Source organism: Manacus candei, unplaced genomic scaffold (assembly GCF_025592945.1).
Source record: "Manacus candei isolate 608988 ecotype Guabito, Panama unplaced genomic scaffold, ASM2559294v1 h1tg000113l, whole genome shotgun sequence".
In the NCBI taxonomy this organism is placed as follows: domain Eukaryota; kingdom Metazoa; phylum Chordata; class Aves; order Passeriformes; family Pipridae; genus Manacus; species Manacus candei.
Genome location: NW_026138161.1, coordinates 577,660 through 648,726, shown reverse-complemented (window position 1 = coordinate 648,726; position 71,067 = coordinate 577,660). Strand labels below are relative to the sequence as shown.

At 42.9% G+C, this 71,067-nt stretch overlaps 2 protein-coding genes across 7 annotated transcripts; one reads left to right on the top strand and one right to left on the bottom strand.

The window, feature by feature from the left end:
* Positions 1-13,386: 13,386 nt before the first annotated feature.
* Positions 13,387-15,415, bottom strand: SIX6 (SIX homeobox 6). The gene is made up of 2 exons (XM_051769933.1): positions 14,677-15,415; positions 13,387-13,580 (listed from the first exon to the last, which is right to left on the bottom strand). Exons 1-2 carry the CDS (start codon positions 15,246-15,248, stop codon positions 13,412-13,414), a joined length of 741 nt encoding a protein of 246 aa, XP_051625893.1. The 5' UTR covers positions 15,249-15,415; the 3' UTR covers positions 13,387-13,411.
* A 5,085-nt stretch (positions 15,416-20,500) lies between these two features.
* Positions 20,501-56,780, top strand: CUNH14orf39 (chromosome unknown C14orf39 homolog). Of its 6 annotated transcripts, XM_051769875.1 has the most exons (19): positions 23,229-23,605; positions 24,396-24,464; positions 26,206-26,262; positions 26,610-26,666; positions 29,451-29,577; positions 33,873-33,962; positions 37,723-37,907; positions 38,367-38,409; positions 38,827-38,947; positions 40,105-40,199; positions 45,036-45,175; positions 45,611-45,690; positions 47,724-47,809; positions 47,898-47,962; positions 49,005-49,072; positions 50,698-50,837; positions 51,339-51,474; positions 52,896-52,953; positions 54,179-56,780. In XM_051769875.1, exons 1-19 carry the CDS (start codon positions 23,572-23,574, stop codon positions 54,379-54,381), a joined length of 1,854 nt encoding a protein of 617 aa, XP_051625835.1. In that variant the 5' UTR covers positions 23,229-23,571; the 3' UTR covers positions 54,382-56,780. The 6 variants fall into 6 exon arrangements, with proteins under 6 accessions (XP_051625841.1, XP_051625840.1, XP_051625837.1 ...); XM_051769881.1 differs by lacking the exons at positions 23,229-23,605; positions 24,396-24,464 and adding an exon at positions 20,501-22,509; XM_051769880.1 differs by lacking the exons at positions 23,229-23,605; positions 24,396-24,464 and adding an exon at positions 22,698-23,146.
* Positions 56,781-71,067: the final 14,287 nt, after the last annotated feature.

Sequence of the window (71,067 nt, the reverse complement as noted above, 5' to 3'; positions counted from 1 at the left end):
CCTCTGCAGTGAGCAAGGGATACCTTCAAATGGAACAGGTTGCTCAGAGCCCTGTCCAACCTAGCCTTGAATTTTTCCAGGGATGGGGCATCCACCACCTCTGAGGGCAACCTGTGTCAGGGCCTCACCAACCTCACCATAAAAAATTTCATCCTTATACCCAGACTGAATATACCCTCTTTGGTTTAAAACCATTAGCCTTTGTCCTAGTGCCTTTTAAAAAGTCTGTCCCCATCAATATTCGATGTCTGATATTCAGCAGCAGTTGAAGCCTCATCCTTTGATGGGTTTTACAGAGAGATCTCACTCAGGGGATCCACTGAGGCCATGGCTGGCTGGTGGGGCACCTTCACAGCTTCACGTTGGGGTTTCAGGTGTGAGGGTTTCTGCCAACACCCAGGAGATTTTCACACATGCTCAGGAGCAGGCAGGAAAAATAAACTCTCTCTGGCAACTCCGTATGGTTTTGTCTTTCCCAGCAGCCGTCTCCTGGGAAATGGGCTTTGTCCCCTTGCCACCTGCAGGCTGCTGGGAGGGCAAAGGTGACTTCAAGTCACCCCAAATCCTGATGCAGGGCCAAAACCCAGCTCAGGCCAACCCCTGCTGGTGCTGCAGCCTCTCTAAGCAGGGGAGAAGCTCCCCAGGGACAGCAACACCCCCAGCCCACTGCACTGTTTTCTTCCTGCAGTCACCTTTGGGCCCTGGCAGTAATCTCAAAGCATCTGCTCCAAATCATCCAGGATTACAGGAATTAAAAAAAAAAAACCCAATTAGAGACCCAGGGTCCTGCAAGCACAAATCCGTTTAACCCTAATCCAGGCTGCTGCCCCTTCCCAAAAGGCAAAGGAACAGTCCCTGGTGGCTGGTTTTTTGTGTGCTCTGGCACCACCTCCTCTCCTCAGCCTGAATTTACCCGTTTTTGCCCCAGAGGTAGCACCAGGGGACCTGCCCATGCCAGTGGAAAAATGGCACACTTGGCTTTGGGCTCTGAAATGAGCTGCACAGACGTGGGGGTTGGTGCCAGCCTCTCCTCCTGCACACACTCAGAGGGGCTTCCAGGTGACCATAGATGAAAAGTGGGGTGCAAATACACCTGAATGTGTCATAGTGCCCATCAGGGTCTGTTCACCAGGCACTGGCTCCTCCAAGCCTTGCTCACCATCATGTCTATTCCTCTGTGCCACCAAGACCATCTTGAGGGCTCTGCTGTGCTCTGCATTCAGCACGGACTGGGGCATCTGCAGTCCCACCACTTTGCTGGCAATTCAGTGTGGAAATGCTCTTCTGAGATAAGACATACAAATTGGAGTTTTTCTGTAGAGCGAGGCTGGAGAGACTGAAAATCCATTAGGAGAATGTCTCCTTTCCTTTGAAAGCCTTCCTATTTCTTTCAGGGCTCTTTTCCAGCTAGCTAAAACATTCACCTGCAGCTCATAACCCATAAAATTAAGATGCCTTATCCATGGAGTGTCCCAGTGTGCCCATAAACTCTGTGGATAACACATTTTAACCAAGACTCAATCCCTCCCATGTGTGGTGGCCTCTGTATTGCTTGTATATTTTGCATCCAGAAGACACCCATATTGAAAACAATCAATGCTTTCATGGTTAATAATCAAATGGTAAAAACCTTGAATTAATACTCAAGAATTCATGGGGTTTATATGGTTCTAAGAAGTGGGTGATGGTTACAGCAGGAGATAAACAGTGCTTTGTTTTCTTGTTTTCCTTCTTACACGTGATGCAAAAAAAAAGGTGATCACAGCAGCGCTTCTAGACAGGAGATGCTGTGACAATTAGCACCATGTTTAGTTGTGCTGGGACACAAGATGCTGTGGGTGATAAAAGTTTTCACCATTCAAAGGGAGGTTTGTGGGAGAGAAATCCTCTTCTGGCTCAGAAAGACCCTCGCTGGGGTGGAGCCTTGCAGGACCACGGGTGTTCTGCTCTTCCCTGGCATCTCCTTCTTAGGTCAGGTCATTCTGACCTCGGGCTCGTTATGATGAGGACAAGCACGGGGTGTGAAGAAGGTGTGTGTCATTAGCAGAAGGGTCCACCTGGCAGCCCCACGTTGGTGCCAGGTCTTTTAGTGAGCCTAGGTGGGGATTAGATAAACTCCAGAGAGATATGGGGAGAGGGACTGTCCGTGGGCGATGGGAAAGAGGGAGCTGGGAAAAGGGAGGAGCAGAAAAAAGGGGACCCTGAGGGTTGAAACTATGCTAAAGTGAAGAGCACATGGACAAGGGAGAGTATGATTTGAGCAAACAGACACTGCAGGGCAGGGGATCCATCATGAGAACACCCAGGTACTTCCTTCAAGTGCCTCAGCCTTGCCCCAAATCCTGTGGGCTGTGAGGTCTGGCATCTCTAATGTCCCAGTGCCACAGGGATCCCAGTGCCCTGGGCTGAGTGGAAGTTTGAGCGTGGCAGGGTGTGAGTTGGGGCTCTGGCAGGGCCACAGCTGCTATGTGAGTGTGGGTACTCTCAGGATGTCTGTGTGGTTGTCCTTGAGGGACATAAGAGCCATTATTAGCCCACTGTGCCAGCATAGCCCAGTTCACAGATTTCTGCCTCTGCTAACTTTTACTAAAAGCTTTGTTAATCTGGTGTATCCCTGACTTAAAGGTCCACCAGCTTCCTTGGAATCCAGAGCTTTCATCCTGGGCTGTTAGCAGATGCCAACTGGATATGATCAGGCCTGACCTGTATGAACAGCATTCAATGAAGGACTCTCCTTGTGAGCAAGCATTTGCAAGATAAAAAAATACAGGTAGCTCATTTTTCTAAGGCCACTTCCTGAACCTCCTCTGAGGCAGAAATAAGAGACATGAGTAAGATCACACAACACCCAAAGCTGTGTACTTCTTCCATCTCACACAGAGATGTTGGCAGTTGAAAATATTCCCAGACCTCTGCATGGTGGTAATTTTCATTTAATTTACATGGCACTTGGACTGAGAAATCTGAATCAATATCTTCACTGTTTGGCACAGCTGAAGTCCAAAGGAGGCTACAAGAGAACTGGAGAGGGACTTTGAAAAGGGCATGGATTGACAGGATGAGGGGGAATGGCTTCAAACTGACCGAGGGCAAGGTTAGACTGGATATAAGATGTTATGAAAAATTCTTCCCTGTGAGGGTGGTGAGGCCCTGGCACAGGTTGCCCAGAGAAACTGTGGCTGCCTCATCCCTGGAAGTGCTCAAGGCCATGTTGGACGGGGCTTGGAGCAACCTGGGAGAGTGGAAGGTGTTCCTACCCTTGGCAGGGGGTTGGAACGAGATGATCTTTAAAGTCCCTCCCAACCCAAACCATTCTATGATTCTATGTTTGTACCCATGTTGATACCCATCATGAGAGATTTTCCTTGTAGCTCCAATAGGAAAGCTGTAATCCATTTCACCAAGCTCCAAGACAGTGAGGTCCTCTCTGGATTTTCTGAATGCCTGTTAGCACAGCCTCCTCTGGAGTTATGATGCAGGATTGCAAGGGTGGAAAGAGATTTCTTTCAGGTTCTGTTGTATGGCTTAGTACAACTTGCCTCAACTACGTACTTCACAATCATTCTCATCTTATTTCCCATCACCAGCCTTCTAGAAAATAAGATACTCAACATCTAACTACTCTAATAGTTTATAAAAAACGTTGGTCTTGTAAACCAAAGACTGAAGGCTACCCCCTTCTTAGAGTTTCCAAAAAATACCCAAACACCCCCCAACTTTCCAATCAACACGTACATCAAGGGGAGGGGCCCCCCCCTCCCCCCATACCCTACGGTATGTATTACTTTGCATAGCATCCTCCACCACATTAGACATAACATGCATGTAGGAAAATCTGACATAATATTATTGCAAATCCATCCAAATATTTTTCATGTCCAGGTAATCAAAGCCCTGAGGATTGTAGTTTCGTGATGCTGTAGCAGGACCTGATCTAATGGCCACTGAAGTCAACGGGAATCTCTCTGCTGATCTTCAGGTGTGTTTGGTTCTGGCTCGAATTGACAGAGAAATGCAATGTAGAGCTCAGCAACTAAGACTGAAGGAAAGATTTTTTTATTTATTTACACAACAAATAATTAATACCATTCTATCAAAGAAATGAAAGAAATAATTCCTCAATTACACTTACTTTGCAGTGTAACGAAGGAGTCAGTCTGCTCCATCGCTCTTTGTGCCTTCTGACACTTTGTTAATGCTGCCAGGCATTTCATGTCTTCTCTGAGCCTTGCTCTCATTGCCTAAATAAATATTCTCCAAGTGCAAACAAGATCAGCAATGCCAGTGTGGCTGGGCCAAGGCACTGTGGCCTCATGTGTGTGTACTTGGAAGGTGAAACTCAGAAACCTTGTAATGGCTGAGTCAGTCTTGTAACAGAAACAAACCTGAACAGACAGAATGTACACCCACATCCACATGTATGTAGTGACATGCAGAGGTGACATGTGAACAGCAAGTTGTAATGCCTGGAAGGCTGCAAGAGCCTTGGCAAGGTGAGTTATTCCTAACAAAGCACAGGAAATTGTTAGCAGTAATAAAGACAAGTGAAAATTGTGCTACAGCACTGTTGAGAATGGCCTTTCTTCTCTGTCACCCTGTCCCACACAATGTGGGTGTGACCCCTCAACCCCTCAACGCTTCCTGGCACAAATATCTCATTGACTTCAGCGGGACTGGGGAGAGGCTGAGGACTGCAGTTCATGAAGGTAACTGTGTGCAGGATCAGGGCAGCGCACGGTGACAACTCAGTCCTGCTTCTGCAGTGCAGGAGAGCAGAAAAAAAAAGGCATTTTTGTTGAAATAGTTGAAGCAGCGGGGATTTACTGAACCAGTGTTACGCTGCCCATGCAGCTTGCTCAGTTTGCTGTTGCTAGCAATTCAGATATTGTCCAAGCTGTCCTGCTCATCAGTGCATGAACTCTGAAAACACTTAGCCACTACCAGCTCTGTGCATTACTTCAGCTGGAAGAACCGTGGTAGGTAAAGCAACGATGATGGATCTAAACGATAATAAAGTCTCCCTGTTGAAAATTTAAAGAGCTATACAACTATTTTTAGTGACCTCTCCAGCTGAGATAATGCAGAAGGCTAACTAGATGTGAACATCCATTTTAGGAGAATTGATTCTTACAGTTTGCAAACCAAGGTGAATTGTAGGAGGTTAATGTTCATGCTCCAATACAAGAGAGATCTGGTATATGAAAAGATGTATACTGTACATGTAAAGAAATAACCTCTTCAATGTCTAATGTGGATGCAATGATTTGTTGTTTTTTTTTTTTCCTTGAGTGTGTTTATTTCCCTAATGGACATTTAGTTTCAACAGAACAGTAAGAGCTCCCTCTGTCACATCCTCCTCTCTCTCCTCCCTCTGTGTGTGTAGATGTGTGTGATGTGTGTGGGCATGAGAGAGGGAGAAGAGTTTGTCTTTGATTCAGGAAAGCAAACTGCAAGCATTCAAGCATGACGCAAACCTAAGTTCTTGGCTCAGCATTTTGAAATTCAGGATTTTAAAATGGGGCAACTGCATTTTGTGGCTTCCTAAACAAAAGAGCTGAGCACCAGCAGCTCTTTCTCTCTGCAAGGAGATGCAGAGCACTGGGTGCCTTGCAAAATGCAACACATATTCTGGAACTACTACAGCAAATTCTTTTCTTCTCAGAGCTCATTTGTCTCAGAAGGGCTCCACATCCAGTAATGCTTCCTGCTCCTCCAAACCCTCAGATGGCAATTAGCAACATCAATAAGTAATAGAACAAATACTTGTCTCTAAAAAAATCAAGCTGCGGGCAGACCAGATCATTCATTTTACTCTGAGGCTGCATTACAAACCTTAATTTTTTTATATTTCAACTGTTTAAAGCCCCAGTCCTACAAACACTTAGTTTTGAGATGAGACACTCGAAAGCCAAGGGGTGATGAAGGATGGGTGAAAGGCACAGGGGCACAGGGTGAAGAACCATATCCACCAAGTCCAAAGCACACCAAGGATGCCACCACAAGGAAGATTTTTAGCAGAGTTCCTGTGGCTCATCTCTTTAGTGAATAGCTTTTGGAATAGAAAAATGAATCTGTTGACCTTTCAGCTCCTGGAGACAGTGATTTTCCATCAAAAGCAAAGCCCAAAAAAATGGCAGAGACCAGCTAAAATACTGTAATAGGAATTTTTATTAGTGTTGAATAGCGATAAATTGAAATATTACTGGGAAAAAATAGCTTTAAAAAGTTGGAAAAGGATGAGCAGATCCACCAGGAAGCCATGAACTTTGTGCTCTTAAGCACCAATGAGGCTCTAGGACTGCTCCAAGAGCAATTCCCTGCAGAAGACATCCCACCACCAGAGCCCCAAAGTCCTTCTGACCCACGAGTGACCTGCCACACAAGTCTGCCGGGAAACACTCCAGCAGTTTAAGCTTAGCAACCAAATTGGTTATCCCCACTCCTTCAGCTCTTGGGGCTTTCAAGGGATAAAAAGGATCACCGGCTGAGTGGGAACAATACTCACAGAAATCAACTTTGGCCTCAGGAGTCTCCTGTCCCTCTGCGGTCAGTGGGCAGAGACAAGCTCTCGCAGGCGGTGAACTTGATTAGAGAGCTGATCTTGGTTAAAACTGCCTGGATCTCCTTGCTGCTCAGGGTGAAGGGGGAGGAGGGTGGGACCGTCTCCCCGGGCAACAGATCCAGATGGACGGGGCTGGATTACTGCACTAGCGTAACCAGAGTGGGATTAGGTGCCCTGAGTCACCTACCTGAGAGCTGCTCTCTCCCACTGACCGTGCTGGCAGCCTGTGGAGATCAACCTCCCCCATGCCAGCTTTGGGGACATCTGTCCCCACGGAGGCTCCAAGGACCGGCTGTGGACCTGCACGGGAGCAGGCACACGACAAAAGGATTTGAAGCCCAGGTGATTTTGAAGAACAACCCACAAAGCCTTCAAATTGACATAAGAAACAACCTGGCCTGAAGAGCAGTTTCCAACACAAATGTCCTGATAGGAATGTTTACAAGAAGGTTTTTTTTCCCAGCTTACAGACACAGCAATTTGCTCCCTGAGGAAGGGTTGTGTGTACTTGTACTTCTTTGAAGTGCCTGAAAAACTCTGGATTTGTATGTCCCTGTGTATGCATGGCTTCACTGTACTTCACCAAGGGGGAATTAGCCTATCCTACGAAGTTCCAGAAGAGCTGTCATTCTGTCCTCAGCTATCTTGGTATTACAACTACTTGTTATGAAAGCATTCCAACAATCTTTTCTGAAGAAGCACATGCATTTCAGTAGGTAAAATTGGGAGAAACAGGATGGTTTTGCCCTGAAAGGCACCACTGGCGGTCATCAAAAGAAGATTCAACCCAGCAAAAGACTTTCAGATGAAAAAATTCATGTCCTGCTCTCCCACTGTAGAGCTCCCTGTTGAACTCAACTGGTCTTAGAAAGAGAAGGCAGTGCTAGGATAAAACTTCCTACTAGTCCGAGAGAAGACCCAAATAGTGTATCATTGTGGGTTACTATGGAGTTACTGAATAAAGGCTGAGAAGCTTGTGCTGCTGATCAATGCCCGTGTCTATGGATGCAGATCTCAGCAGTGGCTGTTTATCCCTTGGAAGCTCCACTCCAAAACATGCCTCCAGCTTGTGTGGAGTTTTCTAAGGGATCAAACTTGTGAGTCTATGTGGGTGCTCAGGATGAATGGATGCTTCTGTTCTGCTTCTCTCTCTAGATTGCAATAACCTCTCTTCTCACATCTTTGCTTTAAATTAGACCACTAAAAAAAAAGGGTATCAGGAGGAACAGCTTTAAATGGAAATAAAGAGATGTGTCTAAATCCTTTAGGCTGTTTGGGATGTCTCAAGTGATTTAGTCTGGCTGTATCTGTACATTAAAGCATATGAGGGCACTGAGGTTCATCACTTATCCTATTAAAACGTTAGAAGAGTCCCTGGCTCAGGGTTGCCTCAGACCAGGCAGAGCTGTCTCACATGATCCCTGGGGAACAGCTCAGTAGCTAGCATGGCATGCAGAGTCTTTCCCATGGACACAGCCATCTTATTTGGAGGGTGAGAGGGCTGAGAAGCGTGGAGCAGGGTCCCCCATCAGGGGGGCAGCAGTGGCAGGACATGTCATCTAATAGCCCAGACATGGCAGAGCAGCTTCCTTCTCCATGGCAGGTCTCTACTGTGACAAAAAAAGAGCTAAAACCCTGCCAGGTGTTTTCCAGTCAGCAGTGGGTGCTGGATGAAGGCATGCTGGGGGAGCAAGAGACCACCCCATGCATGTTGTCTCCGCAGGGACACCCTCCGAAAAGGCTGTTCAGGTTGTCTGAAGATGAGCTGCAAATCCAGACTTTGAGGATAGCAAGCTCCCAGCCTTGTCTGACACCATTTATTTGGCTTGGGATAGGCCTAGGAGGTCCCACCAGGCCCCTCCTTGGGCATTGCTGGAGAGGAGATGCTTTTCCCCTGGCAGTGAGTGGGGAGGATGGGGATCCCATCCTGCCCATGCTGTGTGTGAGGGTCACCCACAGGGGTGGGTTTAGCTCAGCATTATGGGGCAATCCCAAGGTACAGGACAAGTCCCTTGGGTTTTACGCCATACAGCAGGAGAGGAGCTGTGACAGGAGAGCACTGGGTGATTGGCACCATTTTTAGGACTTCTGGGACAAAAATAGTGGAAACAGTGATGAGGGGTGATGCTCCAGGGCTGTCTGTTAAGTGTAGGGAGGCAATTAACAGGATCATGGGCCATCAGTGCCTCTCCCCCACCTCTGAGAAGAGGCAGAGGTGAACAAACTTTGCTTTTATAAAGTTTGAAGCTGGGAATTTCCCTCCAAGCTGTATTTCTTGAGGGGGAATATGTGTGTCAGAGAGGCTCATGTCACAGGCAGCAGGGTTAAAATGAGCTTTCTAGGGAATTTCTGCATTTTGGGGGGAGATGGGGACCTAGAATGGGTGTAAAAAGTGGTGGAAGAAGGGAAGCCCTTTCTTGGCCTTTTACTGGGGGTCTTGCAGCCTGTCCTGAAACAGAAGGGAGCAGAAATCCAAAGGTTTTATCTGTCACCCCGACGCCAAGAATAAAAGCTGATGGAGTGCAAAGTGCTGTAACCCTCAGAGGAACTAAGATGAAATTTTTCATTCCTGTATTCCCAGCTAGGTCTCACCCTCTGGGCCCCCCTTGGGAGGGGCACACCAAGGTCAGCCCAGGGTTCAGGATCCTTTGTGGGTGCTGGGGCTGCAGGATGGCCTTGGGGAAGTGGCAAGGGAGAGGACAGTTCAAAGTTTGGCATCTTCTTCATTCCACATTGCCCTTTCCCTTTGGCCTCCCACACTTCCATCCTCCCCTCCAGCAAACACATTTGGATCTTCTCCTGGAAAAGAAATGACACAAGCAAGGAAAAGCCAATGCCTGGCATTGCTGACATGTGGGTGCAGACATCCCTGGGGAGTATTATGCTCTCTCTCATGGTATTACCCCTGCACTGGCCAGGGGTAACTGGATCTGTGATAGTCTGATCCTCCCAAGCCTTTAATTGGATGCGTGAAAGGTCCAAAATGCGGCTCACTCTCCTGCTTCCCACAGCCACGACACACACGCTCTTCTTGTCACACAAGGACGCTCACCCACGAACCCAGCCCCCTTTCTAACCTCTGACAGCACCCAGCTCCAGGCCAGCAGGCCAGAGCCAGAGCTCCTTCGTACAGGAGCCCTCCCAGGCGAGCAGGGTGCTGGTGGTGTTGCGGAATTTGGCAGCTTTCCAGACATCCCCCTTTTTCTGTTCGGCAAGGAAAACACCACAGTTAGATGAGGGACAAAAGGCAGTGGCAGAACAAAAAGGGAACAGTCCCTTCTGTGGGACTGGGCTGCGGGATGGGGATGGGATGAACGCTCTGCAAGGCTTGTGCAAACTGGAGCGCGAAGATGGGCTTGCGGGGAGCAAGGCGGCAGCTGGGGCAGTGCTCCCGGCCTGGAGAGGCTTTTCCAAGGCTCCTGCAACCCCCCCAGCCCTCTCTCCACCCCAGTCTCCACTGCAAACAGCAGCAGCCTTCCTCTGTGGGGCTGGGACAATGCGCCCCGGATAAGTGGGCCTTCTGTCCCCAGCTGCACCGGGGCCAGGCTCTCCCAAACCTATGAGCCTTTCCATCTCCTTTTTTTGTTGTTGTTGGGAGTTTTTTTGTTTGTCTTGTTTTGTTTTTTTTTTTTTTTTTTTTTTTTCTCTTGCAAAATCAATTTACGGACAGCTCACTCATTTTTCCCCCTTGCAAACTTATTAGGTATTCAGCCCCGGCGAGCACTCGTAAGCATCCTTTGTCCCAGGGAGGGCTGGAGACCCCTTCATTAGCAGTGATTACTCTGAGCAGTTTGACAGCCTCCCAGCCCGCTTACAAGACTTTCCCATTCAGCCCTGCCCGGGGCTGCCCCGCTTCTCAAAAGAAACGGAAATATTCAAACATTTCTCCCCCCCTTCCCAGCTGAAGAGAGGAAAAGCTGTTTCTCTTCTCCGCCTTATCCATTCAGTTCACTTTTGATACAATATTTTCCTTCTTTGTTAAACCGGAGAGAGAGGGGTCAAGGCAGACTTTTTAGTGACCCTTTTCGGAGCGTTTTGTTTAACGTAAATACAAGCTCCTCCACTCTTCCCCGTTTATAATTATCATTATTTTTAAAACAACCAAAGGCTCAGGAGGGCGACAGCTTGGGCTGATCTTTAGGGGAAAAAATGTTGAAAATGCCACGAGAAGGGCATGCACTTTCAATAAGGGAAGGGAAAGGGCAGAAGAAAAAAAAAAGGGGGGGGCGGTGGGAAGTGTTTTTCTTTTTTGAGTCTTATCGGTAGAACTAAAGGCGTCGGTGCAGCCCCAAGACTCCGGCCCCTGCGGAGCTCCGGCGGGGAATAAGCGCTGGGAGACCCTCGGTTCTCCCGATCACCCACAGTAAGCAAGGCCGGGAAGCGGGGCTGCTCTTCCCAAGCGGGCTCCGTGCTCCGCTTCCTGCCCCGGACACTATTTCGGAAGGGGGTTGGTTCATGGTCTCGCCACGAGCATCCGCGGGAAAGCCCCTCCTCAGCCCACTCGGAAGATCCCGCATCCTTCATGACACTTAAACCCTTTGTCGAGAGAGACAATATTATCCCCGCTGCCTACTGTCCAAATTCCAGCTTTTTTTTTTTAGTTGGAGAGAAATTCCACGTTAGCAGACGCTGAGCGCACGTGCTTATATAATTCTCCACTCTCTTTATATGTCTTTGAAAGCTTTAATTCCCCACAATAAGCGCTACTACTCTGCCCGCAGAAGCCGATGGAGAAATCGCAATCCGCTTCACCGACTCCCGGGGAAGAAAAGAAAGGAAGAACACGACGTGTTTCAGCAGATTCCGTTTTGAGAGCGAATACCGAGTTTGCTCTCAAAACTACCTCGTGGGTGAGAAGCGCTGCTCGCCAGCGAACCCCAAACCCAAGGTAAAACTCACACCTTGTCTGAGGTTAAAACAGCAAAGCCGGGCTCCTCTTGCACGGCTTTAATCCGGTGGGGTTTAAGAGGCAAAAACCCCTCAGGGTTTGGGGTGCAAGGTGTGCTGGTCCGGACGCTCCCGCAGGTAGGTACCCTAAAGGCAGGTGGAAACCCCCGCACTGCCCCCGCTCCCCGCCCTGCGATCCGCTCCTCCCGCGCTCCCAACATACGGCTCATTTGCCCCCTCCGACACCTTCGATTACACCCCACCAAGGAAATAGCTGCTTGTAAATAAGCTTGGAAAACAGCTAATAAATTCCTGCTACCTGCCCTATCCCTGGAACCGTCTATAAGGAAAACCAAGGCACATGCATTTGGGGGTGGAAAGCAGATTCAGGCATCGGCGGTATAAACGCCTTGAATCCGGCCTTTAAATTCAATTTCAGGCAGAGGGGGAAAAGCCACTGCCGAGACAGAGATACACCTCCCGATAAAAGGCAGCAGGACTGAATTAAACTATGAAGGAGTTGAAATAAATGCCCCTGTGCCTCCCCGGCCGCTGCCCTTGCGGGGAGCCGGGGCATCTCCCGCTCCCAGCGCTGCCCGGTGCCAGGCTTCGGCTGCTAAATAAAACGAGCCGAGCAATCAGCTTACCGGGGAGGCATCTCTCTGAGGACAGGGAAGTAAACGCGATGAGACCGAGAAGACAAAAAAAGCACAGCTCAGGCGATTTAAAGATCAATGTCAAATTGTATAATATAAAATCCTTCTGCTGGGGGGAAAAAGCTTAGCACGCTCCTTGAACCTGGCGTTTGGTTTCCTCCAGCAAAACCGCCGCAAGACAAAGCGGCGGAGGCGGATGGTGGGGACAACCCCTGGCACATCTCAGAGGCCGCGATTTGGGGCTATTTCGCCCCTAATCGGGTCCTTCCTTGGCATGGTTATTTCCCCATCTTCTCCTTGCCTTTGCCAGGTGAAGGAGGAGGCTTAGTTTCCCCGGCTGGGCTGTGCCCCAACCATATCTCTCCATTTTAATTTTTTTTTCCCCTTTTTTCTTCGTCTCTGTCCGAACATTGGCCGCGATAATCCGCAAAGCTTCAGCCCTTGGGAGAGGAGAAGCCGCGGCGATGCCGCCTCCTTCCCTTCCCTGGGCACCCGCATCCCCCGCCAGACTCTTCCCCTCACTCTTTCCCTCATCCCGGCTGCCCCCCCGCCCCCTGCCTGGCAAAGACATCACCCTCGGTCCTGGGGACCCGCTAGTTCGGTTCCTGCCGAGCTGATGCTGAAATACCCGTGGCCTCGGAGATCTGCTCTGCGTAAACTGGCGGGCTTGAGACCGACACCGTCATTTCAAAGCAGATGCGAGGGTCGTTCACCAAATATTTTATTATGGTTTTAGGCTGCTTCATACAGTTTCGTCCTGCACATGCTCTACAAGTCACCTGTGCACATAGAGAACAAGCCAAAAATAATAATAATTAATAATAATAATAATAGAAAAAATCTACCATAGCAATCCCTTAAATAAGTAAATAAACATTATATATATATATATAAAAAAACCCCTTTAAAGTAAAGCAAAACCCAACCAAAAGAACAGCGTCTTTTCGACATGAAACACCCTCGCGGGATAAGGGCAGGCGCTCAGACATTTTCCGACTTGGCATTCGGTTTTCTTGTTGATTATTATTTTTCGTTTTCTGGGCTTTATTTAGTTACTTTTCTTTTTTTTTTTTAGGCATAAATTCTGCAAATCCTTCGAAGTAAAGGCGACAACGATTTCAATGACGTTTTTTAACGCAGTCTGCTGCGGGACCGGGAGGGAGGTGCGGGCGGGCGGCGGGGGAGCGCCCCGCACCCCGGGTTTGGCTCCCGCGGCCGGGCACTGCCAGCCCCGCTGCTCCGGCCGTGCGGGCAGGCACCGGTGAGCCGGGCCTGCCGCTGCCCCCGCATTGCCATGGCGGTGGTGTCAGATGTCACATTCACTGTCGCTGGATGTGATGGAGATGGCGGAGGTGGCCGCTTTGCTGGAGAGGCTGGCTGCGGGGCTGGAGGCGGCCCCCACCGCCTCCCCGCCGCTCTCCTCCTCCGCTTGCAGCGAGCGCACCGAGCCCTGCGTTAGGACCTGCTGCTGTAGCCTGCAAGGAACCGGCACACACAGCATCACCGCCCGCCCTCCGCACCCCCGGACCCGCCGGCAGCCCCCTGCGACCCCACTGGGGGCTCCCCCGACTTGCACCCCCGAGCTGCTGCCCGCAGCCTCCAGCTCACGCCAGTTACACCAGCGACAGGAGAGAGGAGGAGCTGGGTGGACACTCAGTTTCTCAGGCAGAGCTGAGATGAGAAACTGGGTGCCCACCTCAGGGTCAACCCCGCTCGTCGGCTGGCACACCCGGGGGAAGGCTGTCCCCCTCCTCCGCAGCCTGTCCCCAGACCGGGCCTCATCCGAGCGGTGGGTAATTCCTTGCAGCATCTCCCGGGCGGCGGCTCCCCTCCAGCAGGCCTTACATGCTCCCTCAGCCTACAAAAAGGGGCTGCAGGTGATGGCAGCCGCGTCCCTGACTTGCGGCAGCCCGGCTGAGGGGTGACAACGGGAATTTCCCAGGGATCATGGAGAGGACATAATGGGGAGACTCTGCTCCCTTCCACGCTTCCCGGAGCGTCTGTTTGTGTCACTAGTACTGGGATAACACTGCCCATTTAGAGCTGCGATTTTGTTCTTTAATATGTTTTTAAAGAATAGAAATAAGAGCAATATCCCGAGGAATGTTCGCAGCTGGCTCCAGCAGAGGAACAGGGCATGGAGGCTCTGGCAGGGCCCGCAGAGGGTATGGCCGGCTCTGCTCAGGATGGACGTACCTCAAAGGGGTATCTATATGTCCGGGCAAAACTTTGAAGGGGATTTCTCTCCGCTCAGCCCCAGAACACGGCCCTGAACACTCCAGCTCCCGCCGGGGTCGCGGCGGCTCCGGGCGGCCCCTCTCACGCTCCCTCGCCCCGCTCCCTCCAGGGCGGCCAAGGGGGAGCCGGGGCGGGGACCCTCCCCTATTAAAACCAGGTCATTTAAAACCCCTAGGGTTTTCCCGCTGCTCCTGCTTTATCTGGCTGCATTTCCCGGGGAGAAACGTCCCGGGCTCGTTTCGCCCATCCTCTGCCGGCAGTCTCGCACCGCCCCCCCCACGAAGGCTCGCTAAGGGGGGTTCCTGTGCCCCGACGGGACGGGCAGCACCTTACCTGTTCTTAGCGGCTGCTGCCCTGTCCCTTTGCCTGCGGTTTTTGAACCAGTTGCCCACTTGCGTGGGAGTAAGTCCCGTGGCCTGAGCCAGTTCCCGCTTTTTGCTGGGGTTGGGGTAAGGGTCCTGCAGGTACCACTCCCGCAGCAAATGCCTCGTCCGCTCCTTGAAGCAATGTGTCTTCTGCTCGCCGTCCCAGATGGTGCGGGGCAGCGGGAACTTCTTCCTCACCCGGTACTTGTCCACCGGCCCCAGGGGTCGACCCCGCAGCTTCTCCGCCTCCTGGTAGTGCGCTTCCAGCCAGAGGGCTTGCAGTTTGGCGTGGGACTCCTTGGTGAACTTGTGGTTCTCCAGGATGTGGTAGAGCTCCCGGTAGTTCCCCGTGTGGAAGGCCACGATGGCCCGGGCTCTCAGCACCGACTCGTTCTTGTTGAGCGCCTCGCAGGCCGCGGGGGCCACGGGCAGGGACCAGAGGAAGCGCCCCAGGCGCTCGATGTCCCCGCTCTCCTCCAGGGTCTCGCATACCCCGGCCACCTGCTGCGGGCTGAAATTGAGGATGGGCAGCTGGAACATGGAGGCGGCGCCGGGCTCCGCTCCGCGCTCCGCGCACCCCCGGCGATGCCCGCACGCCCCCGCGGCGGGGAAGGGGGCAGCGGCCCCGGGGCCGCCCCTCGCTCCGCTGCTGCCTCCGCCGGCGCCGGCGGAGCTGCCGCGGGAGGGACGGCGGAGGGCGGAGAGGCGATGGGCAGCGCTCGGCGGCTCCGGAGACTGGGGGCGGTGGGCAGGGGCGAGGCGGAGGAGGATGGAGTGGGAAGGGGGAGGGAGGGTGCGCGGGGGGGGAGGGAGGGAATGGGGAAAAAAAAAAAGGCGGAAAAAAAGAAGAAGCAGCAAGGAAAAAAAAAAAAAAAGAAACCAGAAAAGGCACAAGCGCAGCTCCGCGCCGCCGCCGCGCTGCTGCGGGAGCGGCTGATTCGCTGCGGACTCGGCAGATTGGCTCCCGGGTTTCCATGGCGGGGCTGCCACTCACTGCCAGCCGCTGCCAATCACGGCGGGAGGCCCCGCACCGCCCCACACCGCCTCGCTCCCCGCCCCGCTCCCCGCCCCGCTCCCCCCGGACACCGCGACCCCGCCGCCCTGCCCCGCCGACCCGGGCAGGGCACGGCCGCCCGGCCGCCCCGGGAGCGGCGGGATGCGGGCCGGGAGAGGGGGCTCCCGCCACGGGGTGCTGTCGGCAGGTTCAGGGATAGGACGGCCGGGACCCCACCACCCGCCCCGGTAAAGCTGAGGGGTCCGACCCGGTGATGCTCGCACAGAGCTCGGCGCACCTGCGGGCGGAGAGGGGGATAAAGGCAGAGCTGGGAAATCAGACACAAAAATTGGCCGCATAACAGTGATAATGATTCTGGGAGTGTCAGTGACAATGGATGCAGCGGGAGGACCGCAGGGAGAGCCAATATTTAGGGAAAAACTCTCCCCTTTCCCCCTGTAAGTGACTTCTCATCTTTGTTATGACGAGGAATTATCTGCAAAGAGCCCAGTGCCCTTCCCCGTTCAACTAAAGCTTTATTTATTTATTTTTTTAACGTTTAAAACCTTATTGTTTTCGGCTCAGTGGTCCTGAATAGACGCCGAGAATAGTCGCGAGGAGTGAGAAGTCATTTGTAGGTCAGGAAAGCGACTTAAAGCAGATTTCGGGAATCTTTTGAAATATTGATCACCTCGTAGTGATCATTCCTCCCGGGCTTCTTTCCCCCCGAGCCCCGAGAAAGGGACTGCGGGGCTGGGTGCGAGGTGAGACCCGGACGCCTCTTCGGAGGAGCCGGGCCAGCTCCAGTCGTCTCGGGGTGGGATGAAATCATTTTCTGAGCCGCGAGGATACGTTTTATCTTAATAGAAAATCGGGGAATAATCAAGAAGCCACACTTTATTCTAAATATAGCCGCTCAGTGGCAATTTCTTCCCGGGAACATTAGGGACCATGCTCGGAAAGGCAGCATATATTTTGAATTAAGCTCAATATGTTCTCCCCTCTGCTCTTTGCTATGCATTTTTCTCTAGAATGCTTGTCAAAAAAATCCCTTCTTAATTTGATATCTTGTTATTGTCTCTTCCCCCCTTGTTCTTTTTCCTGATTGTTTTTGTTTTCCTTTCTTCCCTTCTTTAAGAAAGCTCCTTTGCTAGTTGCCCGTAGACCGAAATTAAACAGATTTACATTTTCTCCAATCATTTCTCTGTAGAAATGGAGCCGGACTGAGGCTTGCCGTCTTTTCTTTAGTATCAAGTACAATTTGTCTTTTGCTTGTGAAGATTTGGTAAATCAGAAGGCAGATAGATAGCGCAGATGGTCGGAGGTGTCGGGTCAGATTATGGTACGCCTCAGTACAGTGCTAAGCTCATTCTGACGGAAAACCCTGATATTATTTTCACAGATCTACACAGTTCACTTGAAAAAAACCCTTCGAGCCATTTACATCATTTATGTGAGGCTCACAGCTAGCGGGATGGAAAAGCTTTCAATACTGCTCATTTTCATAAAACCCGACAGAGCTGGGGAGACATAAAAGCACACACAAAACTCACGAGTTCAGAGACACTCCACAGAAACTTAAAAAAGAAAAATAAAAGGAGAGACTTTTCGGCTTCACCTTCACCCAGGTTTGATTTGCCCATCTGCTTAGGGAAAAATAAATAAATATAAATATAATAAATATTTTTTAATAGAGAAGAGGATAATATCATCTATAAATATTGCTGGGTAGAGTCCCCTTCCACCTTTCCGTCCCATCACTGTCCAGTCCATCAGGGAAAAACAGGAATTTTACCAGTTCAACGAAAGATCCCAATTAACCTTTTAGGACAGGAATTTTAAAAGCACCCCAGATCTCCTCGGTATGAGCATCGGGCTTCCCCATCGAGCGGGTGAGAAGGCGGCGACCCCGGCGGCGCCGGGCGCGTCCCCGCGGGCAGGAGCTGCCCCGCTGCCCCCCAGCCCGCCCCGCCGAGCCCTCGGCAGCGTCCCGGGACCGGAATGGTGCAGGAAAACCTCTGCTGTGGGAGAGGTGGAAGAGGGGAAAGCCTGTGTTAATGCCTAGCTAATTTAGAACGGCCAGATGATGATGATGATGGTTACTAATATTACTGAAGGGGTCTTTCTTTTTTTTTTTTTCTTTTTTTTTTTTTTTTCCTCCTTTTTTTAAAGAATGCACATGATCTGGCGAGGGAGTTACTGGGCTGCAGCCTAATGACCATGAACAGAGGGAGACAGGTTCCATAATGAAAGCCAGGACTGTAGGCTAAAGAAATGAATCCTCATTAAGAGCAGCTCGCAGGGGCGAGGGGCTGCCCCCCAGCTCCCCAGCCTTTGTTCCCCAGAAACCGGCCCGGATGGGGCGATGCTGGGAGGGGAGAGGGAGAGAAAGAAAAGGCGACACCGATATGGAACCAGGAACCTTGTGTTAACCACTTAAAGGGTGACCTGAAAAGGGAAAGGGGAAGCCATCCCAGCTCCAATGGTTTTACACCCTCTCCAGCTGGGAACTCTGAGGTCTGTATTTGGGAAATGGCACAGTCTGATGAGATTGGCTTGTCCCTGTCTGGAGAAGGTCCTGGGTGTCCTTGTTCTGTGCCACCAGCGCAGAGAGAGAGAGAGTGATCAGCTCCAACGGGGCCTTTCCATTCCTTTTCCACCCCTCTGGGAATTTTATCCATGGCCGGGACCCCGGCAGGTTCCCCGCCGCTCCGCTGCTCCGCAGGAGCTCTACCACCGGCCCGGGCTGGGATTTCCCGCTGGAGCGCGACCCGCAGCGACCCCCAGGAGCGACCCCATTCCCGTGGGACGCGGTGCCGCGTCCGGGAAAGCCGAGTCTCCTGCGGTGCCCAAGCCCCTGGCTCAGTCCCCGTGTCTTATTAGAGCTGCCTGTGAGCCTGGGGGTGCACTCAGGCGTGTCTGCTTAGTTTCGGCCTTTCCCCACAGTTTATTCTTCCCCCCCCCCCCGCCCCATATAATGGAGACATTACTCGTGACATTAACAGCCGGCAATGACAACTACTTTAATTTAGGTCACGGCTCTGACCCTTGCTACAGGTAGAGTTTACCCTACGTAGATGAACCCACTGGAGAACAAGGAGGAGAACCGCACATGAAAAAATATATATCTCAAAAATACGGCCAGCCATCCATAGCCTCCCGCTGGCCTGCATGGCCGCAGTGTGCTCTCCGGCCTCGGGACAGGGCATATTCTCCCCTCCTTAAAGCAAAAATATGCTAAGCAACATACCTATACGCCTTCATATCAGCAGTTATCAGCTGTCTTGGGTCCAAGAATCTAGGTCTCTGGGGATTATTTATCTAGATGGAGCTTCCAAACGCAGCAGAGGTGCGAATGCATTTTTAAAACATTTGACTGGCGTTAAGTATTGCATTAAAAATTAGCCTCGGTAAGGAGAAGCCCCACTTTAAACTCTCGGTAGGATTGTCGGAGATTTGGGAGTTCATTGAGGGATGCTTGCTGGGAGAGCCGGAGCGCACGCAGTCCCTCGGAGGAGTATCTGGAAAATCTGGGATTTTATGGCCTTGGATGTGTCTGGGCAGGACCCGGCCTGGTGCCGCGGAGCGCTGCGGGACGGGCAGGGCTGGAGCGGGCACCGGGAAGCGGCGCTGATCCCTGCTCTCCCCGCGGCTGGCTCTTACCCCGCTCCCCCGGAGCAGGCGGGAGGGATTGTCAGCCCGAGGACAGTGCCCGCTGTCTCCTATAGAAAAGGTTCCTGGAAATGTCAGCCCCTCCGGGGAGCGGGGACGGGGTTCTCGGGAGCGTTTCCCACCGAGTTATCCGGAACCTTTGGTGGAGGGAGGACCTCAAGCTCAGGATGCTGTGCTGGGGGGTGCTTGGTAGGGAAACGACCCGTGTTTCGATGTGTTTCGCACACTTACCTTATTCTTTTTAAGAGTGCCATGATTGTCAAAATAACAGCCATCAATCACTCATTTTCTTCCTGCGAATAAAGCTACATTTAAAGCTGTGATCTGCTTGACATTAGCAAGAGTGAGCAGGCTGTATCCTCGCTTAAGTTACTGATACCTGTTGAAAGCACCAAAGAGACCCTAAAATGCTGTCGGACAGAGAGAGATGCTCACCCACTTTCCACTCTCACACCGTATATTCATTAAATCTTTGTCCTTCGGCGTATTATTTAGGGTACTTTTACTACGAAGTGTCAGGCCATGGCTGGTATATCTGATGTTAGAATAAAGACGCAATGAAAACTCAAACCCCTCGAATTATTTTGACATGGGTAAGGAAAGACCTTCCTTGTACAGGGCTCTGGTCAAGACCATGGCTGCAAACGGAAAAGATCTACTACCCAAAATTTATCTTTGGTTCTCTCTAGGGTGTAGCCGTGAACCTGGTTTTAAAATCTAAAATCCATCGGGATTTGTTTGGCTGCTGCTTTTACCTGCAGGTAAATACATCTGGCACCAAATCTCCTTTTGCACTGACATTTTCACATGAAATCTTCAATTTGTTTCTGTCAGTTTCTGTCTGGGTTTTCACTGACAATTTCGACAAAAGCAATAAACAAATTCCCAAAGTATTTAAATAAACCTTTCCTTTCCTTTCCTTTCCTTTCCTTTCCTTTCCTTTCCTTTCCTTTCCTTTCCTTTCCTTTCCTTTCCTTTCCTTTCCTTTCCTTTCCTTTCCTTTCCTTTCCTTTCCTTTCCTTTCCTTTCCTTTCCTTTCCTTTCCTTTCCTTTCCTTTCCTTTCCTTTCCTTTCCTTTCCTCTCCTTTTTTCCTTTCCCTTCCCTTTTTCTTTCACATTCAAGTCCTTCAAATATTACATCTTCTTCCGGGATGGAGACAAGGGTTGTCACGAAAACTTATTTAGCAGAGAGCAGGAATGGGGACAATTCTCGTGTTTGGGGGAGGTGAAGAACCAGGGTTAGACACCCTGAGGTAGTGTCGTGCCTAAATGCTCCCGGGGCTGAGACTAGGACAAATATTGTGTCCCGGCTGGTCTGGGTGCTGGCACAGAGCTGGGCTCCAGCCCTTCCTGGAGGTGACTCGCTGTGGATGAAGGCTGCGAGGGAAACAGGGTCCCTCTTTTCTTGTGAGTGAGCTCCTTCTTAGATTTGGTTACCATGTGGGAGTCAGGCACCACCCCGGGCTCGGAAACAGGACTGGGGCCATGGGTGAAGGTTGGCATTTGCTTGGGCTCCGGCATTACAGCGCTGCTTCAGGGAGCAAGTTTATGCCCGAGCAGCTTCAGGAGGACAACAACTTTCCACTCCTTATCCCGATAAATTAGGCAGCGAAGCTTCCCTGCTTTCTTCTGGGGGGATTCGGTGAGGTGTCTCCAGAGACCTTCCCAAACTCGATAATATGTGCTGCTGGGTGCACTGGGGTGCCTTGTCCTCTCTGGGGGTTACTTTGCCCTCTCCATCAGCTGGAGGAGCGGCAATCGGGACTGGGGGGAGCCACCAGAACCACAGGAGAGGGGCATGGAGCCCACCGAGATGCGGAGTGATGGGCCTGGGGGTCTGACAGCGAGAGGGAGTGGGTTTGGGAGCCCTTTTTGATCCCCGAATTGACCACATCTCTTTTCATGGTGCAACCCATTCATCATTGATTAGAGATAATACTATGAAAGAGTCCTTCCTGCTTGCCATCGGTAATGAAAATGTTTGTTTGTGGCTTTGGTTGAGGTTTTTTTCTGTAGGGAAGAAGGAAAAAACAAACACGGTGCAACCAGCGGGACACAGCAGGTGGGTGCAGAGCGATAACGTCGGACGGGAGTCCTTGTAATAAAGAAATGGGTAAAGGAGCTCCGGGGCCCTGACAAGTCCAGGTGGGGACAGTCCTTAGGGGGAATTAACCAGGAAGTCCCTGCCGGCTTTATCCAAAGCCTGTTGAACTGACTGACCACCTTCCGGGTGAACTGGGGTCTCTGAATCTGTGGGAACCTCAGCCTCCCTTGGCACCACTACTTAAATTACCGGGACACCGGGAGGTGTTAATGACCATCAGTGAAGTTACCTGCTGTTAGATTCCCATTTCTAGAAGGTTGGGGGATCTCTAAGAGTCTTTAAGGCAGGACAAAGCTTTGAAGCAACTTCTCCTTGCAAGAACATTCAATGATTTGGGAAGACCGGTTGCAAAACAGCAGCTGCAGAGCCCAAGAGGCATCTAGGAATTAGAGTGTCTCTGGGGAGCAGGACAAGGAGGTGGCTCTCGCCACGGGCAAGGAGATAAGGTGGGAGATGATCCTGGAAAGGACGGAGCCTCGCCACCAGCAGTGTGCACGGAGCAGAGGCCGCAGACATCTGACTTCCAAAAGAACATGCCTCTCTTTCTATTTCCCCCTTTCTCTCTCTCTCTCTTTTTTCTTTCCTCTCCTCATCTCTGCCCTGAAGCCGGGTAGGTCAGCTATTTGTCTTTGAAGCTGCGTTTCTTGTTGGTTGAATTGACTGTTCTGAAAGCAGCGTCGCATCTGACCAACACCGGGACTGCGGGTGGCAGAGACTTTTCTGTTCGTCTCCTCAGCCTTGATCAATTTTCCTGTCCTCCCTTGTTTCATCAGTTCCATTGTTTTCCCTCCGCCTTGTACCCTCCCCTCCAATTTATTTTCTCTTGCTTATTGATAATCTTAAATCCATCCTCTGCCTCAGTAATCTCAACGGGGGGGAGGGGGCGAAAAACCCCCGTGGCTACCGCAGCGTGGAAGGAAGCATCGTGTTCTAGTTTCTTCCGTGCCCGGGCTCTGCATTTTTGCCTTGTAATACTGCACATCGATAAATAAATAAACGCGCACAGTTTTGTGAGCGCAGGTTGTGCTGAGGTGAGCGGCGGCATTCCGCAGCATCCTCAGTGTGAAGCTGCTCCGGGAGGACAAGGGAGATGCTTTTAGTGCTCTTTAAACTGTTTTTTTAATGGTTTTTAGCGCCCTTTTAAACTGTCCGAGGGCCGGGCCCGTGAGGGAAAGAGGGAAGGAAGATTTGGGCTGATCTTCCACAGCTGGGTCAGCAGCACGCGTGGGACCCGGAGGGTGGATAAAGCAAGTTACATTCTGCACCTTCTTTTTTTTGTGCCACACCCCGGAGTGCCTACGTGTGTAATTAACCCTCCCCAGGAGGTTTCCAGGCGATGCCCCGTTCCAGCCACGCTGCCTCCTCTCCCCGCCCGGCTCCCGCCCCTCCTGCGCGCTGCTCCCGGTAGATGGAGCATCCTCATCGCTTTTCGCCCGAAGCCCTCGGAAACGTTGGTCTTTCCCTCATAACTCCCGCTGTTAAAGCAAGAGGGCGGTTTCTGGGGGACAGGCTCCCCGCCGATGTGGCCCTGAGGGAGCGCAGGGCTGCGGCCCGGGAGCCCCTCCGGGAGCCGCCCGTTCACCTGCTGCGTGAACGGCCTCGGCCCCTTCTCCCGGCGGCTGAACCCGCTCCGGGCTTGCCCCACAGCCCTGGCTCCCACCACCTCCGGCACGGCGCGGAGGTGACAAGGTGATACCTGCCGCCCTCTCCGCACCCTTTGATAGGGCTGAGGTGCCCCAGAGAGATGGGGAAGTCCCCCCAGTTTTCCGAGGGGGGCAGCGGGGGTGTTCCGACCCCTTCCTCTGGCGGCCTTTGAGTGAGTCTCTGGACGGCTCCTCGCCCTTTCCCTTGTGGCGAGGGAAGGGGCCACCACGTTCTGGTCACTTCTCCAATGCTGTTGGCCCCCATAATGCAGAGGAGACCCCCGATCGCCCCGTCCCCGTTCTCCTCCTCCGCCGTGAGGGACTCGCTCCCCGGTTCTCGCGCCGCCATTTTGTGGCGCTGCTCCTCAGCCCCCGTGGTATCCCACAGGACAGGGGTTTTCCCCAATTTTTTTGACAAAAAGTAGTTTTAATTTTTGAATCCCAGGATTTATGAGAATAATCTACAGCAATAGCCTTTTGTTTGGTATGTGCCGGACTAAGTGAAATGGGTCAATCCAGTGGATGTTCAGGTCTCCTCACAGGGTTCCGAAAACGGTGTGGCAAAAGAGAGGCAGAGGAGCACATACATTAAAATGAAGTACATTTCAATTTTTTTTTTTCAGTTGAGATGAAAAGTTAGTCTAGAAATGTGAACTCCACAAAATTTCATGAAGAATCAAATAACCAGTTTTTTTCCAGTCGTAAACAGTAATGAATAGCACGGGAGAAATACGGTTTGCTCTCAAAAGAGCCTCGCCGGAATGAAAATTACTTGTATAAAGACAACAGGAATTAATACCGTTTCCCACCCTACAGTTGGTAGAATCGAGCCTTGGATTTTAAGGAAGATATTTACCTCACAGATTGTGGGCATTTTCCACGTTTTAATGAAGAACCCAGAAATGGCTGTTGCCAGATGGGTTTGCTGAGAAGTGGCATTAATGTTAGTGCTGTAATGGCTACAGACTCCATCAGCACTTTGCTTGTGGGTCCTTCACCCAGTGCAGTCTTGTAATATACGAAACTTTATTGCCGCAATTGAATTCCCTATAATTACATCAATGCGGTGCAAAAACGCGAGATGCAAAATAATATTTTTCACCTGGCAGCGTTCTGAATAGCCCCATTAGAAAGAACAGATGCGGCTTGAAGCTGTTTTACCCGGTCCTGTGGGTTACATGTTTATCTTCTACAAAAGTATCAGCTATATATGAGAATTTCCTCTGAATTTGTCATCCTGAGTTGAATAATGGTTTGATGTTACTTTTCTGCAGTAGGTCCAAGGATCAGTCTTTGCTCCAGTCAAATCCTGGAAGACATCAGTTGTCCAAAAATTGTTTCAGGCTGGTATTAACTACTGTTTTTAAAACACCGTTTGTATTACCAGTGCCATTGAATCTCTCAGTCCTTTCTACTAGTGACACCTGTATAGTCTTAATTCACAGCACAGAATAGCATTTGTGATTTGCAGTTATGTTACTTCATTTTAGCAATAACAAGTTAATAATAGAATAAGAAGTATTTTACATATCCATGCTTTCAGAAGCACTATTTTCTTCAACTTCTTACACTTTTCATAAATTGTATTATAAAATTACAGTAAAAAATTTTGAAAAATCGCTGTACTTCTGTTTCTCTCTTCTACGAAAATATGCAAAAGATAAAATTAATTGTAATTGTTTAAGCGATGATATAATAGTCTCTATCTTAATAATACACAGCTATAGAGTCTGCTCTATTGATGAACTTTGTGTTCAGCTCATAAACCAATGAATAGAATTTCCTTGCCCCAATATCTTGCAGTTTTTATGGGAAGTGTCAGAAAAACAACTAGCAAACATTGTTAAACTGTTTCTAGAGAACAGATTTTTAATACATGCTCCAAACTATTTTTTTTTTTTAATCCAAAGGAATTACTTCAGATTTTCTTTCACATCGTGTAAAAGCAAAAATATTCTACATTGACCTGTGGCTTGAGGTAGTATTTCTTAGTATTTTTCTTAGTATTTTCAGAAGATTTTTTTATTTTTTATCTCATGTGTTTCCAGGCACTAGGAACTAGGATTTCAATCTTCTAAATACATTTGGTAAAACTATTATCTGTTTCTCGGAGTTTTTATCGCAGCCTGTGCTAATCCGGTCACTTGGATTAGGTGTTCTGATCCTCCCTTAACTATTAGACAAATTCATTTCTGTCAAACATCCAGCATTTTAAACGCTCCCCCCACCCCCTCCCGCTTCCACAGTCTCAGTGCTGCAGGATGTAGCCTTAATGCCACTTTAGTTAAATTCTGCAGTTGTTTTCTATTCTACTTTATCCTGGATTAGGATCTCATCCTCATCACCGATTTGTCGTGGCTTTACTTCTTTCACTGTGCTGTGGAGGCAGTTAAGTATCAGATAACTTGGCTAATGTTAATGTACCTGAGCTAACGAGCTGCATCCAGAGCGTTCTGATAAACCGTGTTTGCATCCTGTTTAGAAAACTCATTATTCCCCATCTGTTTAAAAACCCATCGCTGAATTTCTGCACCCAGCAGCACTATGCAAACAGAACAGTGAATTTGTAAACAATCTGCTTTCTGTTGTACGAGAGTTCTGTCTTTAATCACACTGAACATATTTACACCTTCTGATTCAAATATACTTTGCGATTATACGGGAGGAGTGTGCAGGAGGGTTAAGGAGCTTTTTCCATCACCAGCACTGCAGTCCATAGGCTTAGTAACCAGCTGGACTACAGGCTACACATTTTGCACACAAACATCTTTTCCTACATCCTTCCTGCCTCTAAGAACATTAAGCCTCTCAAACGTAGAACTGCTCCAGGAGCAGCGCTTCACCTAAATTATAAACCTCCTTTTTTCCAAGCTGTGGTTTAGACTTTCATTGAGTCCCTTACTGCTATCAGTGAGAAACTTGGTTCCACTAACATGGTTTAGACAGTAATTCAAATGCAGTTAAAACTATTTTTTCTCTCTTTTATGTTAAAATGTGTGGTATTGTCTTGCAATTTTGACTTGTTTATTGTATCGATAAGGCTTTTGACTGTGTAAATCCCTGAACTGCATTTTCCTTTTGTAGTTTACACAATGAGTGACAAACTTCTGACCAATTTGGGCAAACTTCTGGTCGAGCTTGGTAGGTCGTTATATCATATATTTTTAATTAATAATTACTCATACAGTGCATGTAATGATGTTTTCTGCTTTAAACAGTTGTATTAACTTCAAGAAAATGTATAATATTAAGATTTTGATCTTTACCTACATAACGTTTTGCTAGCTTGGAGGTTATGGACGGGGTAGTAACAGCTATTTAATAGTAAAATTGCTATTTAGATATTTTGTTAAAATAATTGTTAATCAGAGTTTGTGCAATTAATGCTGCACAGCATATGTTTGTTTCTCAGCTCAACTCATATATATATATACGTATATGTATGTATATACATGCAAATATATATATGTGTTAATTTTCTTCTTAAGCTTTCCAGGTAGAACAAGGTTCTTTTGCTAAGGAACGTGTGAATCAACAGATAAATTGTGAGTAGTGATAAATTACCATTTTATTGCATTCTGAACACTGATTTTGTTTCACTAGTCTCGGGACATGTTCTGTGTCTCGGGGACGGAAGCAAGCTGAACAATGAGAGCTGTCCCGTGTCCTGCTCTCACCCTGCCTCATCTTTTGCCATCAATACTTGCTCATTCTCCCCAGCAGACTTTGCTTTAGCCCACGACTTTTAGCTGACGCCGTTCAGCTGCCTCATGGACAGCCAGTTTCATGCTGCGCCATTTCCTGCTCCGACTCTGCAGCTCCTCACAGGCACTGGCAGCTCTTTGATTCAGCTGTGCTTGCTCAATACATCTGCCACTTGCCTCCCTTTCTTTCTGCATGTTTTTTGTTCTTTCCAGATTTGGACCTCTGCCTCACTGCCTCTTCTCTCTTTCTGTTTGCTTAAAATAATGAAAGTTCTCTCAGTTGCTACTACCTACTCAAGCCTGGTACTTCTTTATTTATTTATTTTTTTTTTTTTTTTGCAATTAAGCAGCTGGTTATTTTATTTGAAATTCAAAACAGTAAACCCAAAGAGAAAATCTTGCTCCACATCAAATTTCCACACACCCCCAGGACTTACACACTGGCTTTTTTTAACCGTGCTACTATGTACTAACTTATAGGAATGTCTGGAGAATAGTTTCTCTACCACAACCAATGTGAGGACATCTGTCCTCACCACTGGTACTTCATAGGTAGATATTGAAGCTCATAACCTCCAAGAAAAAGAATAAGAGAAAATTCTGGTCTAACGGGTATTCTTTTTGATTATAACATTTCTAATGATCTTCACTGATATATCTGAGAAAGTACTTATTCATTAAGAAGATTGTCATTATTAAATTGAAGCATCTTAAACATAAAACCACCTGTAACACTAAATCTGGCACACCTAGAGGTCTGGTTTAACTCTTCAGTCACATAACTGAACTGCAGACTTGAGGTTTTTCTCAACATTTATGCAGGCTTAGGGTAAATGGTCCTGTTCTTAGGGAAAATCCAAAGACTGTGTGGTAGCATGGTATAGCTGCTTGTGTTCAGTTCAGAGATGCCTAAATATCTGTAAACTCACAGCCAACACTCAGGCTTTTAACAGTTTGGGTTAAATCTTTCAAAAACTTACCAAAAAATAGTGACACTGATGTAATTTTGTCTCTGTGTGAGTATTACTTGGCAGAAGAACAGCTGTAGCATTCAGCCTCGGACTGTTGGTGTGAGATTCATCAGGCTAATTGGATACAGTCCCTTTCTTTCCAGTGGAGGGAAAAGGCACTTTTAGGGTGTGATTTATCTTATCCTGAAGAAAGAGTTTAAAGTAGGTTAGGTAAAGTAAGCTTTAAAAATGTCAGCTTGTCTCTGCTGGATGTAGCTGCAGCCATGAGTGTCTAGTTCTGAAGTAGGTGCCTGCACTGTAAAGTTGGGTGAGATGGATCTCACCCACCAGGTCCTTGGGAAAGCAAAGGGTGAGTTGAACAAATCACAGAGGTGCTCATCTCTAGAAAATACTAAATGAAATGTCAGGTGCATATTTTGTTAATATAGTTATGTCTTGGTAAATCTCAAAAAGTCATCTATGGGATACTGCCACATACATGTGTGTGATTGAATTCCATCTAGGGTCACCTGCTCTGGCATTTAGTGCTTCAGGGTGGCAGTGATAGCAAGGGATGATTTGTGAAAGCTTGTATGAAAAAAAAAAGAAACAAGAAACAGAGAGAAAAATGAAGTGCACCAAGCTGTGCTCGTTGCATTGCAAGGTGAGCAGGCATGACAGCTCTCACAGCTTTTACTTGTGAAAGAGAACTGATCATGTTCAGCAACATGGACTCTCTCCTAACCACTCACTCAGAAAGTGTTATCAGCTGTCTGCTCTCAGAAAAGGCAGAATTAAGTTTGCCTTCAGCATCTCCACAAAGTCCTTGAGAATTTGTCATTCGAAAGCTTTTTTTTATTAATTAACCTGTGTCCTGTATTAATGTATCATACACCTTGAGTAAAATTCCTTTTTATTTTATTTTATCTGTTTCTGTTTTCTGCTAATTGCTTATGTGCCTTTAGTGATGTTTTTTATTTTTCCTTTCTTGTAGTCAGCTTTCCCATTCAAAACGTTTGGGTTTCTGGACTTCTGTAAGAGAAAACAAATGTTTGGAAGAGTGTCCTGGTTCCAGCCAGGACAGGGTTAATTTTTGTCGTAGTCAGAAGGGGCATGGCCAGGATTCCAGGTTATTTTATACCTTTCTTTAGGGGGAACCAGGTGGTTTGAAGTGTTTCAGAGGGAACACTAAATTGGGGAATACCATTCCTAAAACACAACAAAGAGACATTTATCTTTAGCAACTTTTGCATTTCAATCAGTCTCCCCAGTTGGAAACATTCATGAGGGCAAAGTGCCTTTACCTTGGTTTCCCTGTGTGCTACTTAACAGTGTCTGCAGATCCTGAGGACTGCAAGAGCTCAGCTCTAACTGTCCAGAGTGCTTTGCTTTCTGCCACTCATTGTTACTTCAGTTTTCTACAGAGTGGGATTCAGAAGCAGCACAAATAATTACTTTTGCTTCCAAACCCAATCTCATAACAAAGGTACTCACCATGCAGCTGAAACTCCCTAAGTTTTGACTCCCTTTGTTGTTGCTTTGCTTAATTGCAGGCTGTCCACTCACCTGGCAGTATGGAGATTAAGTATTTTGGGAGAAATTTTTCATAATTCTGAGTGTAGGTTTTATATTTCGTGGATCTGTTGAATGTTTATTTTTTTATTTTTAATTTTAGCATATACTGCAGAATTCGCAGAAAAAAAGGATAAAATTGCTAAGTTGGAGGAAAATATAAAGAATGGCAATGAGGAAATAGCTGATTTGAAAAAGCAACATGAGAGCAGTAAGAAGAACTGTAATGTGTAAGTAGAGTTTAGGCTGGACTCTGAGTTATGCCTGGCAATAAGGAAGTCGGTGGGGAAGTAATGGAAAAATATGTGTGTGTCTGTGTGTGTGTTCTGACAGGAGTGATGTTGAAAACTTTAGGATTCCCCTATTTTTTTCAAACTGTAAATCTTAAGTAAAAAAAAATGGCAGTATTACCCATCCCCTGAGAAAGTTAATCATAGAAAATCAGACTGCATTTAATTTCAGATTAATTTTTTATTAGAATCAGCAGTTTTCAGAGATCATAGGTACTGTCTTTGCAGCATGCTAAAGTATTTATGTAGTAAGGTAATAGAAACATAATTTTTCTATATTTGGACACATCTGAGCTCTGTCAAATTTGAACACTAAGAGTACTCTTAAAAAAAAAAAGTCTTCCTGACACATCTCTGTGTGCTTCTACTAGCAGATTTTAGTATAATTTTTGCTCCATGCTGCTGAATTGTTCTCCCAGGCACACTCTTTTGGTGAATGCAATGGGCTGCTGTTCACACTTTTCTTTACATAAATTTTTGTGTCAGATTATCAGTGCAAGTTTTAGATGCAGATCACTTGTGGATCTTAGTAATTAGAAGCTTTTCAAGAAGCAGTTTGGTTGCAAGGAGTTTTTTCTTCCTGACACATAATGTTTTGTTTTCAGAAATGGAAATCTCAGGTGTTTGTAGGGGTAGCTAAAAAGGCAAATCTGTATTTGACTCTACAGAGGGTTTGGCCCAGGTGATAAAATCCACCCCAGTGTTCATCTCTCCACAATCTTTCTAGTTCCTCAGCAGCTGAAGTGATGATTTCTTGGCAAATTCTGTTTTGTTTTCTTGCAATTCTATATCTAAAGGTAAGTATTCAATAAAAATATCTATAAAATACATTTGAATTTTTTTTGTTGTTTTGGATGTGAATGGAGAGTGTGGGTGTTTCTAAAATAAAGAAGGAAGTAAATATGGCATTAGGGTCCTTTCTGGTTTCATTTTGAACCCTCAGAAAACAGAAAGAATTAAATCATTAGTGAATGAAGTGGTTGTAGTGGCTGGCTGTTTGAATGGATAACCATACCATACTTGTTTGTAGCTTTATCATAAAAAGGGTTAGGAAAAAAATTGACCTTGGCAAGAAAATTCCATTTTTCCATCACATTCTTGCCCCCAATGGAGGATAAAATGAACACTTATGTAAGGTTATGAAACTACTCACACCACTTCCTTTGATATCTTTTTTGCAAATCACAAACTGTTAAATGATGCAAATGAAAAAAAAATGGATTAAAAAAATTAAGGGTAGAACTAAGGATCTGATCTAAATTTTAATCGTTGAATTCACTGGGTTTTGGCTCAAGTCCTGCAAAGAATAATTAATGGCATTAGTGTAAAGAGACTGAAAATGAGAAGTGACTCATTAATGAATACATGTATTCATAGAAGGACAATGCTTGCAGAAGAGTAGAGGCTTTGTGTCTTAAATTATTGGAAATGTCATTTAACAACACACTGAAAACTGCAATAAACAAGCCCTAGTTGTAAGATCAGACAATTAGAGCACTTACACAGTAGAATCATCCTAAACTTCTAAAATTTATTCTAGTTGACACTCCATCTATACTGGACATGATTCTAATGTTGGTTTTGCAAATTCAAATATTGTTTTGGAGTCACAATCACCCTCTCAGCTGACTAATTGCCAGTGATGCTCAATAGAGCTCTCAAAGAAACAGTGTTTTGTCTGGGTTACTAGACATGATCATGAGTGTATTGAAGCAGATTAGAAGACTTTGAACAAAATAAAGGATTCTTATATTCAACAAGTCTATAGAAAATATGATATATGAGACAGATACATTGGAATAATACCGTGTTTTCTAAAAGAAATCCATATTGGTCTATGTAACAAAGAACTGGCTCAAAATGAGCCAAATGAAACATATGTTTTTAGACAAGTGGTGACATTTTGCTAATATTTAGTTTCTTGAATGATTCAAACTGTAAATGTTGATCCCAGAGCAGTAAGAAGTAGTGAAATACTTCTGGTGGAACCTATTTCAATTTTATTATTTCTCTTACAGTTTTTAAATTTGGGTGCAAGGATGGTGGGATTTCATGGAAATAGAAAAAACATAATAAGAAAAAAAGCCGGATGAGCTCAAAATGTTGTTGGTTTGGAAAAGAAATCGTTGTCTTGTCCCTCCAGCCAAACTACCAAATGACAGGATAATGTTATTGCTCACAGATTAGTGTGGACAAAGATTTTTCTTTATACCCTGGCTGATGAAAGGAAGGACACATAAATGTGATGTGATCCCTGGAACAGTGATGCATTTAGCAAACTGGTAGATGAGCTACTTGAATCCTGCATATCTTGTTGTGCTCACAAACCAGTGTCCTTGTACTGTGTGTTTTTTCCATGTCTACAGAGTAACTGTGAACACATGTAAACATGGTTTGTACTCTGATAAATAAAAGCTTTTTGACTTTTATATCTCTTGGATACTTTTTCCTCCAAAGAAAGGGATGGGGGCTTCTGAGTAGAAGAAGAAGATCACAGTGTTGGTGTGCCAGCACATTTTTATATAAGTATGTTGGTTTCTGCTTTTTAAAAAATCTGACCCTTTAGAAATTCAGCTTTCTGCTGCATTTGCAGTAGATATGACGAAGTAACATTTTTGTAGTTACATTTTTAATCACCAGTGGTGTCAAACAATTAGTGCCCACAGTGCTAAATTTCCTGAGAGAGGCTGTCATTCCTCAATGAGCTGTTTTGTTGACAAACTTTACTGCTGTTATAGATGTTGGTTGTGTCTTGTGCTGTCTCATCACCTGGAGTTCAAGATTATTTGACTTCAGTTCAGCAAATTAATTGCCAGATCTTTGCTCTTTATTTATTTCCTTGATGAAAATTGCAGTAAGTCAGCTGTTACTGAAGCCTCTGTTTTATTCTACCTTTGGAGTGATTGTTCAAATGGACGTTCATACTTCGGGTGATTGGATGTCACAGACCCTCCAGCTTTGAACCATGGGGCACATTCATGTCCAAAAATGCCCTTTACTTCCCCTACTCATGGCTGTGCAGTGCAAAGTGAGCTGTATGTCCTCAGCTGCTCTCTGAATTATTTGCTTTTTTCAATTGCAGCCTTGTTCTGTGTTGCCATTTCTCCCCTCCTCTTTGTCCATGTAACTGTATCTCTGCTGTTCCAGATTCACTTGGTCTCGTCAGTCCTAATGGATTTTTCCTTCTATTTCTTCAACATTTAGCTTTGATATTATCTATATATGGGTGTTCTGTGTACATCTCCTAGGACAGATAGCTGCTCTCAAACTTCACTGTAGGTGTTAGTGCTGCCTAGGACAGCTTGCATTCTGGACTAAGGCTGAATATATAGATCCCTTTCAGTCCTGGCTAGAGAGAGGGTATGCTAATTTTTTCTATAGTAGATTCCACTGGAGGGAGCATGTAATTTCTTTTCATTGGCAGTAGGATCTCTGTCCCACTCCGGCCCAGCCTCTCCACATGTTCCTTACACTATTTTTTTTTTTCAGGCAGGATTCTTTCTTTTCAAACACCTTTTTATATGCCTCTCCTTAAGTTCACATCTGAATTTCACTGGAATCAGAAAGTCTATCTGTCTCTCTTTCTAATATTCCCACACCCAGGGAAGAGGTATCTCTAGTACCTGGGTGTTGAGAAAGTACTGTTAGTTTAGTAGTCAAAAGTATTCCATGAAGCTGCTGTGCTTTCAGTACCTTCCACAGCATCCTGCTCTAGGAAAATCACTTTGGTGTTTTCTGAGCAGCACTGGCTTAGCAAATGGAGGGAATTCTGTTTGTGGCTGCTGCTTGCATTTAGGTGTGGGGTGGGTGTTGCTGATACTGATGAGAATGAAGTTCTGGGCATCTCCAACAAGAAGATTGTACATATCTAAAGGATTTACTCATGGTGCTCTGCTGAGTACCAAATAAGTGGATTTTGATCCCTCATTGCTTAGCACTAGGTTCCAAAAAACTGTGTGAAGCCCATTCCATTCATTCCTTAAAAACTGCTTTGTAATCTTAATTATTTTTATATATCTATTTTAATGAATTTGCAACTTTAAAGTCTTAACAAAATAAATATATGGATGTGAAAGACTTCTGTACTAAACCCACTTATGTTTGACTTTCAAAACATTAATGAATTATTTGTTCTAATAAGCTACTGAAGTAACTTGACATCTTATTTTTTGAATGGCTTTTTATTAGAAAAGACCCCTAATATGCTTTCTATTTTTTTTTAACTTTCTCCACAGTTGGAAGCCCACCTATAAAATTCTTGGCAAACATGAAGAATATGTGAAAAATGAACTTGAAGCTTTAGAGGAAGCTACAGAAAATGAGAGGTATCTGTGGTCACATGAGATGAGGTTTCTTATTAACCTGACTAAACCCAGCAATCTGCATCACAACTTGGTGTAAACTTTACAGGACAATATGAGTGACAGAATAACTAAAAGGATTTTTTGGCTTGCATTATTATGAGGTCATATCTTATTTTGTAGTTACCAATGGAATAGGATACAATATGGATTCTTCAGTTGCTTCCCAAATGCCTATTACAATTTTTCAGAACATTGTTCAATTGGCTACTGTTTCAAGAGAAGCTCAAGAAGTAAAGACAATTTTTTCAGCTAACAATTAGAAGCATCCAGATAGTTTCATGCTTTTCTTTATTTTGGAATACGAATTGTAGATGATTATTAGAATGTGCAAAACCAAGTTTTTGTGTACTGCTGTCTATTTTTCAAAATAAACACAAAGCATGCAAATGCAGTTCTGTTCAGTAAGTGTCACCTCAGGTGTTTCATCTTCATTAATTATATTCTGCAGTCAAAAGAAATTATGAATTGTGCAATGTAGCTGCCTACATTCAGTGAGACCAAGAGCAGTCCCTGAAGATTTTCACTGAAAGGTTCCAAATGTGCTGTGCCAGAGTAGCCCTCCAAAGTTTTGTTTAAAAGGGTAAAACAGACCTTGATTTTAGAGAGGCTGCTCACCTCACTGATCTGCACGTGAGGGGGAAGAGGCTCCTTAGCCCTGCAGTGCAAAAGTCACGGCAGACCCCTCTAGATATCCAAATACCAGTTTAGAGTCCCAGATTTAGGTGATTTAAAATGTTGGCTTTGGGTCTTTTGTAACTGTTCTTTCTGCCAGTTGCCCAAGACAGCAGAAACAGCATGCCTGATAGCCTTTAATTAACTCAGTTAGTAGCTTATCTGTCTTCTTCCTGTTCAGAGCTCTAAATTTGGTGAAAAATAAGGCTAAATTGGCTTTCTATGAGTATATGATTAAGCCATTTTGGCTTTCACTAATTTGAGCTGACAAGCCAAAGAAGCATTACTTTTAAATTGCTTCTTTAGATAACTAGTTTCAATTCCAACATGAAAGTGTTTGATCTGTTTTCCTAAGCTTAATTATAAGACATCATGACTAAAAATCATGAAATAAATTTAATTCATATATTTTTCAAAACTTTTCCTCAGATACAATCCCTCTGCACTGAAGCATTTGATGATATGCTCAAGTCAGCTAAATGTGCATTCAGCAAGTTCTAAATATTTAAATTAGGAAGAAAAATCAGTATATTTAGAACTTTATGAGCTGAATGTGCTTTTCAACTTGGGAGTTGTGGGCACTCAGGACATGCTTCTTTAGATGGAAAGATGTTTTTAAAAGATGGGCAGATCAGTTTGTATTTAATTAGGCACTTATGTAGGTTTTACAAACGTTCCGCATTTTTTCATTGTTGTTGGTTTCAAGAACATAGAATAATGCTCATATGAACTGGAAGTTTATCCTGAAAAAAGTGATCTGAAGAAGGAAAGAGAAATAAATTGCCATCTGCATAATGTTTAGGGTGTTTGTGAGCACTGCCCCTTTCCCATTGCAATTAGATTGAAACTTTTTCTAATGACTTTAATGTGAACAGTGCTGAATTCTAGATACTTTTGTGTTATCTGCACAAACTGTAAGATGTAAATTACTTAGGAAAAATGTTAAAAGCAGTGACAATTTCTTAAGACTACTGCACTATATATGGCCATAAATATTAATCTGAGAAAAATAGATTCTGGGAAAAGAATATAAAGTTTTAGGATTACATTCAGAAGCTTGAAATGTTATCTACTACCACAAATTATTTTACTTATTTATATTGTTTAAATTTATTTGTAACGTATTCTAAATTTTATGTTAGCAAATTTTTTTTTTCCTCAGCTAGTTTTGTAGCATTTATTTAATTAAACAGAATTGAATATTTTTCATCTTTCATACCTGGGAAATTTTGTACATTATACAGAAATATCAAGTAAATCAAGAAACTTAGATTCCTGAGACCACTTGTGTAGAAAAACAGACAGATTAGTGTAATTTTCTATGTGAATTTTGGGAAGTGTCAGCTCCTAGGTTTCACAGTGTTGACCTACCACTTCTTTCCCCTAAAGTGTATTGAACTTCAATCAGTTTAACAGGAACCAGTTCCTGCAGTGTAGTTTGATCTGAAAATTAAAATCTTCCTGGTTTTTACCCCGTGACTTTTGTTTTCCTTCTGTAAGAGCAGAATTTTCTAGCACTGAGTCAGGACACGAGTTTTTCTCTCTCCCATTGTCTGGGGCTGCCAGCGGGCAGCCAGGACTGACAAATGCAGCCTTTCAGTCCTGCTGCAATTAAGTGATTAGTAAAAGTTTGAGGTAAAATGTGTTCCTTAGAGAGAAATACTGTCTGCTTTGCAAGCAGAGAGAGCTGTTCCTTAATGCAGCCTCTATTCATGGGGCAGGTAAAGAGATGGCTCTCTGGCTTTAGTTGCTGTTATGAACCATAATTTTTTCCATAAAGGAATTTCTTGCTAATCTACTGGTGTACTAATAACTTTATATTTTTAGATTTCTCCCTCTGTATTTCTCACCTAACCTTTTCCTACAGGATGACATTTCCTTTACCTTCTGTGATTTTATATTGGCCTATTGTAATATCAAGGAACTCTGTGTATTATTTCTTTCCCAATTAAATGACTATTTAGTGTTAACAGTGTATGCTGGATGTCTGTAGCTGTGATACCTCTTTATTAACATACCTCATTTATTAACCTCTTTATTAACTTCATATTCTTTTCCCAAAATCTGTTTTTCACAGAGCAGTATTTATGGCCATCCATAGTATAGTGGCCTTAAGAAATTGTCACTACTTTAAACATTTTTCCTAAGTAATTTATATCCAGCTGTGATACCTCTTTATTAACATCTGCCATCTGCAGAAACACTCACCATCATGCTCTTATTATGTATTTTGCACATGCCTAAATTTTATGCTTTATGTGATGAGTTGCATCCTGTTACTTCTGGTATTTGTTAGTTTTTACAGTACAATTTTTTAAAAAGCTGATTGAGAGTTTTATAAGAATGTCATGAACATTAATTGATGTTACCTACCTTAGTAACTCATAATGTGTGCTCACATGATGCCAGTGAAATTATATTAGTGTAACATTAATTTACAGGGCAGCCCTACAAGAAGCTGAGCATTCTGGCTCTTTGCCATTTAAATATTTAAGTGTTTGCTTAGCCTTAAGTGTGAATAGTCCTATTGTTTTAGTGTGACTCATATGTGTGTTTAAGGCTTCCCTGAGTCAGACAGAGATTACTCAGCATCTCCTTGGAGGCAGCTCTTAGTCCAGTGGTGCATCAGGCTGCTCTAAATATGGGGTGTTTGGCCAAATTCTCTTTAACTGTAAGTTAAACTGAGGGAGTTGTGCCAATAAACACCAGCAGAGGCTTTGGCCTGAAGTGAGTTTCGTGATAATGACACAGGAAAAAATATGTTTGTCATCTGCCAGGCTGACTTTGAATGTGCTGTGGTCTACATTCCTTTCAGAACAGTGAGGTTTGACTGGTTTTTACATCACAACTGTGTTCTTTTTTACATACAACATAGTATTCCTTGAAAATAGCTAGAAAATAAAAAATAAAACCAAAGAGTGGCATATTAAATATAATCTGACTTTTTTTTTTTCCCATCAGAGCTGATGCCATAAACTAATAGGTTTTTTTCCTTATGAACAATGACTTCATGTGAAAAAAAAATTAAATTATGTGTATATATTTATAGGAAAATGTATGAGGATTGCATAACCCAGTATAAGGAGGTTTTGGAGGAACACCACAAAAAATATGCAGAGACTGCTCTTGCCCAGAGGCATCACAAAAAAAAGGAGGAAGTTGAAGAAATCCAAAAGAGAATTTTGAAACACTGGAAAAAATACAAATGGAAGGAAGATGCTTGCTTGGATCTGGGTACAGCTCTTATCAATGCTTTTACACTAAAGCCTATTGGCAGTGCACTGCACATTAAAGGTGCCATACAGAAGTTCTCTCATTTTCCACAGTTTCCTTTAAGTTAATAAAATATATTCTTTGTGTTACACTATTTTTAAGGAAAAAAATCTGTAGCAAAGAAAAATTTAGAGTATATGTAGTAATATTCCTTTCTTCAACCCCTAAATGTAATGAGAAGAGGTTTGTCATTGGGGTTCTTGGGGTAAAAATGTTCTAAGAATCCTTTAGATCGAGGCTCTCAGACTTTTAAATTTAATTTTAGTATCTTTTTAGTGCAAGTTAATGGCATTACTGTTACACTGCAATTTCTGTCATCTATACTAAGTAACGTGCTCCTGATCTATTAATTTATCTTATATTTGTTAAGAAAATTAGGTTTGTTAATTAATGTTCTGAAATTAAATTTTATTTCTGCAGAGGCTGTTCCTTTTAAATCTGTAAATGATTGGGCTGTACACATGTATCCTTTATTTGTAATGTTTGTGCAGTTAGCAGGGAAAAAAGTTTAAATTTACCTTCCACAACTTTTTATTAGAAAAGACTAATTATTTATATATTTATCTTTAGAGTGGCAGCATCAGCATTTCTCTGCGAGAAAATCAAAGGTCAAATAATACACTTCAGTTTAAATTTATGGGAGCATTTTCCAGAGAGAGAATAAAAAATTTAATTTAATAACATATCCATGGAAACTCTTTTTTGGGAGAAGGTTAATTGAAGTTAGATTTGAAGATTTGGCAAAGAAATGTAGATTTGTCAGAGCTTTCTACACCTCTGGCATTTGTACTTATGGCACAGAGGGGTCAGTGATCTGGTGGTATCCCTTGCCAGAAAAAAAAATGCATGTTGCTCAAATATATAGTCCATAACATGAAAGTGCATCTTCGAAGCAAAAAACACAGGAAATGTTACATCTTGCCACTGTTGCTGCACAAGAATTCGTCAAACTGAAAAAAGAAGCAGATGAATTAGAAATGAAGATTGGTTCTTTAGAAAAGGTAACTGTATTTTAATTTTATTTTCTAGAAATACACGTTACGCAGTTATACATACTGCCATCATATTTTCTGAAACATAAAAAAAAGTGGTGTATTTTCAAGCACACAGGCCAAGATTCCAGTCTTCTGTTTCTGTAGCATCACATATGTTTTCTTAGAGAAGAGGGGTCCATGAGTGTAAAGGCTCTAGGAGCTTGCTTTCTGTTGACCTCAGCCTATGCCAGAGTTCCTGTCAAGGCACTGTGTCACGAGGACTTTGGTGTTATCTCAAGAGAAGACACTTGAAAACAGTGCAGGGACACTCCTTGGTGAGCCCCAGGGCTTGAGTGCACAGCTTTCACAGGCCCTGCTGGTTTTTAAGGGTTTGTGTTTAACTAAATATGCTTTACAACAAGAATAATGGAAATTCCCACTTTCCTTCTTTTTTTTTCTTTTCTTCCCCCCCCCCCCCAAATAAATATGTGGGTATAAAACCCTCAGAGGTAAAACTGGCTGATTTTAGACAGGGGATCAATACAGTTCCACTGACTAGAAGAAGCACTCATTTCAAAGGGATGATCTTCAAAAAATAAAAGGGATTTTGTCAGTGCAGCAGAGGACCCAGTCCTCTGTAAAAGGTCTGTTTTAAGCCTGAGTAGCCCAGTAGGCCAGCCTTGTAAAGGTTTAGTAATTTTTTATAGCATTGCATCTGGGTGCTTTTACCTCTCTGAAACAGCTGATCAAGGACTCCATTTACTGCCTCGTGCTGATAGAAGCATGTTGTGCACAAGTGGTGTCTTCTGGTTTTATATTTAATATTTAGTGATCCTGTTTGACACACACAGTCCTAGACTAAAGTTCCTAAGGTGGTGTGTGCTATATAAACATACAGTAGAGAAGGGATGAGGTGAATTTGCTCATAGCTTTGAAAGAAACCATGTAGGGAGCTCCAGGTTCTGAACAGATATACAGTGCACATGTTCCAAAACTGTAAGAACTGGAACAAACATGGGAGTTCCTCTCTTTAACCTTGTTCTGTTTATTTCTTCAGAATGTCTAGGCTGCAAAAACTCTACTGCTGTGCAGTGATTCATCAGGTTTAGAAAACTTCTGTAGCACATAGCTATAATATTTAAAATTGTGTCAATTTTTATGCTGTTTGTTCTTCATCTTTTAAGAGACTTGAAGCGGCTGCAGAAGATCAAGATAACTCTGAAATGACTGAAGGAAAAAATCAAAAAAGTCTCGAGAAACCAAAGGAGTTTAAAGAAAGGTGCACTTCAAAATTATTTTTTTCCTTGCTTTTATTCAGAGTAGTATCTCAGCATTACACAGAGAGTGCTACAAAACACAGATTGTTGCTAAAAATGAAGTGGCAAGCTTCTCTAACCCTGATCATGTGATTTAATTATGCAATTTTAAAAGTTTTATATTTCTGGGGATTAAGATGGTGGCAAATTTTGATTTTTGGAAGCTCAATGTATCGAAAAAAATACTATTCTAAAGTATTTTGCAGAAACCTTTGCTCCTCAGCTACTCTGAGAAATCTGTATGGGTAGTGTTACAAGTTTTGAATGCAACTACAGTGACTGTGCAGTGAGAGATAAAATACATAACAGAGATAAAATACATCAACTCTATTAAATGCATATTTGGGGGAAAGAGTCAGGGTTCCACAAGTCAGTTGTCTTCACCTCTGAACTACTTCAGAAATTTAACTCTTAATTTAGTTCTTAAAAACAAGCATGAGTGAAAGTTTCATAGACAGGATTAATGGCTTAGTAAATTAGTCAGCGATCATTTACAGCTGGGACTCACTTTAATTTGAGCTCAATTACAATGACTGAAAATCACCATCAGGACTGTCTTGCACTTATCTGGAGTCCTTATGAATGTTGAAACATCTCCCATTGAGCTGACACTTCTAGATCAAAATCCACTTTAAAGCAAAAATACGTCCAAAAGATTTTGTCTGACTGATTTTATGTCATGGTGCACTTGAAAAAGAATATTTTTGGGGCTTTAAACAGGGATTTAGTGGAATATATCTGTAGAAATATGTCATCCCTAAGATCCTTTCCACAGGGATTTTTTAGTTCTTTAATATCTCCTTACCTACAAATCATACAGATGATTTTTTTTTAAGCCTTTACACCATTCTACCTCCTTATGTAAGCTTTTAGAATTGGCAACAAGGGGAAACAAGAAACCCCATTAGTTTTAAGACAAAGCGAAATAAAAGATGGGAAGCATTCCCTTTGAATTTTCAAAGAAACTCACGTGTGTTCAGTCTGCAGAGCAAAAAAAGCCAATTAGGGACTTATTATAAGAGGCAGAGGTCTGTGCTCTGGGTATGGAGGTGTAAGAATCCCTCAGACAGGCTCCTCGTGGAAAGGAATCCGTGGGGTGCACTGCCAGACCTGCCATTTCTACATTTATCTCCCTGTGCTTGTACCTCCACCTGTAGCTGTGTCTGCACTGCACACCAGCAGATCTTTTTGGAGCTCTAACTGCAGCAATAATTCCATGGGCTGCATCATGGATAGAAGGTGGTGTAAACCTTTTACACTACCCTAACTCACAGTGCCTTTTAACCTCCATGTATGCACTTCTGTGATACAGCAAGTGTTATCAGACCAGAACCTGATTATTAATTAATAAGTTTTTCCTGGAGTAAATTTTAAAGGGTTTTGAAGTTTTTTTATGTCAAAAATATCCACAACATAAAGGCCTGTAGAAAATGGCATAAAATGGTATTTAAAACCCCTATTTGACATCAATTTATTAAAAGAAGTCTTCACTAGAAAGCATTGAAGCAACTGTTTAAATAACTACTGATGTTAAAAATGAGCGTATTATGAAGCTGTGAGCATGAACACTGTGAGGAAAAAAAACAAATAGAAATTATATTAAGAAAATGAGACTTGAAATAAAACTTTTGCAGACTCAAGGCAATGTACAAAAATACAACAGCAGAACGTGGGTGCCAAAGGCTGTAGTTTCTTGTGAGCTGTCCTGCAGTCACTACAAAGCTACTACTGAGCAAAGAAATCTTTGTGAAGAGGAGATATCTTCATCTGCCACAAAATAAGCAGAAAAAAAGGGAATTGTACTGTGAATCTCCATGAACTGATCCAGACCAGCATGAAACCAGCAGCATCAGGGGAAAGAACTAAAGAGAGCAATGAAAGCACTGAGCAGAACAATGTACAAACTAATACCCATGAAATGCTTTAGAGGGCTACAAGGCAAGAAACCAACTTGCAAGTCAATTAATAGGTGCTGATTTATATGTCCTCCTTTGGGCAGGAGAATGGAAGTGGTAAATGTTCTTTTAAAAGGCCTGGAACATTTTAGTTGGAATCATTTACTGCTGGCTGGTCAGTTATTGATAAGGCTGAGTGCAAAACACAGGTTCCTCTGCTCATACCAGCTGTTCTCTCTGATTTGTGGGCTTTTGTAGTTCACCAGTTACACTGACAGTCATCATAGGTAAAATTTGCAAATCAAGAGTTCTCATCAACCACCAAATAGGACTCAACTCTTTCGAAGCCCTAGTCTTGATTTCTCAATTAGAGATTATATTTATTACGTAGAAAGGCTGATATCTTGAACTGTGCTACAGCACATATCATGTCCATTCTCTCTGCTTTTCTAAAATGTTTGAGAGAGCTTTAATTTCATTATTCTGTAATTCTGTATTTATTATTTTTCCATTTTGGTCATATATTAATTCCACTTCTTATGTTCCAAGAGAGAGCTTTTTGCTAAAACTTCACATAAAAGATATCCCATGGCAGATTATTGCTGCTCTTTCAGTACCTTTGCATTACAAGAGATTAACTTTTACTGATCAAAGAAAAAACTTGGTAATATAATTCTTGGAAAAGTACTTAAAAAGTTGTTTCAGGACTTCCAGTGTAAACATATATGAAGAGGCAACCCTGTGCTCACCAAACCTCATAGGCAGTTATTAGTTACTAGTCATTTAAAGTCCTGCTTCCCAAAGGAATTGCTGGCATTCTCCTCATGAGAATACTGAGCATGACTTCAGGAGAGTCCTGTAAATACCACAGGAATCAGGTGTGATTCTTCATATGTCTGATCAAATACACTTGATTCCTTTAGTGAAAATGAAGTAATATTAATCTTTGGGCTTTGTTATGCTACAGTGAAGAAACTATTACTAAGAAAATGCCCCTTTATTTTGATTTAAGAATATCTATTTTTTTCCTTTACACTTTAAAAAACGTCCCCTGTTTTGCAGTATGGATCAAGATAAAGATTTTTTTATCTACTCAGATGTCTACTAACAATGAAGCAGAGAAAGAAGACAAATGCTCTTTCTTGCTACTGCAATTTGGACTGTTTTGAGCTTCAGTTTGCAGTTTGATTTTTCTTCCAGTGGTTATTAATTATGTCAGAGAAGATGCCCATGGTTTGTTTTTCAACAGTGTTTTTGAGGAGGGAAGGGAACAGCTGTATTGCACATGCATGAAGTTTAACTGCAAGTTCTGCTACTCAAAAAGTGCATATTTAAGAGCTTCTGAGTCTGGTTTGTAACTACCTTTGCTACATTCTTCTGAATAGATATGCCTTGTGAAAGAATATTTTTTATGGAGAATATGGGGAATATATTTAATGGAGACTAAATCTTTAGAAAGGTAGAGTTGTCTGCTAGGCTTTACAGGAGCACGTGGAAAGTGACTGCAAGAACTTTTAAAAACATAACTTAGCATCCTAAATTCTGTGGAAAAAAAAATCCAAAACAAAAGAAAAAAACCCCAAACAACAAAAAACCCCACCCTTATTAGACTGTCCATGGCAGTCTAGCTGATGACCTTAACCACTGCAGCCTTGTTCCATTGATCTTTGAATGATGATTGTGGTAAAGTGGTCCAATAAGCCACTTTGAACAAAGTGAGGCAGTTTTAGCCAGAGTTCTGTGCTTAGCTGTGTTTTGATTTCTCCTCGTTTTTATGCTCCCTGCATCTGAATTTAAAGATGCACCAGCTGTATACACATCTTATTTCCTGTAATATTCAGTCTTGACACAGGTTTATCTATAATCAGTGTAACTAAAAGATACAATTGTTTAAAAAAATCTCTAATATTCGTAGGGTTTTTTTGGTTGCTGTGTTAGGTGGTGTATGGTTTGTATAGTTTGTTAGCTCTCAGTCCAGCACAGCACCAGGTGTATATGTAACTACACATGAAAATGGTCCTTTTCATCAGAGTTACTTGTCTGAGGTGCATTCACAGTTTTATGTGAGCACAGGTATGGATATGAGTTTAATGTGTTAGGCCCACCTGTCTTAACCAGTGCTTCTAATTGGTATTTTTTTATTAGTACCACTAATTTTACTCCACATTGTTTTATAAAGAGCATCCTACATTTTATCTTATTTTTGTTTATGGAACATTTCAAGAAGAACCAACAGACTGACTCAGTTCTTTGTTTGTTCTGACCAGCATTGTTCAGTCAGTAACAGACCAGATGTTGTAGCTAGAAGCACAGAGGCACTAAGCAAGAATGCCAGAGAGAAAATAGAATAGAACTCATTATTTTAAAAAATGGTAAACGTTCCTGTGCCAAATAGCCACTTTACCCTTCATTGTTCTGCTAACCTCTGTCTTTCTCCACTGTAAAGAGCTATTTACCCTACACAGATAATTACCCCACAAGTGAAAACACTTGCTGCAGTTTTCTCTTTTGTGTATGTGTAGTGTGAGTATTCCAGACAATCTCAGAGAGAGAGAAGTGTTTTTAAATGTGAAAATGTAATTTCAGAACTACAATAATGATGTACTTTATTCAAAGTGTCAAATTTCAAACTACTAATTCTTTTCTTTGATACTGACAAAATTTAAGTCATCAATGTTCTTATGATTGGCTTGTTACTACTTGGTGGTTTCTTTTTTTCAGTGATATTCTCTGTCTGATATTATTTAAAGAAAATGTCAATTTTTATCAACTACTGGCGCTGAAAGTGGTAGAACCTCTCTGACAATATCCAACTCCCTTGAAAACTACACTTATTTGAAGCAGTTACATTTTATGGTTTCTTTTCTCTTGCAACTTAATGATTTTAAATTTAATTCTGTTTAGGATGTTTGAAGAGCCTGAACACTCACCTTTGCCAAAAGAGAAACATCAGTGGTGTAAACCATTACCTGTGCTACACATTCCTCAGAAATTGGTCCAGTCTGTACAGAGTATTAGATTCTCAAATCAACATCCAGAAACAGGTGCAGTGTGTTTAATGATTTCTCAGTGAGGATTTTGGATTATTTTTGTGTAAATGAATGGATAATGCACAACAACAAATCTAGTGAACTGCTCCTACTGTGACAGTTGAAGTCAAGTTTTCAGTGGAAGTTGGGTGCTTACCCATCTTTATGTTCAGGAAATCTTCTGTCTGGTTCCTCTGGTACCTATGCAATGAGTAAAGTAACATGATGCACGCTGCCAGAAAAATCTGAAACATGCCTTTAGCACTGTTTGCATTAGTACAGCAAATATTAACTATTATTTGATTAATACTTTCATATTTTATGATAATTTTCTTTTCGCTCTGTATTGAAAGGAAAATTTATAATCGTTGTTCCCAAGTTTAGTTTAACAATGCCATGCTTTGGATACTTAATCCTATTGACAATATTACATGATATTTATTAATTTAGGGAGAGAAGACAAAGAAAAAACAATGGAACTTTCAGTTGCCACTAGCAGTTCCTCCAATCTTGCAGAAAATTTGTCAGAGGTATGTAGCTCTCCCACTGGTAAAAACATGAGATTATATAATCTGGTTTATGTGGTGGTTTAAATTTAAAACACTTCAAACATGCCTTGTGCTATAATATCTTACATGAAACCTGCCAATCCTGTAATCTTGGTAATCTGCTATTATTTGGTAATGACAACAAAAATCTTTCTTTGCTGCCTTTTCATTCTGAAAATATGTTTGCTCTTGCAAAGCATTCTCATGTCAAACTTGAGGTGCTCCACTTTTCCAACTAATTTTGTGTAATAGTTTTCAAAATTTAGAATAACCTTTGTAGATTCACTTGGTTTTATGTAGCAAATTTTTGGAGCCTTAAAGGAGGAGCATAATCTATTACTGATGACTTGTCAGTCATCTACTCCATAATGAAGGATTTCATAAAGGACTGAGTGTGCAGGATGCTGTACAGGTGTGCCTACAGTTAACAGCTCAGTTCTGAGGTTTAACCAGAGACAAAAATCTGGGCTGACAGGAATAAAACCATGAACAACCTTGCTTTGTACACTGCAGGAATCCACAAGTCCATTTTCTGTCTCTCACCCATAAACACAGAGTTCATATGGCATTTTTATGAAATGGTGAAGTGTATTCGTATCTTAAATATTCAAACACAATCAACCAACCTAGGAACAAGTTGGAGGAACAGCTTGCACAGTTGTGAAAACCACTAATATTCTCATAGAGAGCAAGGACATTGATAGGAGCAATAGGTTGTTAAGGTATTGAAGGAGTACTCAGATAAGGGAAGGCCATAGGAGACAAAGTAAATAGTTTGTGATTGTGTTTGCTGTGCAGAAGCTTGGGGAAGCTTCCATATCAAAACCTTCTTTCTAAGGGGCACCTCACTCATTCTATTTAAACCCAAATGTTATTGAACAATAAAAATCAAAGTAAAATTAAACAGAACCAGTTGTGATTTTCTTAAGAATTTCAAAGGAACTGAAGGACTAAGAGAGGGAATCACTAAATGATGTAGAGTGGAGCTTGTGGGAGAAGACAGTGTCTTCATAATATAAGACAACACGAAGGGCAGTGGCCAGGCTGAGTGGAATGAGGCCAGAAGAAATTTCAAGCAATTCTCATTTGTGACTGGCTGAGGGAGTTGGACATGACAAGGATGATGGAAGGGGCTGTTGCCAGGGTAATCTAGAGATGAGGCTGGAAATCTAGGACTTAGAATTGCACTTAGACAATACTGAGAAGCAGTAAGTCAAGGTTAAGAGAACTTTCAGAAAGGATGATGACAACAAGGAAAAGAAGATGGAGTCTGAGGCAAAATAAGATTGGAAGAAAGGTTACTATGCTTCAGAGAAGGTGTGCTGTAAACTTCAGGAGTTGAGTGGCAGACAGATAATGCAGAACCAGCCCTTTAGTCCCCTATCCTGAACTGAATTCAGATTGATACATTTTGTAAATTAAAAATAAACTAGAACTAGATGCTCCCTGTGAAATAATGTGTTATCTGATGCAGAGGTAAAGAACCCTGGTGCCACTCTGCCCTTAAGGCACAAAGACACCCTAGATATAAGAGTTAGGGCTTTTGATCTGATAAAAATCTGTGAGGTGGGAGTACTTCATGTTTTCTGCAGTTTTTCAATCCACACATGAGATCTGTGCTGACTGAGGCTGATGTACATGCTCACATCAGCCTTCAGTGGCAGAGGCAGGCCTGGCCCAGCCCTTTTTGTGTTGAGAAGCAGCAGCAGCAAACCTGGATAAAGTTTGTGAATTATATAACATTATTTGTGTCACAGAGGAGTTAATTATTCACATCTAGTTATCAGTATTGTGACTAAGACTTTATAAAAAATTATAAAGTGATTTTGGGTATCATACTGTCAAAATGTAGATAATGGAAATATAGCAAAAAGGTAGGGTTTTTTTTACATTGCCTGATCCTTAATTCCTGGTTAAAAGAAGGGACTTCCACAGTGTAAGAAGAAATTAAAGTGATACTGTTGATGTCACAATTTCATTTGCTGCCTCATTTGAATTTTTCTTCTGCCTTTTAGATGGTTATTGACACTGCAGGGACCAATAACCCACGAATTGCCCAAGTTCCATCAATAGCAAGCATACAAACCCCAATGAAATTCAGGTAACTTTAATAAAGTAGTTTTCATTCTTAAGGCTGAGGTTTTTGGAAGTAATTCATATTTAGACAAACAATAATTTTTGTCTTTTAGAGTGACAAATCCTCCAAAGCAGTTGACTTCCAGTCAGCAGTTTGAGAGTAAAAAGGCAGTAATGGGTAAGGTACCACTGCAATTTTTTTTATAAGGCTGGATCATATAATTCTATGGACCAAATTTTCATTCTGGTGTTAAGAGAGCCACCATTTGTATTCCTTTCCCACTTTGATCATTTAGTTCAAACTTTGAGTATAGCAGACAGGCAGATTCATTCTGCATTGACCATTGCCAATGAATGGAAGCTTCCAACAGCTCCTGTAAATTCTTACTCTAGTCTCAAATTACTTGGGTAAAATGAAATCCAGTCTCAAAACCTGCCCAGGAGGCATGAGAAAATGCAAAGAAAAGGGGTATAATAAACCCAGTCATTTAGGAATCTGGAATCATCACATTAAGATTATTAATGACAAAAATTAACTGGAGAAAAACATACAGAATGTTTACAGAAACAAAACAGGGTAGTTAGAAACACACCTACAGTTTTTGAGATTACAAGGCACTGAACTTCAGTTTAAATATTTTTTTTCTAATTATACTGCCAATTTAGATGCATGTAAAAGGTTATAGTCTATAATTTTTTATAAATAGGACACTACTTCTGTGTCCTGAAACACAGTGTCCTTAACCCACAGTGCCTGAGATGTTGCACGACCTGAAGCTTAGAGCAGAAAGTCTGATAACATTCCCTCTCGTTTCTCATCCTCCTTTAAACACTTCATCACTGTCACACGGATGTGCTTTTTATATTGCCCCCACCTGGTTTCTATTGACTGCTATTTAGCACTCTCAGAGGGCAGTGGCTGGATTAGACAAACACAGCACTCTCAGGGAACAATGGGTAGGTTTAGAGAACACACCAAAACACGTGAAGCAGCCCGAGTAATGCTCTGACAATAGTGAGTAAGTGGCAGAACAAGAGGTAATTATTATGGATGTAGCCACAGAGTGGGTTGTTATGAAAACCACAGTCAGAACACTTCCTCAGCAATAGCAATGCCGACTTAGTAAACCCTCCTCAGGGATCCTTTCCCACAATGTAATTTTTATGTACCTGTTTAAAAGGCTGCTGTAATACAGACAGTGCTGTCTTTTTTTGTGCAGCAAACCAAGAGGCCAAACGTGGTGATAAAGAAGCAGATGAGCCAAAGGAATCTTCACACATACCTCAAGTAAGCAAAGCATTTCTTGTGTCATAAGTAATTAATTTATTTACAATAGTCAAAATATTTAGACATGTTTGAATCGTTTGGCAAGAGGTGAGTCTCAGAAATTGGCAGAGTGACTCACTGTAAGGCACACAACAGGTGAGGAGCCAACCAATACCCTCTGGTTGGTAATATAGTGATCATTGCTCTTGATCACATCAGTGTTCTGAGGGGTTTTTTGCTGCTTTAACAATAGACCATTTAGGATGACTATCCTATGCACATCATATTTTTTGTATCAATTGGTGCATAACATTTTCATCAGTGTGAGCTGATGAAACATTGAAAAAAAAGACTGCTTTTGAAACTTTATTTCTCACTAAGAACTGTGATAAATAGGCTCAGTGCTGGCTCCATTGCCACTGCTTTTACCAGGTGTGCCTGGATGTGAGATCAAGCACACATAATATTCAAGTAATATTCAAGCCAGTTGTGTTGCACATGTAGGTGGTATCCAGATGTGGTTTAACACCCACCAGCAGCTGAGCACCACACAGCCACTTGCTCCCTGCCCCCCACAGTGGAAAGGGGAACAGAGTCAGAAGGGTGAAAATGCAAAACCTTGTGGGTTGAGATAAAGACAATTTAACAGGTAAAGCAAAAGCTGTGCATGTAGTGAAACAGAATAAGGAATTCAGTCATTATGTCCTATCTACAGGCAGTTGTTTAGCCATTTCCAGAAACAGAGGGTTCCATCACTCATAACAGTTGCTTGGGAAGGCAGATGTCATGACTCCAAACATTCCCCTCTTCCTCTTTCTTCCCCACGACTTTTATTGCTGAGCATGACATTACATGGTGTGCAGTACCTCTGTGGTCAGTTGGGGTCAGCTGTGTCCCCTCACAGTTCCTTGTGCACCTCCAGCCCACTCAGCAGTGGGAGAGAAACAGAAAAGACCTTGATGTTGTGTGAGCACTGCTCAGCAGTAACTGAAACATCCCTGAATAATTATCACTGTATCTCCTATGCCATCCCCTGTGAAGAACACAATCTCTACCCCAGCCCAGAGCAGCACACAGCTGCAACTAGTAGACAAGATCAAGTCTGAGATGCTCTTCATCCTCTGGTTGATTCACTACAGAATGGTGCCTGAAACCAACTGATGGAGAAGAAATATTTAAAACAATATTGAGTCTGGTGGAAATTGCTGCACAGAATCCAAGTGTACATTCTCATTTAACCTTTTCTGAGGAAGATGAAGTATCTCAGTCAACTGAAATACATTCTGCTGGTGATGTTCCTTTTTCTCACTAGGGAGCATCAAGAGGATTCCAGTGTGACCTTAAACATTATGCTAAGACATACTTTAGAATTACATCTTTCGTTGAAAATGTTACTTCACAAGTTTCTTTATTTTTTGGATGAAAATTTTAACTCACAGGAAGTCCATTTTAATTGGGTAAATTAAGGTTACAGTTTTAAGGATGGTGAATATGTCACTGTGAGCATTTTATTAAAATCCTTTTATTTCTCATGAGACATCACTAGACCTAAAGTATATCATGAACATATTTATAGGTAAATGGGCTAATGATATTTTGGGAAATTTTATACGTTATAAACATTGTTGTATATTTCTTTTTAATAGGATGTACACACCTGTTTTAATCCAAATGAAGATAATCCTGACACAGTAGAAGAAAGTGCAGAACCATTTTTAAGAGCACCTAAAACACCTGACTTAAAGGGGAAGAAGATGCAGTTCTCTGAAACACCTCCCTTTGACTTGTATGATTTCAGCTTTTATTTGATCTTGGGCAAAAAACTGTATTGATGTTTATTGTATAAGCCTTTCTGCTATTCTTGGAAGATACTATAAAAAGAATTTTCTAGAAAACTTGACTGAAAATATTCAGATTTTTTTTCCAATTTATTCTAGGCATTTATTAGGTTTTCTTCTTATAATATCCTTTCCACTTGAGGCTGTTTGAAAGAGCAAGACTCTGCTTAGAAATATGAGACACATTGTGTTTTCCTGCAGTAATATTTGTACCCCTGATTTCTGTCTTTATATAGGCTGTTGTTGTTAGAAGGGTAGAGAATTGGTAAGAATACCACTTTTGCTTTAAAGAATTGTGTTACCTGTGCTGTGATGCAAAAAGAAATTATTGATGGAAGCTATGGGGATTTAAAAAGGTGAAAAAACAGAAAAAGAAAAAAAATAGAACAAAAAAAGCCATCATTACTTAGAAAACTATTAATATGGTTTATTCCTTTCTGTATTTACAGCATTCAAAATTTAGGTTGTGAAGAAGGAACATCAAAATCTCCTGCTTTCTTTTCTCTCATGAACTTCTCCCAGAAGTCACCTGGCTTTAACTTCTTTGGTTCTTCTGTGTTTGGGGCACAAAACTCATCTGATGAGGTAAAAATGATTACTTGTGAGCACCACATTTCCACAAAGCAAAATAAGTGAAGAAAACAGCACGGACAGTGAATGAGATTTTTCAGACTGGTTATCTTGTAGTAAATTTATTTTTTTAATATCTTGCTTAATTTTACTTTGTTGTCCTTTGAAAATGTTTAACTCCTTTCCTGGCAATTCCCCCTATGATGACTTCTGACCAAGTATGAATCTTTCTCAGATGGATCTTGTGCAAATGTAGTGGTGACTTGATTTACCAAAAGGCTTCTGGTTCAGTGTTGCAGTGCAAAATTTAGGTTCTCTAGCAGAATTCCCAGCTCACACACACATCCTCTGTGGTCTTGATGAGATGAAGAACAGTGAGAAAGGAAGAAAGCACAATCTATTAAGGGCATTGAACAGCAAATATGGAATAGTTATACTTAAATGGAGGAGCTATGTAGACAACTATTTGGAACAAGGAAAGGAATCCAGGTCTTCCTTTTCCTTGCAGATTCCCCAACTGCAGTGCTGCCCAGTCAATTTTCCTCTCCTGGGTTAACAGGGAGATAATTGGGGCTCCAGGATGGATGTGTGTCAGTGCCTAGGACAGGGGTTAGGAACCACTTGGCAGTGGAGATCCAAACCCCATTATGCAAATAAGGGATTGGAGCTCAGGTATCTCCTGTTTCAGTGGACAGAAGCTGAAACAGGGGTGAGGGAAAGCACCATTTCATTTTGTGTTTGGCAAGATACGTGTTGTTGGTGTCTTGTAGCATGAGCTGTGTGTAGGACAGAACACACTGGTGAGCGGTTTGTGAGTTGTTGAGGAATGAGCTGGATATTAAGTCATGCAGTGCTGTCAGAACCCACATTATTTTGTGCCTGTTCAGTGACAGAAACTAAGAATTATCAGACTGTACCAGAGGTGGGATTCTCTGCCGTTAGATTGGGGTTTTGAAGGACTTCAGCATCTATTTTAAATGTGGTGTAAGAACTCTCCTCAAGAGTGACAAGTGATTACCCTGCTACTCTTTCTGGCAATGGCAGCTCCTACTCAGTAGGAACTAATTGTGTTGTTGCTTAGAGGTTTTCTAAAATGTCACAGAATGAAATAATTTTGGGTTTTTTTCAGTTTAAACAACAGCAGTTAGCCAGATCAGCTTTTGGACAGCTACCAGTCTGATGTGGTCTTTTTTCTAGGAGAATGGAGGGAGTGTGTTTGCAGATATGTGCAACTATAATGAAATCTATCTGATCAAAGAGTTTCCTTTGCAACTTTAGGGACTGATATACACCTTTGAATACAGATTTTGTGAAGGCTGCTAACACTGAGACAGTGTCTTTCTCACCAAAAGCAAAAGAGCATATTACATACCTGCATTAGAGCTTATCTGTTGCCTTTCTCATTTGTTAAATAGAATATTTGTTTACATTTTCAGGCAGAAGAAAATTTTCCTGTGGGAAACCTGAACACTCAGTCCCCACACAAAGATATTGGTAAGTCTGAAACTCAGACGTGCTTGTGTAGACCAGCTGTCTTCTGCTTGTGTTTATATGACTGACAAGCTCATGATCCTGCTTAGCAGAGCACCTTTGTTTGTCTTGAAAGGACAGTCAGGTGTGATAATGTAGCTCAGTGGTTTATTGTGCTCATTTGTGTTTAGATGAGCTTAAATCTTTCCTTGCATGTTTGGCTTCAAATGTCTGAGACACCATGGGAAGAAAAAGAGGTATGAGAAAGAAAGAAATAGCAGTAGTGGCAGGTGTGTTTGAAGCAAATGGAGAGGACCTGCAAGGGAGAAGAAAAATTCAACTCTCAAAGCTTTTTCACAGATAAAAGGAACAGTTATTTTAATGTAAAAAGCTGTAGTACTTGGTAAATACTACTTTAACTTAAAGATACCAGCTTAGAGTTGGAAAGAGTACATCTGCTTGGGTTTTGTTTCCTCCCTCAACTAAAATGAAAATAAAGTTTCCATTTGATTAAAGAAATCTCAATAGTAAACTAACTTTCATCGATGTAAACTGTTGAAAGTACACAATGTAAAAATGGCACAAAAGAGCAGAATCAGACTTAATACACAGTATCTTTCACTCAGTATGAGTGAGCCACAGACATTTGCATGATCTGTGTGAAGTCCTGGATTTTCTGAAAGGAAAAGCCAATTTTTAATTATATCAATAGGATCAAAACTTCTGATCAAGCACTTCCCTGAAGGGAACTGTAATCTAATCTTTTTCTTTTGAGGTGCTGCAAGTGCAAAGCTACTTTTTTTTAAAATTGGATGAGTATAGAATATAAGGGTTTATGCATATGTAGCTGTTGTTGTGTGTGAATTCTGTGCTACTAAATAAAAATTCAAGTGTTTTTCTGTCAGCAGCTTTGTTTTTCCAAGTATTTCAGTGATTGATCACATTGTTCTCTAAAGAAACACTTTTGTAGATTCTGTTTACAAAGACCTCTGTTACTCTGTTGCAAAATATATCATGCACAAGTGTTTTGTTGTTCTGAATCATTCCAGCACTTCACACTTCCTTCGATGTAGATTCTAATAATGACCTCCTGGAAATACCATTTCTAGTGCAGAAATAAACACACAACTGTATGTGGATGCTCAGCAGGACATTGGGCATAATGTGTTTTTAAAGGAACATATGCTGAATGCAGAATTCTCTCAGTAAGATTTAATCTAATAATAAATAAATTGTGTATTCCATATAGGGAGCTTCTTTGGGAAACCTGAAAGTGAGGATGCATTTGCCTTTCCCTTCGCCTCAGAATCGACTTCTCATGCATTTGGAGATGGAAAAGATGACTTTAGTTTTCCATTTGCATTTGGACAGGATCAGAGATCATCACAATCTCCTTCTATGAAAGGTTTTCATTCTTCCTTACAAAATACAAAGCAATTTACACTCTTTTGAATGCCTTTGACTTCCTTTTAAATTCTTTTCCTACTTAGCCTTGACAAATGTTTTCAGTTTCTGAAGTTAAAGTACAAAGCATTTCATCTTCTCCTTTCATTTCTGTAAGAAATAATGTAAGAATACATTACTGTAGTTGCTGCAAGAACATGTGTGTGTTGATGCAGATTTATTTTTCTTATTTATTTTCTGAAGGTGTTTTTTCATAAAATGTTATGATATGCTCTTGCCAGATTGGCACTTAGAAGCAGCAGAAATATCATTTTACAGTAGTGAGTTAATTCAATATCTGTGTGAGAGCATCTAAACATCTAGATGACTACTTTCAGCCTCTGAAATAAAACAAATTGCTTGTATTAGTAAGAGTGACTTTATTGTAGCAGTAAAAGCTGAATTTGAGTTAGACACTGTTTTAAGTATTCTGTGTGTAACAACTGATTTATAATTTTGAAATAAACATTTTTGTTAATTTTATGTAAAGTTTTGTAGTTATTTCTTAATATCTGGAGTGAAACAATGTTGCAATTCTAATACTTAACATTTCAAATTCAGTCTTTCCACTCGACATACTGAAAGCAAATTTTTTCCTCTTTATCTAGTGTCTTTCAAAAAAAGGCAGAGACAGTTCCCAAAGTCTAACTGTGGTCAGCACAAGTGTATCCCTCAGCTCTCCACAAATGCCTTTCCTTGTGGAAAGAATGGCTTTTAAGACAATATCAGGGTTACTCAGCAAGGAATTCTGACTGTTCTGAGCCAGCACAGCCCTGTGCCCTGTGAATCCCTCAGAACCATCTTCTCTAGAACCACAACTTTCACATTTATGGCCTTTGAAGGAAACACCAGATCACTTTGGAGATATCTTTTTTTCTGTTACATATGAAGCATAGGTTACTAATTTTGGATGCTCTTTATGAATTTATGAGGGAATTGGGTTTCTCAGTCATTTACTATGAAGCAAACACCCTTCCTGACAGCAGGCAAGCAAAATAGAAGACCACATCAATCAGCAGATTTCACAGAGACATTGCAAATGCACAAACTAGTTAGGGGGGCACGTAGACTGAGTGGAACAAGTGGACTAAAAGCATCCTGTCCATAGAATCTGCACAGTCTGCCAAAAAATGTCAACAATGTCAGAAGGGGAGTAGAGTCCCTTTTCCCTCTGCTCACCTGCAAAGCCCTAAATGACCAGAAGCTTGGTTATCTATGCCACTGTTTCTTTTCTACCAAACTCCTAAATGTCTCAGGACCATTTTTGTAACACCCAGATTTTCTTAAGTACTAGTACCTAGAGATTTGTGAAATTTGGATTTTTTTTTTTTTTAATGAAGATGAATCAGAAAGTTTTAGTGAAGTCCTGCTGAACTTCAGCTAATAAGAAGTGAGACTCAGCTTTTCTAATCTGCTGCATACCTGGCAATGTGAAAAACATAAGGGAGAGGCAAGTCTGAGACTGTGTTATTTAGGGCTGAAGCTTTCTTTCCCCTCTCCTGATGGATTCTGTCATCCATGTCTCTGACATTAAAGTCCAGAAGCCAAGGCTGCAGGCTGAAGAGGCAGAAACCATAGTTCTAGGTCTTGGTGGATGTTTACTGACAGAAACTGGATAGGCTGATTAATAACATAAAAGAGAAAGCTGCTGAAAAAGAGCTCTGAAAGAACCAACCACTCAGCATCTGGGATACTTTACTGAGATCTAAGAGCATGAACTGCTAATAAACACACACTGAGTTTTTTTCATTAGTATCAGTCAAATTCTGTCTTAAAATGGTCCCTTATTGGCCTATAGAATCAATAGCAGTCATGTTGCTGGATTGCTGACACAGAATGTATCTCACTGACCAACGTCATTTTGGTTCATCCCTTACACACACCCCTGACTGCATCCACCTCTGGTCTGAAAGCTGTGTAGACAGAGATTCTCTTGTCAGTGCAGTGAGAGCTGCTTGAGAGCAAAATTCCAGGTATTCCAGGTATTACACCTGTTACTCCAGCTGAGCTGGAGATCAGGAACCTCCACCAGCGCCGTGGCAGTGGCAGCTGGGAGCTGTAATCTCCTAAAAGCAGTGCAGCTGTCAGCAAGGTGGCAATGGGGTTGTGCTGTGCCCTTGTGCTGTGAATCCTTGGAGGGGGAGTTGCCTTTTTGTTCTGTCCTTGTATTGCACCTCAGGAAACAGAGCTCAGGTTCACAAGCGAGCCCTAAGGTACTAACAGCAAAAAACCTCTCTTAAATAAGCAGAGAAGGGATTTGGCTTTGACTCTTATATGAGTATCCTCCTCAGAAGGCAAATGTTTGTTCAGAGCCCTGATATATTTACTGTTCCACTTAAGTTTTTAATGAAGTTTTTGACAGAAAACGACTTCACTTGAAAAATTCCTCGTAAAAGGTAGTGTACCACCCTGCATTAGGTTAAATAAATATTTATAACAAATATCTTATGTCACCAAATTGTGAGGAAATAAAATGATATTTGAAGAAATCAGTTTTCGAATTTCTTGAGTAAAATGTTTGAAGGGTGACTACTGACATTCACACTCCTACCTGCTGCTGTGACGAGACAGACACTGATGCCTCAGTTTTGTTTCTCCCTCAGACATAATAGCTATATGGAGATGATATTCTTCTGCTCAGAAATAACACAGACAGCATGTCTCCACCATATGCCTTGTTCTGCAAAGTGGTCTTCCAGTAAAAAAAACCCCACAACATTATAATTTGTAAAGTAACACAACACCTTGTCCGGAGCACCATCTACTATTTTACTGTTAGTTTTACTGATGCATAAATGTAAAAGCATGTTTATAAGCAGTTGGGGGTATTTGGCTAACAAATAAGCAACAGCTGGATAAATTTGGTGCTCAAAAATCAAAGTAGCAACTATGAGGTAAAGACTGATGTAACGACTTCCAGCAGTTTTGGGATACAAGACTTATCGTCATGGAATGCTGTTTTGTGACTTCACCCACCACTTTTGGCAGGAAATTAGACCTTCAGCAAACTGTTCACACTCAAAAATCAAATTTTATGTTAAGAGCAATTTATGAATTTTCTGTAACTTCGGTCCAAGTCTATCAGTATAAAGTGCATATGCTCAGCATAACACTCTGTAGGACAAATTTTGTTGTGCTGTTATATGTAATAGGTGATAAAACCACAGGAGTTATTTATATTTTATGTCAGAAACACTGCTCAGTATTTGAGTGTGAGTAGGGCATCTGAGAGTGTTAAAACTGGCTTTTTGCCATATTAAATTGCCAGTGATATGTTGTCTGAATACTTTGAGAGGAAAAAAAAGCATATGGCATGGCACTGTAGACTCATCTAATTGCTCAATGATTTTATGTGTAATATAGCAAGAGCAACCAGAATTCTGGATTGGAAAAGCTGCAGTGACAAAAGTGCTACAAAACTGGAGTTACAACCCACAGGGTTGGTTAGATAACATTAAAAGTAAGTAATGGCTCTGTTTCTATGTTCATATTATTAATAGGATGCAAAAAACATCACCTGTATTCTAAACATCTAACAATTAATGACAAGTCAATTAAAAAAAAAGTGTCAGTGGTTTGCAGCCCTAGTTGCAGCCTTTCCACACAGTTCAAGATAATTAGTTCATAACCTCATTGTACATTGTGCCTCCCCAGTCTGGGCCCTACGTGAAGAAAAAATATCTATTTAATTTTTCATTTCAAGCCTATGAACATAATTAAAACTTCACGTTGGAAGTACAGGGGCACCTCTGCCTGTGCCTGGGCAACATGCAGGCTTTGGGGGCAGGGGTGGAAGAATCCCTGCATCCCAAGAAAACAATCTTACACTATGGCATTAGTACGTTTAAGCATTTCAAGGAAATAAGCTTTAAGTGCTACATATTGTAACAGATTGGAATGTGTAGACTTACAGTATTAGATGGTTGTAATCCCCCCAGTGCAAGGCTGATTGCAAGGGGAGCAAGAGTTGGCTAATCCTTTTCGGCCAATGGCATAAAACAAGGATTAGTTTTTCATTTACTGCAACTGAGTGGGTCATTAGGATCCAAAGACACTAATGAGCCTGAACAGGCAATTGGATTCTGGTTTCAAAGTTATGGGCTAGTTTCAAAGGGGATTGACTGTGTCTTTTAATGATTTAAAACATGATGTTTCGGTGACCTTTCGCCTGAAAAAAATGAATGAAGGATATAACCATGGAACACAAACCTGGAATGTTGACTTTTTTTCCTCCTGAAACTTGAGTTGTTGCCAGATTCATTGCCTTAGAGGCTGAATGGCTCATTTAGAAATATCTCTGTTGCCTTGCTTTTATGTTCTGCTCTTGATGTCTCCAGAGTTGACACAAGTCACATGCAATCAAGTCTGTGTTCCTGGTGGACAGGCACTGTCCTAATATCCTCTGACTCACACCCAGGTTGTTTGCAGCTCAGCAGTTCTGCTTCCAGACACATCACTTTGTGTTCTGATGCCAACATCTTGCTGAGAAATTGCCTCTTGGCACGTTGTTTCTTGAATCCTGTACCTTGCTTGATTTGATGTGAGGATGATGCTCTTTTTAGCACTTGCAACACGTTACCGTTGGAAAGGTAAATATTTTCCCCCCACCTTGCTACATCCCAGATTTTCTTCTTTCCAGGAATCACTTGAATTCAGCAACAATGCATAGCTTGCATTTTGTTTCATTCAAATCAAGCAATACAGCCAGAAGGGTATGAAGGAAATATCAAAGGATGGACATTCCCATGTTAATAAAATGTTTAGACACATGCAAGAGGCAAATACTTTGACTGTTAAAACTCCCCAGGAGAAACAGTGTCAAATGTTTTAATAGCACGAACTTAATTTTCTGTATCACACCACAGTCCACAAAGAAGCCACCAAATTATTTCACACAGCAGAGTACTTAATAATCCTTTGAGACTTGGGCTGGGGAAAAATCAGGGAGAGAAGAACTAATGTGAAAAAAAAGTTCTTGCTAGTGGGGAACCAGCTGTTCCGACCGGTGGGAAGCTTGGAAGCTGACAGTCCATGCTGAAACTCAGTTTGGAGCTTGCAGTTCTTGTCTGCTCCCTTCTGCCAGAGCAGGACTGCCTCGAGCTGAGCTCTTGCTGCTCTTCTCTTTTTCTCGAGGCACATGTGTGGCACGTTTTAGCTGTTTCCACAAAATGCATGATGCTGTGGTCAGGGATAGTGCCCACTGCCACAGCTGCAAAGGGCTTATGTCCCGAAGTTACGGGTACCAGAAGTGGTTTTAAATGTTTCTTAACAATCACAGAATTGCCAAGCCTCTGAAGCACTCCAGGTGTTACCCAGGCAGGACTGGTGTGCATCACAATTTTAAATCATGTCTCGTGTGTTTGCAAGTGTCACTGGACACAGTACTGCAAGGTGATTTTTTTTTCCTTGGGAATCTTTCCCTGAACCTTTCACCAGTCGTGTATCTCACTGTTACATACACTGAAGGAGTTATCATAGGCAGCTGCCTGTATATTTTTCTCCCTCACAGTTAGAAGAGGCTCTTGGATAATCTGCCAGTTGTTACTAACATGATCTGAGTGGTGAGAAGTTAAACCAAAGCCCTGACCACCTCTGCTCATTGCACACCCACTGCTGCCACTGCTGCTGTTTTGTTTTCATCTTGTCCTAATACTTGTGACTCATCATCAGAGACCAAAGAGCAGCAGAGTTCTGCCAAAAAAAAAAAAAAGATGTAAATTATAAATTATGTGGAAACTAAGGCTGAACTTCAGAGGTGCTTTTAAACCCAGGTTGGCCATCCAGCCAGAGCACTTAAAAGAAGCTGGTTCTTTGAAGTAGGTCATGACTTCATGTAAACTTCCACTTTACCTTGGATTCTGCTCTTCCCAGGTATCCAAAATATAGACTTTTTTTTTTTTTTGCTAGCACAGGAGAAGCATTCTGATAGCAAAATCAGGGAAATAACTGTTGGGTATATTTTTCTGCTTTAGGCAAACTTCATAGACCTGAGAGCTTTGAGAGTGGTCCTTTCCTAGGGGGCCTGGGGGCCGGATGTTGATGCATAAGTTTGTAATTCCTGTTGGCCAAATGAGAATTGACAAATATTTGGTGCCACGTATGGTAAGGGTGTAGTGTTGTTATCATTTGTATGCAGCGTGGTATCAAAATTACCTATTGTACTTACAATTTTCTGAAGAATTGTTAAAGCAAATAATTTGATGGTCAGGAGAGGTCAATTTTCCAGATTTTTGTTTTAAACAGCCCTGAGATGTTCTTTTATCTTATCAATAGAACACTTGGATTGCTTGTTGCACTGGAATTATAGACCAGCCTTGAGTGAGTGTTGCCACATTTTTAGAGTCATTAAGTATCTCACAATCCTCAGTAACGTAACAAGGAACTGAGTTTGGGGTCAGATTGTTGAGGGACATTGGATTATTGTAGACTTCCCACAGGTCTACAAGCAGGAATATTAGCTCAGATCTTCTGAAGCTCTTGCTGCTACCTGAACCATCTCTGGGTGTGTAAAGCACATTTATCTTTGAGACTGTCAATAGCAATATTTCCATCATCTATCTGTGCATTCACACAAAAGAGTTGAAAGTATTAATGGTAGTCAAGAGGTTTTTTGTGGTAGCATGAAGGGACCATAAGGGTTTATTTTCTGAAGAATTGGAAATATTGCTTCAGAATGATGAGGTACAGATAAAATCTCCTTGTACATGAAGCATCTGTGGGTTTGGCCTGAAGTCCATGCACTGTCAGTGTCACTATCCTAACCAGGATTTGCTGGGTGTGCAAGATCCACACATGCTGTCTGCTCATGTCCCTGCACTGACTGAGGAAGGAGGCACAGATGATACAAAGCTGAAAAATTCCCGTGTTGCCAAAATTTCCTGGGCATTTGTGCATGTCTGTGATCCACAGCAGAAGCAGAGGGTTGAGACACAAGGCTTTTTTTGGTCTGCAAATGCCACGTTCACAGCAGTGCAGGGCTGGCAGCAGCATATGCCACCCCGCACGTTTGTCACAGCTCACTCACATATTGCAGTGTCAATGTTTTAACAGAGAACATCACAAAACCAAACCAAAACAGACAAAAAAAGGGTGCTCCAGTGGATGCTGTATGTGTTTCAGTTTCCTCTGCTGAGTTTTATCCGAGCTGACACTACTGGAACAAAGTAGATTGTCAAAGGCTGGGCAGAGTGGTTTTATCTTTTGCAAGTATTGGCATAAAGTAAAATAATGATTTGAATTTCTGCTTTCTGTCTTTTGTGGCTTACTCTGTCAGCTATGGTGATGCTTTTGACAAGGGAGTGCTGCTGGGTTAGTGATTTCTTCCAGAGCTTCAGAAATAGTTAAGTTATCTGTTATTATCATCATATCAAGGCTGACAGTTGATGGTCAACGCTTATATATTGTCTTTGTAAATTACAAAACAAAGGAGCAGAAAAATGCATCTCTCCACTTTTATAAAGTTAATTCCATGGGATTATTTTTTATCTGCTTATGTTCAGACTTAGTAAAATTCTCAGTACTAGTTAAGTTGTAGGGAAAAACTTCAGATAAGGTTTTGTTTGGGCTTGGTGGGTTTTTTTGTTTTGCCTTGGTTTTGTTTTTTTTTTGTTGTGGTCTTTTTTTTTTCAGTAGGGAAGATAAAAGTTTTGTGCTGAGTGTGCCTCTTGAAGGCTTGTAGTGTTATGGAAATATTTAGATCTCTACAAGTTTTTGAGTGGAAGTCTCTTTATTAGAACAGGTGTGTGCTTCTATTACCTGGTTTTGTCATGTGTAACAGTACAGTGGCTCTATTACTAGTGTAGTTTTATAACCTAATGATCTATACAGGTAACTTTTCCATTAAATTTTCCTCACTGAAACTCTAGTCCTTATATAGAAAGTTCTGTTATTGAGGGTTGTAATATGAATAAAATGTAATTAATGCACCGGGATATTACAAAGATATTTAGTGATAGGACAAGGAGGGATGGCCTTAAGCTGAAGGAAGGTAGATTTAGATTAGATATTAGAATATTAGCACTGGCACGGATTACCCAGAGCAGCTGTGGACTCCATATCCTTGGAGGTGTTCAAGGCCAGGTGGGATAGGCCTTGGAGAAACTTGGTCCAGTGGAAGGTGTCCCTGCCTGTGGCAGGGGGTTGAAACTGGATGATCTTTAGGGTCCCTTCCAACCCAAAGCATTCCATAAATATTCCCAGCTGGGCAAACATCGCTGCTGTTTATGACTTCAAAGATTGTTTTGGGAGCAATCATTCCCAATCCCCATCAGTGATAGCAAGGATGTGTCTGAATTACTTTGTAGTTACAGCTGGGAGATCTACAAGGCAATTTTCATTTATATTACAGTGCCCACAGGGTACAGCTTCATTTATGGACTCGTTGGTTATGCACAGTAAGAGAGTACAGCCCTTAAAGATTTTATGCTTTACAGACTGGGCAGACAATGATTGTCTGGATAATAAAATGTTGAGTGTTTCCCAGAGGTGTTAAGTAACTTGACTGAAAACCAAATGAAATCAGCACCTCTCAGTACCAATCAGTCTGAGACATCAAGCCTGTAGGACTCATTCAAAAGAAAGTATCAACTAAAATAATAAAGAATAAACAATTCCCAATGGTTTCATAGCCATTGCAGAAGAAGCCTTAAAATAAATCCCAGGGCTTTGGAAAATGTGGTAGTTGGAAATATAATGGAATTTCTCTCCTTGGCCAGGTTTTATTAAGATATCTCAGGAAAGCATCGTGCACCAGATTCAAAGCAGGCCATTTCCACTAGATCAATGTTCCTGACAAGCTGTGCTCTAAGCAGAATTGTCATCAGGAACTTGAGCTGGGAGAAATTTATAAAATCTGAAAAACAACAGCTTTCAAAGTGTTGAATGTCCTTTCAAGCGCTTGTCAGTCTAGAAAGACGATGAAAGAACAAATCTGATGAGGGATAGAGAGGCAAATGGCAAGAAGGAAAAAGTCATGGGGGAAGAAGAGACAACTGGCAATTAGTGCCTGAGATGTAACACTTTTACTCCTGCTTACCCCGAGACTGCAGTGAGACTATCAATACATTAACCAGTGTCTGCAAGTTTCAGAGGTGGATTCAAGCAGAGTAAGGTGGGCCTGTAGCCCAGGTGAACATCCCCAGCCTTTGGAACGTTCTCTTATATCACAGGGAGCATCAGTAGCCCCTGTGCAGGGCAGTGACGTTCGGGATAAAGGACTCCAGTCAGCAGCAAGATGCCAGGTCAGTGGCCTGGGAAACTGGCCTTTTTTTTCCCCTGTACTAAACACTGACTCTGCTGGGGCTGTTTTTGTTGTCATTGCTCCAGTCGGCATCGCAGCTTCTGGCAGCTGCTGCGGGAGGCAGAAAGGAGGCCGAACATATGGTGCTGCACATCCTACCAAAGGTGCCCTGCGTTGGGGAAGATCCTTACAGATGTCAGTGCAGGGTCACTTAAGGCCTGATTTTGTTTCAGCAAAGGCAACAGGGATTTTGGCGTTTATTAGTAGGAGCAGAAACAAAACCTTAATCCCTGGTAATTCTGTTTGTATTACATTATACACGGAGTGTCACAGATGTGTGCAGTACCCTGTGGAAAACACGGGGTCATATGCTGTTGTCACCTACTCTCCCAAAACAATGGAACCCGGGCCAGAGTGGACCTGCAGACAGGCAGGATTGAGCCACTGTTTCAGGCCACCAGTTTCAATTTTTCCATCCCCTGTGAGAGAAAACAAGTTTTGGGGAAGTAGATGTAACTCACTAAACTAACTGATGCCACCTCCAGTCTCACTGCTGGTGAGCTCTCAAGCTGCTGAGAGTATCACTTGGCCAGATGCAACGTTAGTTCCTGCATGTGTTGTAAGATCTGGAGCAGAATGACAGACACAAAGTGAAAGGGAGGGCATTGAGACAGAGGTTCAAGCAGGGGAGGACAAGTGGGAAAACAGAAAAAAAGCAAAAAAGCAGGATATGAGAAAAAGAACAGGATCATGAAGCGTAAAGAAGGAACACTGTCTGGGAAAATAGATGCCCAAATGGGTCCTGTTAATTCCAGCTGAGTCACTGTTCTTTGACCCAAATGCTTTATCTCCTCAGTGTCTCCTCCCTGCTGTGTGCTGGCTCCAGAGAGCGCTGGGCTCTACTCTGAGGACGTGGCCAACTCCTGCCAGGCAGGGACCTCTGCTTTCCTCCCGCTTTTATAGCCCATTGTGAGGACCTCAATGGCTGATTACATCAACTCAGATGGGCAGTGATCTGAGGAGACGCTGAGGTAAAGGCACAGCTAGTAAAACCATTGCTGGGACGGCCAGCAGCAGAGAAGTTTGGAGATCCTGATGCAGAGATGCCCGAGTGTCCGTGTGCTCCCACTTACGTAACTGCCCCGCCGCGCCAAGTGCCAGCCCTGGCACCGTGCGCTGCCACACTGGCCCGGCCTGACCACGGCATGAAGTGTCTGTTCACGTGGTGCTTGCTCACAACGCGCCCCGTTGTTCTGCAGTGCTGACCTGGGCACGCCACGGCAGCCGCTCCTCGTTTGTGAAGTGGGCTGCGCTTAATCCAGGCGCTGCTCCAGCCCCGCAGGCTCCGGGAAAATTGATGGCTGCGGCCGAGCCGCTCGCACGCTGCTAGAGCAGGACTTGGGTCCAGCCAGCTTCTTGCATGTGCTCTCAGGAATGCAAGGACACTTGGAGCATCACAAATGGAGGATGCCAGTGTCACTGGCGTGGGGTTCTTGTGATGGATGCAGCCAAACCCGTGAACTCGGAGCTCACTCCCTTCTCCGTATCCTTGTGTCACCTAGAGGCACCAGCTGAACTCAACAAATTACTTTGTTGACAGACTTGTCCACAAGTGGCAATATTTATCACATGATAAATTTGTTTCATATGAAGAGTTTGTTTCATGTCAAGTATTTTCTGAGTCTGGTTGCATTCCTGATACCCCAGAGCCCGGGAAAGCAGTGCAAGGACAAAGCACATGTTGCTTTTCAGCTTTGTTCCTCTTGCTGGTACTTCAGGATGGTAAAAGCACCACCCACACACTCCTGTGCTGGCTGTTTGTGCCTTCAGGATCAGCAGGAACTTTGTCTCCACAAACTGAATGTGTGCAAGCAGAGGTGTGTGCACACAGACAGCAGCAGGGTCCCTGTTCCACATCCACTTCAGTTGTCAGCCTCTTGGTTCCCAGAGCACATGTGAGTACAGGAAGGTGTGGTATCAGTGTAGAGTCTCAATAAACTGCTGATGAATGCAAGCCACTAATGTAGAACCATGGAATGGTTTGGATTGGAAGGGACCTTAAAGATCATCTACTTCCAACCCCCTGTCATGGGCAGGGACACCTTCCACTAGACCAGGTTTCTCAAACCCTGTCCAACCTGGCCTTGAACACTTCCAGGGATGGGGCATCAGCATCCTGGGGTGTCAGTGCCATTAAAGAAATGCCTAATTAGAACAGATATAAATAGCATGTCACCATTTCTGGGGCCAGTCTTATTTTATTTAGGTCAATGGCAAAGCTGTAAATTTATTTGTTTTATGCAGCCTCTGGAGAGCTGGGCCTCTCTCTGGACGTGCACTGGTCTTCCCGTATCTCTCTTTTCAATGGATGTAAAAATTAACATATTAAGAATGGCTTTCTCTTCATGGTTGTAATTTCTGTGTGCTACAAAGTCTGCAAGAAGAGACAGTCATAGAATCATCAAATTGTAAAGGTTGGAAAGGCCTTTTAAGATCATAAAATCCAACCATCAACCCAGTACCATCACCGTGTTCACCACTAAACCATGTCCTCAAGTGCCACATCCGCACGATTTTTGAACATTTCCGGGGATGGTGATTCCACCACTTCCCTGGGAAGCCTGTTCCAATGCTTCTATTAGACTGAACAAGTGGGGAATAAAGCTAAGTTAGTTCACTGGGCTTAAATTCAGATATGGTGGTGCATCCTTTGATTGTTTAGGCTGCAAACCGAGCAGGGCATGATTAATCTCTTCCTGGAAGTGAGTTGAGTGTCTCTTACATGGAGGCCTTAGCCTCTGTCCATGCAGTCATGATTCTGCTAAAGTTGAATTATGATCTTGGTAATACATAAGCACAACTCATCCAAGGATTCCCACTGAAAACAGACCCATTCACCACCGAAATGTCACATTCATAAGACCTTTATTGGGAATAAATGCAGTGAAACTGTGCTGAACTTTTAGCTCCAAGAATTTTAGGTTAAAGCAATGCTAAGCTTTGGTTGAGAAAATATTTCTTGGGGGGTTTCTTATTCACCACGAGCATAGTTTCTTTCTTTCCCAGAGAAAGACACGGTCTCTCTAAAGGTATTGTCAGGAAAAGCCAACACTGTTCACTTGGCTGTTTAATCAAAGGTGTGTACTCGTGCTGGAGCTCCAACCTTTCTGAGCACAACTGCTGCTTCTGCCATGCACTGGGAGCTGCTGTGGGCATGATCCTGGTCACATCAGCCTTTTGTTACAGCACCAGACTGACAGAAAGGGTCCCCTCTCTCCCCAGTAAATAAACTTTGAACCATAGAATATATGAGAGGCAATAATGTGCTCTTAGACACCTCTGTGTCTTTATTTCCTGCCTTGTTGGGTCAGGGAAGGTATTTTGCTAACGCTGGGGGTGTATTTGACCCACTCACCTTCCCATGCTGTGGTGAAGGGCTGATCACTCAGCATTCAAGCCTCACCTGGGGAAGCAGGAAAAAAACCAGTTCCCAGCACTTCCACTAGTCAAGATACAAGATTTATTGACTGTCTCCTATCCTGACAATCATCCCTTCTGCCAGAACAGCTGAGACTATCTTTTCTTAGCCCCACTGACGCTGTTCCCAAGACCAGCTCACCTCATGCATGTGCAAAACAAACCAGATTTTTCTCTACTTTCATTGTGTTTTGTGTGTGTGTGTGCTTGTGACATCATTTAAATAAGCTTATCCTGCTCAGAAAGAAAAAAAAACATTCCTACCACAGTTTAGGTAAACCAAGCAATTATTCTGTTACTAAGTGTAATTAATGCCTAATGATTTGCTTTGATTAATAGGACAATCAGCATCTGCTCCTAGAAATAGGGATTAGTAACCCAAGCCATCCCTAGTATTAGAAGGTAGGGGGTCCTTTTGTACTAAAACCTATTTTTCCATCTTCATCTCAAAGCAGAAAGCCCTGTGCTATATTCTAAAAGTAGAATAAAGGGAAAAGTAGATTTTTGAAAGAATACAGGGAAAGCTTTATGATGTCCTCATGAGTTGGTGTTTTTGAGTGAAACCTTTGCCTCTCCATCCTTCAAGAAAGAAATTACTCTGATCTAATTCTCCAATAATTTTTACAGGCAAAATTACAGCCAAAACATTTAAGGTTTTGCATCTTCTAGGCACTAGAGGCACCTCCTGGGACAGCTAGCTGAACTAAATAAGAATCTCTCTTTGATATTTCTGTGTGGCTGACTACTGCTAAATATTCCCAGCCTAGGAAATAATAGAACGGTATTTTTTAGACGCAATACTAATTTTTCTAAATCCCCTGATTAGTTTATCTTTTCTTTTTTTTTTTTTTTTTCCCTGTATGGCTGAAGAATTACAACATACAATGCAGCCACAAGGCTAATCATTCTTTAGCATCTTCTATTGATCCTAGAGATAGAGCTGGAGTGGGGTTAGATCCAAACACTAATCCAATCGTATAACAGACATCCCCATATGGTTAGTCCCCAGCTTTGCCTTAAGCCAATCAATAATCACTTTGACAAAGAAAAATAAACTTGGGTTTTAATTTTTTTTCTTGTTGTTGTTGAAAGGTTGGATTTCGTTCATTTGGGCTCTGAATGCTGCACCTACCAAGGTGTTACAGAACTTCTCAGTCACCTCAGTGACCCCTCAAAAATAACCCTTGCAGTGGCTGGTAGATAACCAAGGAGATGGTCTCATTACTGGGATTAGTACAGAGCCAAGGAAAGAATTAACTTGAGCTACACATCTTGTTTCTAAAAGCCTCTAAAGGAGACTGAACACCTCGTAAATGAGTTGGGCTTTCGTTGTAATATGAACAAAAACGCCCCTGAAGAAGCACTGTCAGTAAGGGCCATTGGTCAGGGAAAGGGTGTGATGTGGGCTCACCTGGAGGCCTTTCCTCTCCTGTCTGGGGTTGAACATTACAAGACTGGAGAAAGGGTACCTGGTAGACACCTGGGAAGCACTTGGTTTATTCTGTTCATGGATGTTTTCACAGGAATGTTCATCTGCTGTGGCAAGTGCAGTGCTGAACGCAGTGAAGAGACACCACAAATGCCAGCATTTCACTTGGCTCTACTCTGTGAGTTTAGTTGGTTGAGGGCTGATTCCTGTGCTTGGTCTCAGGCCACACATGTCCCCTCTGTACCAGTTCCTCTGTGTCCAGAAACTGTATTTCCAATTCTCCTGCATAGGAATTCACGCTGCAGTTGCAGAGAGACTCCAGCAGGTCAGGAATGGGGAAGGATGGTGACTGATGATCAAACATTCACTGAAGGTTCAGTTTAATCCAGTGAATAATTCCCTGATACCAAAACCTGAATATCCACAATGAACTGCCTTTGACCAGACGGGAGCTGAAACAAAATCATTGCAACAAGCTTGAAAAAATAACATCAAATACCTGAACACACAAAGTAAGACATGTTGTGAGATTCCACACTTACCATGTGTTAATTAAATACACTGTACACTGAAAATTCTCTTCTCTTGACTTGATTTCCTCTTGGCTCGTATCTTTACTCAAAGGGACTATCCTATGTTATAAACCTGCATTATATTTCCAATTACCTTCATATCCTTGTCTATTGTGGCTTAGCCGTGCTTTTAAGATGTGCATTCCCCCCTGTTGCTTATCAAGGCCTGAGACTCAGGGGTTTATTTTGCCTTCTGGAAGCAAATCTCCCTTGTCTTCTTCTTTTTCCCTTATTAAGGCCCAGAGACATGATGACTTCAGCAGGACATTTACTCTCATATCCTCCATTAGAACCAAATTCTCCCTTCATGGTCTGTCTGCAATATTTTAAGACTAGTGGGTGAGTAACCAAATCCCAGTTTGAAGGATTACTCATCATAGTGTAAATTGTGGACACACCTGGGAACCTCCAGCAGGATGAATTGTGTGGCCAGGTCTGCTCATTATCAGCCTTCTTCACATGAGCTGCCTTACAATACACAGTCAGCTCTGAACTGAGTGGTGTGAAGAAACTCAAGCAGCTCAGGAAGAGTGGAACATCATTATTGTGACTGCACTAGACCAGACCATCTCCATCTCTATTTATTTTTTACCCACTGCCCATGCTCAGAAGTGATTTATCTGCCAGGGGATGTCACAATTGTTGGGGTATGTAACAACACATCAACATTTGAGGGACTTTAAAGCAGAGAATCTAAATGCCAGCAGGTACCAAGCACTGAAAATGCCAGAATTTATTGGTGAAAGCTATTTGTAAGCCAGAAAACACACTGCACACAAAGTAGGAACCCAGCAAAAATAACCTGCCTAAAAGCTGCTCAAAAATGCAGCTTCTGGGCAAAGTCTTTCCTGGTATGTGTTCTCCAGCTGGAGGATGGGGACTGTTTAGGTATATGTCCTCCAACAGGCCCCTGCATTCCTCATTGCACTGTGGTGCATCTTTTTACCTTTGCCTGTAATTAGAGCTGCTTTCAGATTGGTCCTGAGAGTTTGAAGTGGGTTTTTTTGTTGAGCAATGTCACCAGGAAGTACATTAATGGAGAGATACTAAAGGCATTAAAAGCTATGGAGTCCCACGTTTCAATGGGGAGATATTCTTGTGTATATTCCAGTGAAATCTTTGCAACATAAAAGCAGAGACAAAACATCTCCTGTGTTTTTTTTCCTCCCTTGAATTTCCTCTTTCACCAGCCTATTCCCTTTGCAGGTTGGTGAGTGGCTGCTGCTAAATATATGCATAAATAGTGAAAACCACTACATAATACACTGCATTGAAAAAGAGTCCTGCCAGGCTTCTAGGTCAAGGGAAGGAATATCTCTTTCTTTCCTAGTTAGCTTATTTTCCCATTTGTTTCCTTCTGCTTTATGAAAGAGCTGATGGGGAAGGTCTCCAGTTGATGGAGCTATTCAGAAAAAGACCTGACATTCTGAATCAAAATTCAAGCTGCCTCCAAACGTCGTGTCCCCTGTGCTACTAAACAATAATAAAATACAATTAAATTCATATTTACTCAGAAAACAGAAGGCATACAGGTATTTGATTCGAGAAAACCCAGATAATTGCCTTAGAAATGAAATATGTGACAAATGGGTGTGAAATGGATGATTTGGAGGATTTACAAGAAAAAAGGTAATGCTTAAGCCTGCAGGGGGAAGAGACTGAGAGCCAACAGATGTTTGCATTCTTATTCTATAGAGAAATGCACAGATACATGGGGAGAATGGTGTGGAAAGGGAACCCCACTGCACCAAAGTCCACCCCTGGCATGACGCGCAGTTTGGTGACAAGTGTCAGGCTCGGAGAGACTCCCAGCACAGCTCATGTGCCATCGTGACATGTCCCTGCCCACCTCTCTGCCATCAATAGCAATTTTAACACCTCCAGTGTGTTAAATTTGCACCCTCAGTGTGTTTAACACCTTTATTGCGTGTCAGTGAAAACTTGGGTGACATTGGGGAGAGTATTTCACCCTGTGCTGC

Coding starts and splice junctions, on each gene's coding strand:
- SIX6 (XM_051769933.1), bottom strand. CDS start 15,248: ATGTTCCAGCTGCCCATCCTCAATTTCAGCCCGCAGCAGGTGGCCGGG. Junction 13,581..14,676: donor GCAGCAGCCGCTAAGAACAG/GTAAGGTGCTGC, acceptor GGTTCCTTGCAG/GCTACAGCAGCAGGTCCTAA.
- CUNH14orf39 (XM_051769875.1), top strand. CDS start 23,572: ATGAGAATAATCTACAGCAATAGCCTTTTGTTTG. Junction 24,465..26,205: donor TTGTCCAAAAATTGTTTCAG/GCTGGTATTAAC, acceptor TTCCTTTTGTAG/TTTACACAATGAGTGACAAA. Junction 52,954..54,178: donor GTCCCCACACAAAGATATTG/GTAAGTCTGAAA, acceptor TATTCCATATAG/GGAGCTTCTTTGGGAAACCT.